A 60,846-nucleotide genomic window follows, 5' to 3' on the forward strand; every position below is an offset into this window, starting at 1 on the left:
GTGTATGCTAGAAGAGTAAATTAGAGGCCAAAGTTTGTTTGCTTATTTTAAGGTGCATTAACATTTTGTAACTGCACATGCACCAACACTGAGAGTGAATACACAGTAACCTCAATACCACCTAGCATTTGCGCTTCTGTAAAAAACAGAAATAGTTTTTCTGCAGCCGAGTCTATGGACTGAGCATAAAAAGGAGTGACCACTGAGGGGCGCCAAAAGCCCAAAGATTAAGATTAAGAATTGCTTTATTAATCCCCCGGGGATTCATAAAGTCTGTCATCACACTAAAATTACATAGAGATTGTTAAGATGTGTGTATGTACCTTTGCTTTGTATTTGCAATTTGTTTGTCTGTCTGTCTGTTTGTAGTATTTATCAGTACTGATTAATGCAGTACTGCTATGCTGTGAATTGTACACAATCCCTGTACTGATCTGTGTAGATTAATGGATTACTATCAGAGAGAACAAAACACCTCAAGACACAGAATCAGTTGCTGCATGACAAGTCACAAAGGAAATAGTAAACTATATTTATTGGCATGTTTAAAGTCAGCTATTTACAAGTTTTCATTGTGGGAAACAAAAGCATTTTACACCATCACAGTTCAAAGACCCAATACTATTTTTTGTACATACAGGAATCTGGCTTCAAGCGCCAGTCACACATGATGCTCACAGAACATGAGTTTGGCAGACAGGTCAGTAGCACATAAATGCATGTTGGGGTGCTGTGTAGTCTTTCATTTTTCCATCAGTAGCCCTGTCACAGGTGTTTTGGCACAGTGATAAATCAACACTTTTAAGCTGTGTTTTTGCACATTTTCATTTATTTACCACAAATCACATGAAGTATACTTTACATTACTGCTGACATTAATGTAACCCTAATGCCAAAATTAAAAAAAAGAAACACGCACAGCTATCATCCTTTAACAGAGACTGAGTTATGCAGTCTGCCACAAGATGGTGGTATAACAAAAGAGACAGGAGCTTACACATTTAGACCCTCCACCTCCCCACACCCACGCAAGAAGTCAGTGTGTAAGATTATTTTACAAAGGGGATGGCACAAAAATCAATGGATAAAATAATAATTATAAATACATAAATAAAGCTTACTGGAGGGGAGTTTTGGGCAATGAGTTTCCACAGCTGGACAGCAGTCTTGGAAGATGCCAGAGAATATATGGTTGAATGAGAATCTTAGATGACAGACTTCATTTTTGGTAACTTACTTTGATTCATAGTTAAACTTGGTGATAAAATACAAAATAATATCAGGAAATGGTTTCATGGCGGTGGCTTAAAGGTGCACTCTGCTAAACTTCATTCTGCTGAGTGAGGTCCTCTGACACACTGTTGAACTCAGTGGCCCGAGTGCTCATCCCCAGATATTGCTTCAGGAATTCACTGAAACGTTTCTGGTTGTTCCACTTGCGGGCTGACTTCCTGATCCCGATGAAACCGCCGTATCTCTTCTGGTACGATCTTCCTGGAGAAATGAGTTTCTTGTAGCCGTGCCTGCCTTTGACGAAACCACCGAACCTCTTGGACAAGCTTGGCCCTGCGTCTCCCTGTCCTCTCGCTGCCACCTCGGCATCCTCTCCATCCTGCCCAGCATCCTCATACTCATCCTCCAGAGACAGGGTATTGTGGGAACTGTAGGCAGTGTTTAGCTGACTGCCCTTACCATCCATGTCACCCTCATCTACACCAAGTGCCCGGGTCACGTGATCAAACCTTTGTAATGCCATGGGGAGCAACAGGCCTCCTTCCATTTGCTCCTCCTCGGGGAACAGGGCTTCAACCTCCTCCTGAGATCTTCTCTGCATAGTACCACCGAGGGAGGAGATGGATGACAACAGCGCTCTACGACAGACATCCCAGGAGAAAGATGGAGAGACTTTGCCTTCACACTCAATGAGACACACCTGATGGACACAAAGAGATCATCTAAATTTATTCATCATTCATAATTTAACACTGAATTTTACACTGATAAGTGTCCACTGCCTATGCTTTTAAAAAAAAAACCCTGGTAAGCTGAGCCTGTCTGCTTTCACATACATGCTGCTGCTTTCTATTTACTCTAAGCATCTGATTTGTCAGGGTTGTTAGAGTGAAAAGTCCTTAACCCATTCTTAACTCAGAATGGAAAATCAATATGACAAAAGGAGGATTGATTAGATTTCTGACTTGTTTATCACCAATATCTTCCACTACAATGGTTCAATGGGCTTGTGTGTGTTTGTTTGTATGTGTGCAGTCAAGTACTCTCCATCAATTCAGAGACCTTATCTTTGTATAAATAAAGCTGCAGATCCATAATACGGAACATAGTATGATTTTCAGTTTATTATACAAGCTAATAAAGGAGCTCTGGTGGCTCTTTATTAATTTACAAATGAACCACCTTTCATCCAGGAAGAAGATAAAAGAGGGAGAAGACATATGGATTCCAGAAAGAGGACCGTGCAGTCAGTAGAAGTGTCACAAAACACCATTTATATTATGCCTCCCTTTGGGGCTCATTTAAATGCCACTGTGACCTAAGAGGCTAACACAAAAGTTCATAAGCTTTAGGTTCTAAGACATTTGGTGATTTTGCTTCGTGCAAAAATGTCTGAGAAGCAGACGTGTCATCAGACAGAAATAACCAGCAGGCATAAGCACAGCGAGGAGAAACACACATCTATCCCCAGGAATCAATTAGCCAAAACAAATTAAAACTCAAATGCCAAAAGGGTAATTTGTTGAGTCAGAGACAGTCAGGGGGGTTGGATGAACACAACAAGGTGGGGTGAAAGGTTCACATTTATTTGATCACCAAAGAGAGTTCCAGTGCTGAGATTGTGTGTGTGTGACTGAAGACTATTTTGTTTATTAATTTGCTTACCAATGTGTGTGTGTGTGTGTGTGTGTGTGTGAGTTTAGGCTCCTTACCAGGGTGTTGAAATTGAGCTGTTTGGGCAGGATGTTGCTGCAGGACAGGCAGTCTGTGTGGCAGTCACTCCGTCCAGGATCGCACAGACAGAGCAGCAGCAGAGCCACCACAGTCTTCATGGTCCCACCGTCTGCTGCACAACCAGAGACCAAGCAAATACACATGTTCAGGCCATCTGCTCTGACCAGGCCTATAATCCCGTCATATTTTACTTTGTCTTTCAGTGTGTGACTGTGCTGTCTAACACAGAGAGTCTGTGGATGTTTGCACATCTTACGGTAACAAATTATTCATCTAAAATGAAAAACACATGTATGTTGCATTTTATAAACCATCAAGTTCGGCACCAAGTGGAAGGGTTTAGTGGGGAAAAATTAGGCCAAACTACTCTACTACTGACATTTTAGTCTCGTGATGATGCATGCTACCCCAACAAGGAGTTGCCATATTTGAAGTCTTTTTCCTGTGCTAAAGCCAATTGCTAAGCTAACCTAAATGTAAAAGAATGTAATTCTAATTCTGTTACTCTAACCAAGACAGCAAATGCATTTCTTAGAATATACTCAGAGAGTGTTTGGGTAGTAGTGGCAATAAATTACTCATGTTAGTAAATCATACTAGCGATCAATAGCCATACTTAGAACTGAAGGTCACATGCGTCATGTGATCTGCATGTATATATGTATGAAGGTCACACACACAGGCAGCAAATACGGAAGTGACGCAGACACGAGTTAGTGAAGTAAAAGGGATGGGACACAAGAGGAAAAAGAAAGTAAGTAAAATAAAATGGTTTGACCTTATTGTGTTTGGAAGAGCCCAGTCTGGTGAGTCTGACGTCAGAAACACAACCGGAGTTTTCATCTCATTAAACAAACTCGTTAACTCCTTTAATTGATGCCTCAATTAATGCCTCTGGCAACAAACTGAGTCATTGTTTCTTGCTGACAAACACACACACACACACACTCACTCAAACACACACACAACACCAGCTCACACACATCCACATGTTCATATTGTATGCAGAACGAGCCGCTGAAACACTGCCCTTTCTGCTGTATGTTGTCATTATCTATTAAAATGATATGCCTAAAACTAATTTGTCTTCAGTTATACACTTAAATAATTTCTCAAAAATATTTTGAATTTATTCAGTGTAATTAAAAAGTGTAATTGCAGTACAGCTCATTCCGAACTTTATCTAAAGTTTAAAAAAAAACATAATTAATCAAAATTAATGTGTCTTCTTGTGTGTAAATGATAAAGTGTGTCAAGTCTGAGAAGGGAAAAAAAGCCACAGGTTTGTCTGTGAAGGACAAAAAATGTGGGAATATAGACCCATATATGGGGAGGGTCCAATCAGCAGATGGTAGTGGATTCAGACAAAACAGCTTGCGTGCGTTCATTTGGCCACCATGCATCTCATTCACCATCCTCCTGTCACAGCCTCTGTGCTGACTTGTCTTCCAAAAACAGGAGGACAATGCATGAAGGAGAGTGGCGTCACATCACTTGTCTTTATGTCTCTGCCTACTGAGGTGCGGCCTGAGGATCCAAACACACGTGTGCCATGAATTCTGAGCTATCAGTGAAGTCTAACATCAGCAGCATGAAGGCCATGCTGAGGTGCAGGCATGGGAGTGAATGCTCCACCTTCCCATTGCAGACACTATCCAGATGTTATTCAGTCTTGGGGTTTTTGATCCACTGTGAAGCTAGCCATGATTGTAGCTGTAATACTGCAAAGTTATTGCAATAATTTAGGAAATGACGCTGCAATACGTTTGATTTTGGACCAGCTGACCCTCTGAACAAAGCTGCTACCACTACACTGTGTTTATCTACACTGCTCAGGCAAGCCAGATACCCAGGGCTTCCTCCGGATATTATGAATATGAGTGTACACACAGGATGTGCAGTGAACGTCTTTATCTCTTTTCCTCTGTAAATTACTATGTAGTTAAAAGCACAGTGAAATGAATTGGATTTCTCAACAACTGATCCTCTGTCTGGTTTTATACCTGTATCAGCAAGGTTCTCCTGAGAGCCCTTAAAACCAAATTATTCTGCTTTTAATTAACTGATTAACCACTAAATAAACCAGTTAATTAAGTCATTACTGTGCGAGGCTGCACTGAGGCGCCGCTGATGGAGCGCTAACAGTCCAGTAGATGATGATTAAGACCATCTCTCAAATGAAAGGAAAGCAATTTTGCAAGTATCTTTCAACCTGTTAGGTTACTATTGAAAAAAATGCAACAGAGGCATCACAGTCATCTTGTAGATTAAAATGTGAGGTGTTAAAAAAGTAGGCTTTGGTTAAAGTTAGAGAAATGCTTAACTGTGAAGTTGATTGGTCACTCTCAGCACAGGCCTCAGAAACTCTCACACCGTGTTATCAGCTGTTTCCAATGTTATTTTTCTCCATTATTGCCATTTTCTCATCAAGAATATGAATTAAAAAAATAAATGACTGGCAGCCCGAAGCACGACTTAAAGCCGGATTATTTACGCGTGGTTGACCAAGGAGCAGTGTGGATCTGTGTTGGAGTGGGGTTTTATTTTAAAAAGCTGAACAGCAGATTATTGCATAAATGACGTAATGACTGTACTGTATTGTCACATTCACGTCAGTGCACGGCTGCTACTTTTTCAATTCATTATTTTTATTCATACACTATAAAATCGAATAAACTTATGCAGATATCATAATGTCATTGTATGCAACTGGACCATCTTTAAACAGTAACACAGTTCATGGGGTCGTTGCACTACTTCCTAAATTCAAATAGAGGATTAAAGGAGCAGTGTTCACATGTTTAAACATCTTCATTAGGTGTAGACTTCAATGTATTTTTTTAAAAAAAGTGGCTTCCAGCCCTCACAGGAGAGTGGACAGGCATATCAAAGAAGGCAGTCAAACAATGAGTAATTAGAGTGTAACTGTGATGCTGGTATTGTCAGTTGACGAGTCAGTTTGACAGGTAATTAATTGTTACTTAGTCGTCTGCCCGCAGCTGGAGTACTTCATCTGTCAGACAAGTCACTTTGATTGACAACTTGTCCATGGCCCACTCAAAATACACTGCACTCTTTGTTTTAGTATTGATGTTTAACTGGCAGAGTGGTCATTGATTTGACACAATTTAGGAACAGCGGATCTATGTTACCAATCACGCTGATTAAATCTATATGAATAACCCACAGATGCTGTCGTCACCTCTGCTTTTATCAAAGTCTCTCCCCTTTAAGTAATTATTCTTAGCGAACATAACACCCACCCATCAAAGGGTTAACAATAACCTAACAAGCATGTCTATGGCTTGTGGGAGGAAGCTTGGGTACTAACACAGGCATGATGAGGAAATGCAAATTGCATGTGGATTAGAACCAGGAACCCTCCTGTTGGGAGTTAGCAGTGCTAACCACTGCACCCTATCACACCCTCTCTCCTCTTATTCTCTTAGTTTTTTGGTTAAAAAAGTTGCTATGATCTAAAGCTTTTCAATCCTATGTAAAATGATTTCTCTGCACATGTAAAGGATCTATGATTGTAACACTTAATACATGTTCTATTGTAAGAATATATCAAAACCAATGCCCACACAGTAGCTGCACTGTTTTTTTTTAGCAGAAGACATCATGTGTTATAATCCTGCTCGTTGTGTCCTGGTCAGAGGTGTATAACCAGCTGCACAGATGCTCACAGAAGTGTCTGCCGACTGGGACAAATTTCTTGTTATAAGGAGCATTCAGAGGAAAACCTTTAATGTTTTTAAAAGACTCTTACTGTCAATCAGACTGTGTGCGACATGGCAGCTGAATCCATTACAGGCAGGCACACTAAGCTAAATCAATTTCCTTTCTCAATGCATCTAATCACCTGACGTAGATTAATGGTTAAGAGGCGGCTCACATGTAGTTGAAGAGAGGTCACGCTGGGCCCATTTCATATAGATTTTTTTGTTTTTGCGTTAAGATGAGGTGGTGTGTTGTAATGTCTTAGTGTTGACCTTTATTTATCTGTCCTCTGCCAATAGAAAGTTACGCATTTTTACTAATAATATGAATTTGCTGCCAGGTGAACTCACACACACAGAGCCATCAGTGATCATAACAGGACACCCCTATTTCTCTCTCTATTTCATACATCAAATAAATAGTTTTGGTCCATTGAAATCTTGTTGAGTCTGTGATGCATCATAGAGCCTTGTTAGGTTATAGAAAAAAAAGTTGATTTAAATGCAAATGTTTGGACTCATAGTGATGAGGTCTACTCATTAATAATTAATAGTAAAAGTCATCCCGTCACATCCTTCTTTTATATATTTGCATAGAAGCATCTTTTCTATGATGCAGGGTCGCTGCATGGCTGACTCAACGCATCAAATCCAGCTGCATCTTGGGTCAAAGACACAAGATGCAAAGCTTCCAGTTTTGCCTGCAAATATGTATTCTTTAGTTCTTAGACTTGTCTTAGACTAAAATTAAGGAGCCTGAAGAAAGATCAGGGCTGCTAAAGCAGCTGCATCTGACAGGAGTCAGTCCTCCTTCAGTGCAGAATCAGAGGGGAGGAGCACTGGGGGGAGGCAAAGAGACATAAAGAAGGATCTGTGAAATCCTCTCAGCACAAAAGGAATAGACGGGGACCCCACTGCGGTTAGATCATTGTATCTTTGGATTAACACCACATGTTGCATAAATGTGCAGCTGTTTGCAGCCGAGCCGAGCCGAGCACGGGCACGATGCTGTGTGACCTGTGTTCCTGCACTCCTTGTTTTCCTCCTTCTAGCCATCGATTGAGAATGGTTTGCAGGGGTCAAGGGAGTTTATCCATAAGGCTAATGAGGTGTGCTGCGTTGTTGAACCAATGAATACATTGATAGTGAGGAGGGAAAGGAGATGGATTAAATGGATGGATGGATGGATGGATGGATGGATGGATGGGTGGATGGGTGGATGGATGGATTTAGCCATGAGGCTCATAGCCATGGACCTTGGAGTTGGGGATGCAACTCAATAAGTGCTCTTGATGCTTAGTGTATTTTTCTTTTTTCTTTTTTTTGTTAAAGATTAATGTTGAAAATAGGATAATATACAGCTGGTTTGCTCTTACTTTTTATACAGCTGAGTTTTTATTTTCTTCATATATAGATACCATTTACTGCACATGTGTCTAAGTAGGGGGTTAAATGGTTAAATCTGGGTTGGTGGGGTAGGTGGGGGGGGGGGGGGGGGGGGGGGGGGCAAAAGAAGACTTTTGTGTTGTTTGTTCCTTCAGACCTTGTGGTAGATTCTTCGCATGATGAAAATGAAGACGATTTTACCCTTTGCCTCTAAAGAGACTGGCCACACCAGTTTGAAAGATGAGTTTTTGGTTTGAGACTCTATCACAGTGGGTCTTGAAACCTCATCTCTTTCTCTCAGACCCCCATGTCATTGTCACCTCATCAGCCACAAGCAGGAAAACAATACAAATGCCCACAAAACATTCCTCACCAAAGGTAATGTGTCTCTGGTGTTTTGGGCATTTTGAAGTCAGATATCAGCTACAAAGCAGAGCTCCAGCTTCTTCTGAAATGATGAAACTTTCAAATTTAAACTTTCAGAACACAGAACGAGGTCCCATGAATTACCAGGCCAGTGACCATTACCAAAACATAAAGACCCCTGGTGAATTTCAATCAAACCAGGTCTCAAAGTCTCTTCTGATGAGAGAAGGCAGCCTCTTATTTTCCTCTTAAATCTGTTGAGTATTTCCTGCTTTTTTTTGGATTAACACACACACACACACACCAAATAATAAATAAACTGATGAATACACTTCCTTACTCAGTTCCTATCAATGAGTTTCAGCTTTTGGAGAAAAACATTTTTGTGAGAGCTCACTTCAAAGAGTCCATTTTTGAGCGGCGCCTTTTTGTTGATAAAGTTTTCTTCAAGGTCAAATGAAAGAAGGGCCTCAGGCTACACACAGGCATTTGGTTAATTATTCTATGTAATAGAAAAGAGAGAGAGAGTTTGTTATTGACTTCATAAAGGTTTTCTGAAGCAGACACCTCTTAGTAATGAGTTTACAGAGAAATGCCTAAAGCCATGAGGAGAATAATATTATTAGAAACACCTCAGAAGGTGGCTGCCCGTACAAATACTTTACAACTACTTTTATAAATACTACCTACTAACTATTACTCACTATACCATTATTACTTTTTATTATATTTTAATATATATAACAGTGCATTATGCATGTTGATCCAGCTGAATCAGTGTCATTCACCAGGTTCATTACTACAGCTCACACTTAAACAGCACAGGAGTCTGCGTCAAATCTAAAATCCAGATGTGGCCAGATGTTTTATATATAATCATTAAAATCCATTTATATTACTGGCTTTTAGATTTTAGCCCTCTCCATGCGCTGGACATTGTTTCCTTGTTCAGTCTGGGTTCCGGGGTCTTGATGGCCTCAACAAATCGCACATGAGATTCATCCACAGTGAACTCCAAACAGTGTTACATTTTAATATGAAAGCTCAACACGTAACATGTTTTTGGTCATAATTAACCTGAAGATGAGAAGATCAGTCTCAAATTGACATTAAAAACTATGTGACCTTAAGACTTTGAAGATCTAAATATAATCCTGATAAAATGTGCTAAATCTTACCTGATTAAACAGGCACTCATCCAAATTACCTTTCATTACTCTGGGTCTTAAGCTACAGTGTAAATGCTACCATCAACCGCGCGCGTATAAGCCACCAGGGCGCAGCAGTAAATCAGGCCCTAATGATGACTAATCAGGACCAGCAATTTATGACCTTTCCCTCCCTCTACAACACACTTACAAAACAAACTGCATGTGCCGTGCTTATACAACCTCCTCACTTCATGCTCTCACACATATCTCTGCTTGCCTTTTTTCACTCAGTCAGGTAGTACCTAACTGTGGCCATCACAGGACAACAGAACTGACTCCATAACACAGAAGTGGCAGCTTAACCTGACTCACTTTGTCATTACACCTCCTGTCTGTCACAGAGGTTAACAAACTTCCTTAAATTCCTTGATCAGTGTCACTCCACTTAGTGGACTCACTAAGGGGCTCAGGGGTCAGGAGGTCAGTGCACTGCAACATTAACAGGAAGAAGGATCCTAGGATGCTCCACCAAGTGTGGGTGATGGAGACAGAGACGGACCAAGACTGATGAAAACACACAAGAGTATCAGCAGTTTCCTTATTTTCTCCCTTCTCTCCACTTGTTTCTGTAAAACGTAACGCTGCATCAGCATCATCATAAAGGCAACATTACAGAGGAAAAAAAAGATGTACAATTATATCCTCCTCTCCAAAAAGTTTGGGCGGCTTCTACCTGACCAAAATAAATTTAACAATCATTCTCTATCAAAGGTCAGAGGTCAAACTGTTTCCTTTTCCTCCACTACTCCCTCCCTCCTCGTCTTCCTACCTGGGGTCCACTTACCTGTGTTGGGGGTAAGATTGTGGGTGCCTGTAGGGGGGATCCCTCGGGTGCAGGTTGCAGTTTCGTCAGTGTATGTTTCCCTTACTCTGTGTCAGCGTGGTTTTTCTGGCTACGTGGAGGCTGGAGGCAGCTGCTCTTATAGGGACCCACCCCTCCACTTCAACCTCCCCCTCTGATTCTCTCTCTCTCTCTCTCTCACTCACTTTCTCTCTCTCTATCTCTCTCTCTTTCTCTCCCTCTCTCACTTTCTCTGTCTCTCTCCCTCTCTCTCTCAAAAGTCCCTTTTTCATTTGAGACAAGGGTGGAAGACAGAGAAGCAGGGAGGAGGTAAGAAGATGGGCAGGGTATGATGGGAAGCGTTAGAGATCTGGGAGGGAGGGAGAAACGAACGTAAAAAAAGGAGTAGAGAAGGACAGAAGGTAGGATGAGAAAGGAATAAATGGAGAAATGGGAAGGAGTGAGATAGGAAGGTGAAAAAAAATGAAGGAAGGAGGGGAGCAGGCAGGAGAAAATGGTTGAATGAAGGAAGATCTGTGCGCAGAAAAATCATTGAAGTGTTCACTTTTTCACTGCTTGTGTTCCAACACTGATAGATTTAATGACAAAACACAAACATATATGAATTGTGTCCATTCTGTGAGCAGAAGGATTGAAATTTCACTTTAAAGTCCTAACAGCCTATAATACACCCATATAGCACAGCATGTGTCCTTATAAAGAAAACATCATCTTTAATGTGTAGAGAGATGTTCTGAGGAGAGTTTGGAGGACATTTGGCTGTCACGCCTCCACCATGTTGTGGGAGTGACAGTCAGATGTCCTCCAACCTCTCTTCAGGCAGTGGCAGGACTGTATTACTGTCACTCTGCTTGCAAACAAAAAACAGTGCTGGAAACAAAAGAATCATGACAGGCGTGCGTTTGAGAGTTTCTTATTATGTGTCTGTCCGGCCTTCATTATCCGGAGGATGAGTCCTGTTTGTCTCTGATTAGGGTTACTTTACTTTGGCCATGCGTCTGTTCTCTGTTGACGTAGGAAGAGAGAAAATGGAAACACAAGGAACTGTCACAATCACAATAAATAAGGATAAGCAGAGACACAGAAAGGATGTTCATGTGGCCCTAATACAATTAATACCCATTCATTGTTTTATCATGAAATATCTTGCCTGCCTTTGCTAAAATATGAGCAGTTCTAATACTGGATGGGCTACAAGTTCAGACCTGGTACACCTGAGTAAGTAAAAAAGACATGAAACAGTGAGACAAATCATGATATCAAGCAGCAGCTGAATGAAAAGCTGTGCGTCTGTATTTTGTAAATTCTTAATCTGTGACGTCTCTTTTCCATTTCCCTGTGAACAGGCATGATTTGACAATGATCTGATTACATTTGACTTCTCACACTCCTTTAGTTTCCATTTTGTTCATTTACAGCAAGTAGATTGAAGCTCTGTTGAAACCAAATGTGTAAAATCGATAGTTGAAACGAGGCATGCTTGACTGAAAACAAACGCCAGCTATCTCAGTGATTTACATAACATCGTAAAAGTCTTTCATATTTTTTATTTTAACAGTCGCCTGCATGCAAACAGGAAGGAACATAAAACAACTCTGATACCCACTCATTCACTGATCAGCACGATTACAGGAAGCAGGCGACTGAGACTTGAAATCAGGCAACCTTCATCTAGTCTAATTTATAATAACTATTGCACATCAGAGCCTGTGGTTGCACATTTTTTTACAGTTTTTTTAGAGGTGTGCTAAAGCTGCATGCAGAGGCACAGGGGGATCACACTGGACTCACACTTTTAGGTGTTATAGGTGGCATTCAACAGGAACGCTACAGTCAATAGCTTTTTTTGAATGGTCATTCCTCATGAGGAGCAGCATTGGGTTAGTTTACTATTTCTGTGGCGTTTCCTGCCTCAGCTTGTGTCCATGTTTCGTTTCCTTCAGTCAACAGAAGCTCTGCAAGATCATATCTAAAAAACTGGACCCCCCTCTTCTGTCTGTGTACACAAACACACTCAGCAACACAAGCCATGAGAGGAATTCTTATTGTCTTTAGAGGAAAAGACTTGATTGAAAATGCACTTTTATAGTCAAGCTGGAGGCAGATATTGTAGCTTAGCACAAAAAAATGTGAACTCAAGATGTAACAGCAGGAAGCGCTTTTTAACATCATGTTTTTATTGAACAATTCAGAAACAATGTGAAAACAAGGGTTAGCTGGCTGCTTCAACACAAGTGGTATTACTGTTTTCAATACTGTTCAATGGAAAAAGGTTCTAAGAAATGCCGATAAGTGACGTAGTACAGAGTCGCCACCATCAAAGAGGCAAATTGTTGTTAAGACAGAGGTTGCTGCTGCATTGAAAACAACCCTCTGGAGGTCAATAGGCCATTATTGTGTTTGTCTCTTCTCAGTGGTTCATTAGTAGATAACAATCTGAGCAGCTTAGTCAAATAATCCACATGACTGTGCCATAATTAAAACGTCACAGGTTCATTGCCCACCCGCCCAATATTTCCTGATGCACTTCAAAGAATCATCAGTAAATATTCACATGCTGAGAGTAAAGTTGGAAATGAAAACAAAATTGCCCATGCAGAGCAGCCATGTGAGTTCTGATCCCCTAAAGTGGCTTAGTGACATGACTTCAATGCAAAGACTATGCTTTTTTAGTAGCTTGTCAGTGCTCACATAACTACTTTTTGAAGAAATCAAAGTGAACTAAATGATAAATTTACCCTTTCCGGTTGTACGAAGATGATGAAGAGTGTTGTAATTAACACTGACGTTAGTGGTGGTAGCTTGGTTTTTAGAAAAAAAAAATGAAATAATGTGACATGAGTCAACTGAGCTGTGTCTGGCTCAGATCAAATCATATGGAATCAGCTCACACACAAATCAAATTAACAGAGGGCAGATAGTATGTAATAATGAGAGCAGAGACAGAGTCATCAGATGCGTATCTCCTTCAGTTCAAAGTTACAATCTCTTCCATCTTCTGAGACCAAACTAAACGGGGCAAATAAACCTCCGTTTTCTTCAGACGATCACCCACACAGTAATGATGGTCTCTACAGTTCTGACTTGTTTGCCTCGCCTCATCGAATGGCCGCCCCTGATTGCACACTGATGTTTTGGCAATCTGAAAAGAGATACAAAATCCTAAATGAGCAATTAGGTTGTATTGTGGAGCTGACTGCAGCCAGTTGATCGCTAATTATGCCAAACAACACCACGGAGACAGAGGTGCCTCCTACAAAGGTAACTCACTGATCCATATGAAGGTTGTTAAAAAAAACACAGGATTTAAAGAAATGTAAAGTGTCTAAAGTGACTCAGAAACAATGAGACAATTCTGTGTTTGATCCGAAGAGCAGATTTCCATCCACCAAATGAATCAATGTCATTAATTAAATACTCGTTAAGACTTTTCCTGTGGGAAATGGCTGATAGCTAAACAGTAAATTAGACAGAACCACAACAGATGCTAATTTTAGCCTGCTTCCAAACAACTAAAAAGAAAACCACATCATGTCTTTTGTGCAACAACCTTGTTGTGAGTTAAATTGCACCATTGAAAAAATTTCTTGAATGCATATTCAATGATTCTGGTTAAACCTGGCTACCATGACGACAAGTCCCGCACCAGCATCTATTCACCTCACTTTGCCAGCTGGAGTCAACCTAAAACAGTCCATCTTAAATTTATGGGACATAGTATCAATGAGCGAGCTCCTTTCAACTGAACATGAACAGAATTTCATCCAGCATTATCCTATATCAAGATTCTTGTTTATTCAGGTCAGGATGTTCTACAAGATGCTTAAATACTGAATAGTGCAGTTTAATATAATTAAGATATTTCAGAGACTATTTAATTGTGTGGACACTTTGGTGAAGAGAACTCCAAAGCAGAAAGTTTACTAAAGTAAAGAGGAAGCCCAGACTAAAAGCGATGGGTTTAGAGGAATTACCAGCATCACTCTTTATGAGTACACAAATTAATAGTGCAAGGTGCATGTTGACAATGAATCCTAAACCCTAATGAAGCGCTATTGTGGTAGAGTCTTATTTAGGTTCAGATTCGTATGTTTGGTACATTCCTCTCATAAAAAGAAAAGCTGAAATAGAGCCAGTGTACACCACCCTCACAGCAGAGCAACGTTAGCACCTGGTTGGTTAACAGCATATTAAAGTATTACTTTTAAGCCAAGAGGAAAAATCAGTCAATGCAGATTGCCCCCCCCCCCCCTCCCCCAATAAAAATACACAAGTTATGCATCTATACATAAGTGTTAATGTAAAATGTTTGACTTCAACAACTTTGGGTAATTTATCTCCCTTGTAAAAGGCTCATCAGTCAATCATGTCCATGAAGCATGAAGGCAGAGAGCCTGGTCATGTGACCAGCCAGACATGATGGTCACTGTCACCACACAGACAATCAATGACAAGATCCAACACACGTCAATGTCTGGACTCCTGGTTTTCTAGAGTAAAAGTAAGACTTTTAATTTTCCAAAGGTTAGCAGTCAATACTTTAGCATGCCTCTGCTCCATTTTCTGCTCCCTTCCTTTTGTTCTTCACCATACTCCTAATATTAGAGAAATTATTTTTTTATTTTGTTTGATTTTTAATGTATGAATTTGCATTTTCGATATTCATTTAACCATATGGTCATACTTCGGCATTATAACATCGTTACCACCATTATTTATCATATCTCTGGTGATGTATTTTTTCCAGTCTTTTCACTCTCTCTCTCCTTCTTCCGGTCCAGTCATGGGGAGGACAGAGGGAGGTTGCAGATTTGTCGGAAAGAGATAACAGGGCTTATCTTCGCCCTGCCAGGCGCTGAGAGACCTGATCCAATCGAGATTTGGTTAAAACAATTCATTGACTTTTACACCAAAGCTTCAATAAGAAGCAGGTTCAGAGGGGGGGTGGGGCGCTGAAGGAGGCGTATGGGCTCTTTTTGTTATATGTCTTGAAAGAGCAATGCACTGATTTGAAGTTTTGAGACTGATTTTAAAAAAAGATACAAGGCCAGCATGTATATGGCAGAAAACAAGTTCACATAAGTTGAACCCACATGGATACAATACTCATTTGAACCAAAAAGGATCAAACAGGCCGAGTATACAGCCTGAAGGTGCAGTGCGTCAGGAGGTGAGCAACTGTTCTGTGCTGAACAAACAATCTTGAACTTTTCTTTTTTCTTTGTCATGTCGTTGTCCTCTTGCCTGTACTAGCCACTAGACCACATGTGAGAACCTCTCTGTGGACCAAATGTCACAGATGTGATTCATGCAGTAAGGTGTCAGACCATGTCATTTTCCCTACCCTCTGAGATGCCAAAAAGGTTACTGTGACTGCCCCCTTCCTCTCAGCTGCAGACTGCTGCCATTTTTTCTATCTAATTGAGGTGCTTCCTATTAAGACTAATGGTTCCACCATCACTTCTGATCAACTGTTTGTTCACTTCACAGACACTAAAGCTTTGCTGTACATTATTTTTAGCACACTGACAAGACAAGATGCTCTTTGTTCTAGAAGCCCTTGTCTGGCAGATGCCGTCTTACTGGGATACAGCCAGCATCAGCGAGGGCTTTAATTTGAATAATTTCAATGTGTGTCTTCACAGACAGCTCCTTGGATCCAAATGCTCAGTTTCTTAGGTGTACCACTTAACTTTTTGGTTCCATAACCCTCAGGAAATTTAAAATGACTGTCTCACAACCTCAGCAGCGATGGCCCGTTGGGAGAGGCCTTGCTTGTGCAGATCAACAGTCCTGCCATGGAGAAAAACACAAAGCCTTTATTGCCCTCAGGAAGTCTTTACACTGTGAATGCCCGGCAGATAATGACATGAAAGCCAGATTTTTCTGCAGATTCTGACTTCTAAAGGCCTCTTTCTGTTTCAGTGAAATAAAAATAAATTGCCCTCCAGATTTTTTCTTGTCTCTTGCTCCTGAGGCTCTGCGTACGACCTGGTTTCGATCCATCAGGGCAGATTTTGAATACTTTTTTCTTGGTCCTAAGATTTTGATCAGTGTTGTATAAGCATAGACTTGCAGCAGTCGATTACTGCTCATAACTATAAGATTAAATGGGTTGTATCTCCCACACAATTATTTCTCTGTTGATATAAGCTCTATCAAACTAGCGCTGACAGTTGGAGCTTTAATGCACCAATTATGGTTTTATTTCAAATGAAATGTTCTTGAGCCCTGAAAAACAGATCTTTTAACTATCATCACATCCCAGTGCTTCTATCTAGTTTGAACTAAATACTAAATAGTCAAATTAAAACTGTATTTCTGTACATTGATCAGTCTGACTTCTGCTCCACCACCTTTCATGGAACTCTTCATGCTCCAGGTATCCCTCTTCTAAAGCAGCAGCATGTGAAAAATCTAAAGACCTGCACTGTGTTATTATTGCTGAGCTGCAATCACATTAATTTTTATTTTGTGGAAGAGTTTACGACAGTCAAGTCATATTATTTGATTTGTCATTGAATTAAATCACACAAATTACTTTGGAGACAATTTATATATCTAGAAGTGAATGATGGAGTTGATTTGAATGGTTTTTTAAAATCCATTGCTCAATACTGACATGCATGCCCTGATCCTGATCAATTCATCTGATCATATAGCCCCTTAAGGTCACTTCATCTCATGGCCTTGACTGATGTGCCAACAGTGATGACCTCAGATAGTTTTTGTTGCTCTCTTCATCATCACTGGCTTAATTTAACAGAATATATTGAGGCTAGAGCCAATTAGGCTTCAATCCCACCTCCACCACAAAGGCAGATTTGTCAGCCTCTAAAAGTCACACCGTGATGGCCACATCAGCATCATCTCATTGGCAAATGATTGAATAAACATATTTCTCCATCACTGTCTTGCGATGGCTCGTTGCACCTAAGGAGTTTAATGATGACAGATAGCCAAGAAGATGCTGGAAATTCAATACAATGCCTATAATTTATAGCAGGAAGTCATCGGGTGGTCGATGATCAGAGCGTCAGTAATCTAGCAAATCGGTGATGGAGAAAACAAGATGAATATGAAAAGGGGAGGAGGCTGAGGCAGAGAAATGGGGGGAATTTCAAATGGTCTGTTGCATTCCTGCTAGCTCCCTGTCTGGATGGAGGCATAACAATGATAGAGCTGAAGGTCTCTAATAAGCTGGGGTGGAGGTTTTGGGTGGCAGGTTTACCTTAACTCTTCTCAGGGGGAATCTGGCTTTACTTTGTGAAAGCCACAAAAAACAGCTGTGTGTGTGAGCTTAGAGCTCAGTTTAGGAGTGTTTTAAAGTTCCACTCAAATCATCATATTAACCTCCCCTTCCCCTCCCCCCTCCAGGGGTCAGCTACAGTCCCATGAATATTAGACTTCCTCACAGTGTCAGCAGCTATCATGCAGTCTGTACATGGACTATAGTCTTTACCATGACCAATCTTAGCAATTATATTCTTCACCTCTCTCCTGGCTCTTTGTTTTTTTTATTTCCCAGTATGATTCACACAATGATACCAGCCTTAAGTGTGGAGGCTTTTTTAGCCTGTATTATTCCCCCTCAGAATCAAAATGTCATTAGACCACCAGAAATCCCTGCGTTATTGAATTAGATGAGCATTTCCAGCTCACCCATGTGACACATGAACTGTAAACTTACCTTGAAAGGCAGCTGGATTCTGGGAGGATTTGTGAGGATGTGTTAGTTGATGATAGAATGGTGGATCATCTGCTCCCCTGCCACATGGGGTTTAACTAAATATGTCTGTTTCTACTAATCAGTTTCTAAGAACAACTTCCTAAATATGTATTTACTAATGTTAGGTTTTTGCACTGATTCATTCCAAAAAATGAAGTTGATATAGTCCTATTAATATGGCATCATTACATTTTTGCAGAGTTGAAAAGTCAGTCCCTGGATCCTCCTGTGCATACAGGTGAAATGCATCAGGGCAGGAAAGGGTGAATATTACAAAATAAAAGAGGAAATGCTGATACAATCATGAAGAATAAAATTTAAAACCTCACATTTGGTAAGTGTTGGTAAAGTAAGTGTCTTCCTTTTTTTGGATCTGGAGGAGCAGGTAGTTAAGTACAAAGTGTAAAAAAGCAAAAGAAGCAGAACAGGAGGTGAGCGATACCTGGAGGAGGATGGAAGAGGTGATCAAGTGAAGGAAAGGGGCACTAATAGAGGTCAGAACCATTAGCTATGAAATCTGGATGTGAACAGCAGGCCAAAGCATCAGGGACTAAGAGATTCTCAACCCAATGGTTTGTGAGAGGTTTTTTTTTAGCCAAACCAAGATGAGAAAAGTGACTCAAGGACAGCTGGATCAGCAAAACTGCAGAAATATTTAATGGCAGACTTTTAAAACAGTAAATGGTTCTTTGTCACACGCCCCTGCATACACATACACACACACACACTCACCAGACTATTTTCATTCCTGTGGGCTTTATCTGAAAAGAAAGTGATTGGTATTCAGTAGAGCGGAGAACAGAAACACTCTGTTATCTACCAGTGTTCCCTGGACACTTCACTACTGCTGCTGTGTCTCTGTCTCACATACTCAAACATGCACACTGACTTATAATCATGCACAGATGCAAGCACGCATAATGCCACACACATACACAGCTGCAGCAGCATGAATTTGAACAGTGCAGAGCACTAAATCTACTGTTAAATCCTCATTTTAAGTAAAAACGGTCAAGAGAACTTGAATTTGAGGGCTGAGACAATGTTTGGGGTCATTTCAGTAGGAATGCAATGCTGTCAAAAGCTGCATTCACTTTTATTTAAGTTTGTCATTAACAGAGCGAAAAAAAGCAATGATAGAAATATGCCTTGCATTAAAAATGCCTAACCTAATATGACAAATTAATCAAACAAGCTCAGGAGGCTTTTCATTCTTCTGCAGTGGTGGACAAAACACCAGACAGCGGAAGATAAATGGATCGTTACAAAGGAAACAGTGAGCTCTGCAGCTACTGTGACCCGCTAGCACTAACTCAGCATGGAAGAAGAGTTACAAGTCAGCAGCAGGGCTTCACCAACTTGCTCGGTGAGTGCTGCAAAGGGCCTGGGGTGTGAAAGTTCAGAATCCAGGAGAGGCTCAGAGTAAATGAACTGTTCCTCCACACTGAGTGATGCCAGCCGACATGGATCACTTAAAAAAGGATGCCCTTCACAGCTGTTTGTGCCTGGTAGACCTATGAAGGTTAAGCCACCTGCTACCATGAATCTAAACAGTTTAGAGAGTGGATGAATCAGTGGCAATGCTTTGTCAATCTAATACACAGAGGTGGATACTCCACAGTGAAGCATAATATCTGCACAATATGCACTCTGGAACACATACATTTTAAGGAAAATTGGCAACTCCAGTTGATTTCAAGGTACTAGAGAAGATAGTAAACAGAAATTACATTTTCCCCTCACCATCACTGTTCCTTCAGCAAACTTGTAGACCACTGTGCCCCATCAAAGCCAGAGTTTAAAATAACCCTGTCTGTGGTTGATGTGTGAGGTGAACCAAACAAACTCCTGCAGCTCCCTATTGAACACTTCAGACGCAGGAAGCATCACGCCAGTGAGTCAATGCAGGAGGAGTCGATGCTGCAGCTGCAGCTGCTGCTGTGGCAGTTTTCCATCACCGCCTGTCTGACCGTTGGAGGGGATCCACGGCTGATACATTTTAACAACCATACATTTATCTAACATGCAAACAAATCTATATTTATCACATGATCAAAGCTATTTATTGATAGGTTCCCTTTTATGCACCCCTAATGCACACAATTAGGGGACACTAATGCATGTAATAAAGCAAGTGTGAATGTGAGCAAATGTATATTGCTCCTGCTTCGGGTAGCTAAACACACTTCACAATATCTCAGGAGGTGCACAGGGAAAACCCTTGGGTCCATTTTTTCCCACAAACCAGTTTGCTTTGTCCACGGTCACTGGCGCGGCCGGTGATTAGATTGGCCTGTCTAAGTAATGAGCTCATGCCCATAAAGCTGCTAAAGTCATTAACCTAATAGAGCTCGCTGTAATGGACGGCCATATTCTGGCATGGACCTACGCCACCGAAGCCATAAAGAGCAATCTCCACTGTCTCCTGACCAGCGCTCGGCTTTTAGCCTCATACCTCCACCCACTCCCTCCTGTGCACACCCAGCACTAACTGCAGCTGTAACCCCCACCATGCCCTCTGCAGGCAATAGGCAATAAAGACAATTGTATTAAGCAACCATTTCAGATCCCATTAGGGTTTGGTTGGCTGAGGTTTTTTGGTTTGGGTTTGGGAGATGTACGAACTTTGATGCATTACTTTATCTCTTGCAACTGACAGGATGACATCACATCACACTAGTCATGACTATGTCCTCGGATCAACTAAATGGGAAATGTCAATGATTGATTTTTAGACAAATTTAGAGTTGGCTTTCTTACAGTACTATATGGGTGTATCTGACCTACACACATTCACTGTTCTCTTTAATGGACACTCAATAGTCCACTCAGTTCTGAACAGTTAAATGAGATTTCAGACCCTTTTGACAATCATCATCATCGGTTGTGGAGCAATGCATTGTGGGTTGTTAGCACAGTATGCTTACCAACATGCTCCATAAAGTCCATGCATATGATTTTAGTTAATCCTGCAGCCTCTAGGGGCTGGCTCTAAAAGCGTGACCTCAGTGAGTGACAGGCAGGTGCTGACTCAGAGCAACTTGTTCCTTCTGTGACTTCCTTCGCCTGCTTGCTCAGCTCCACTCATGCTCCACCTCTTTGCCTTTATTGGGTGTTGGAGTGGATTGTGACGCTGCCAACACAGTGATGGTCAGAGCCTCCCACAGACACTCAAACGGCTGACGTCATGGACAGTCTGTTCTATACTGTCTATGGGAACAAAACCCTGACCAATAAGCATGAAGTAGGAGACTGGAAGAATATAGTGGACATTAAAATGCCTAGGGGGGGATAATAGGGAGTGATTTTCGACACAAGCGGAATCTCACACAGCCTTGTTTTGCTGTTGATTGAGTGAGAGTAGAGTAGGTGAAGTTCAACAAGAGACAACATCTTTAAAAAAAGCACTGTGGACCATGTGTGTGTGGTTATGTGTATGTGTCAGTGTACTACACTGCTGGAGGGTAACACTCAATGATGTCTCCATCCCGCCTGGATTTTCCCAGGTCTTTTGGGAATTTGGCCGAGCAGCACTTCAATCACCAGCTGGCTCCTGTAACCTGTTGCGACTGCTGCTGCTGCTGCAGACAGAGCCGGAAACAAGAGAAGCTGGTTAATGTCCACAGAATGTGGACCATTTAATATATCGCATTATTGCTCCCTGCACAAACACAAAGAACATGTAGTCCCCTCTGGATTGTCATTGCTGTCGCCATGCTCATGAATGACTCCAAAAATATTTCAAATGTATTAATACAAATCTGTAATTTTACACGCTAATAAACAAGTAGCCCACACACATAACAACTGTATAACAACTGCACTTAATGGACTACTGTCATGTTGCCCAAATGAAATTACCTGTTACATATACTGAGCTAGAGGCAACAGCAAATCCCTATTTTTCAGCCAATCATCACACACAAAATAAACACACACACACACACACACACACCGTCTTCTGCATCGGTCTGATTAGTGACCGGAACAATTACTGTAATCGTGTCATCTTAACAAAGGAACAGATAAGGAGTCAGACCTTCCCCTCAACCCCTCCGCCCTTATCACTCACATCACCACACACACACACACACAAAGTAACACAGAGGGGACCAAAGCACACAACAAATCTTTTCCACTCTACATCTTAGAGTATAAATAAAACATGGTACAGAACTAAAACAAAACAGTAACAATGTAAAAAAGCGGCTGTTTCCAACAATGCTCTGATTTGCAGTTTACCATTCACTTAATAAATAAAGCAGACTTCTTGTGATGAATCCTACCAACTGACAGGCTTTTATATTTGCACAGAAATGCAACACACAAAACTATTGGCTGGTTGATGTGACGTGTGATTAAGACATTCATGAAACCAAAGTTTAATAATGTTAGATGCACTGACAGTAGTCAGAGGGTCCGATCTGTCTGAGGTAATGTGGCACAGTGGGACACAACAGATCCTGGTGTTGCTCATCACACCTCTAGAGAATGGTGTTGTTCAGTGTGAAAAACAGAGTTGGTGTAAGGGTGTGGTCTTCGCAGTGTTAAAGTACAATCGGTGTTAAAGTACATCGGTCTGGGCTCATGTCAAATCTCTGACATGACCAAATATACAGCCTTATAGTAATGTAAATAGTAATGTGGCTAGCCTTGCTGCTTTTAGCATGACTAGTTGACCCAAATACAGGACACAAAACTTGGGTGAGAAGCAACCAAAACAGAAATACTAAAATGATCAATAATACAGCGAGAAAAAACAGATTAGCATTGGTAAGGCGAGCATTGTACGATCGGGCAAAGAGTGACTAAAGAGCTGTTTGGACATGTGCATGTGAATATTGATTACATGTCACAGCCCATCTACACACACGAGGCTCAACAGTTGGAACAGTTGGCACTGGAACAGTGGAACAGCAAACACACACTCAGGGCTCTTTATGAAGCCCACCTTGCTGGTACTGGGTCGGACCTCCGAATGCCATCAGGAATGTTGTTTTTAATAAATAATTATTTAACACAATATACATCACAAACAGAGCAGCTTGCTTTTGTCAAAGGATGGTATTCCAACAAGACTAGACTTTGTGGGGTCCCATATGTGTTTCAATTTGTTTCAGCTTTATTCATGGAAAGGAAATATTCCTGTGCTTAAGAATTATTTTAAAGGGATTTCACTAGTATTATCTAGATCTTTGTTTTTTTTTTAATAGCTTCTATAGTTGGAGCCTTCTTAGAATCCCCATTAGGCTTTTTGTCTGCTGTTCCCAGGAAACTCAAACCATCCTAACTCAGCTCAAATGATCCAAGCTTTGTGTCAGAAGATGGCACATGGATGGACATGGTCAGCAACAACATATGGCCTTTGCTCAGTTGGTACTAATGGGCCCAAAGTGTTCCAGGAAACCAGCAGCAGTCTGAACCACGGGAACAAGGCAGGATGGATCCTCCTCCCTCTCGTGTTGTTTACACCAAATTCTGAGCCGACCATCTGAATACGACAGCAGAAATCAAAATATTTTTTCAGCCACTTATGGTCAAATGGTGAGCTTGTGTGACTTGGAGCCTCAGGCTCCTGTCCTCAGATGACAGGAAGCACCAAGTGTAGTTAGTAATGCTGTAGCCCTTTTGCTTCATTGGTGGAGTTGTGCATTCAGAGATGCTCGTCTGCAGCACTTAGTTTATTTGTGTCATATTCCGGCATCAACAGAGAACTGCTGCTTACTAGTCATTTCCTCTTTTTCAGACCATTCTGTGTAAACCCTGCAGATGATTGTATGTAAAGACCCCAGTAGTCATTCTGTTGCTCGTTTTGTACTTCAGCAGGTCGTCTTCTCCATGTCTCTATGCAGAAGTGCATGTTATGCAAGTGCAAGTTACTGCCATGTGATTGGCTGATTGGATTTTGTGCAAAGGAGCAGTTGAACAGGTGTACATGATGTACACCTGTTCAGTTAGTGTATACTTGTTACAGGAAGCTGATTACCGATGAGTCTGAGGTGTGTAGAGGATTTTCTCCAATACTTCTGTCTTTCAAAACAAAGATGAAAAATCAACAAGTTTGATAGAGCAGGAATTTGTAGGAGGAGATACATTTGGCAGATGACCCTGTTTGAAGGGCTCTCCCATAGACTCCCATGTTAAAAATGACGCCGAAATTGCTTAATATTTGAAAAACTATAATTTTTGGAAAAAACGTTTCGACAGTTGAATGGCTGAAATCGGTCAATGTATGCTGAAGATACGCTGCCTAGCAACGGCAATCAATCTAATTACCCAAATGTTTAATGTGAAGTACCACATTCAGTGTCACAATATTCCCATGGACATGTGCTATTGTCACTAATTTCTGCTTAGACCTGCTGTTTAAACAATGTGAGCTGTTTTTGTGGCGGCGGCTTTAGTCAAAGATCTTTGCATGAAATTTTAGCTGTTATTGTCTCGAGTAGCAACCAACTTCAGTCAGCGTCTAACTGTGCAGTGTGTATTCCCTGTTGACCTTTGACCTCTCATTTGACATACTGTATGAGGGAGATAACAAGAGGCTAATTCCTCATTGACCTGAGTGAAGATGCTGATAGAAAATTGAATAATAATACAGCAGGAGGGTTTTCTTCATATCCTTCAAAGCCCCTGCCATTTGCATATAAACCTCTTGAGACTCTTAATCACACACACAGCCCTCCAGGTTTATTTCGGTGGTGGACCGCAAACATTTACTTTAAATTAACCAGCTTAAACGAAAATAAACAGACCTGTTTTTTTTCTTCAACCACTCACATATGATAGCTGCTACGTCTTTACTCTGACCCCCATCTTTTTCTCTTTCAGTCTGCTGTTTCCAGTTTTACATATAGGGGGAGTGGTTTGTTTCACTAATCATTTGACATCCCCCTCATTCACTTTGGCTTGTACTTACGCAGCAATGTACGTCATGCGAGTGGCCACAGCAGAGGAGAGAGATGAGGTGAAGGAGCAGAGGAAGGATATAAAGCAAAATGCATGTGTCCTTAAGCAGACGTATTATTTGGAAATAATCTTAAAGGATTAATGATGCTGGAAACTAGCAGACACTCAAAAACACTCAATGATGAACACCTGCAATAAAAAGACAACAAAACTAAAAGAACTACAAACCAAAGAAAATGCAGAAATATAGTTGTCATCTGAATAATTAATATCTGTGTTTGGAGGTTCATGCCCATTGGAGTATACGGCATTGTTCACCTGACTTTATATATAATGGAAAATCATCCTCCAGCCTGCCAGTCACCTGATGCCATCACCTCCCCCCACTCACCTGTACCACAACAATCAATCAAGCTCAACAAGGACCAGAGATTTCATCATCATTACTGATACACATAGAAACTCCTATAAAATCTCCTTCAAATGAACGTTTAGGAGACACAGCTTTGTACAGAACTGTATTCCAAACGTTATTGTACACAAATACACTGCTTAGAAATGAAAGGGAACACTAAAACACCATCCTAGATCTCAATGAATGAAATACTGCAGTTGAAAATATTAAATAAACAAAACAAACAAACAACAAACAAACAAAATAATCAAAATTATTATCCCACGAATGTTCGGATTTGGAACCATATTCAAAATGAAAGTGGAAAATCACATTACAGTGGTTGAGTGGAAATTCCTCAAGACAAGTCAGAATGAGGCTCAGTAGTGTGTGTGGCCTCCATGTGCCTTTATGACCTCCCTACAACACCTGGCCGTGCTCCTGATGAGGCGGTGGATGTTGTCCTGAGAGATCTCCTCCCAGACCTGGATTAAAGCATCAGTCAGCTCCTGGACAGTCTGTGGTGCAATGTGATGTTGGTGGATGGAACGAGACATGATGTCCCAGATGTGCTTGACTGGATTCAGGTCTGGGGAACGGGCAGGTCAGTCCATAGCATCAATGCCTTCATCATGCAGGAACTGCTGACACACTTCACTTTATACACTCTGGCTAGCACATGGGGGCTGTGCGGCCCTCTAAAGAGATCTTGGTGTTCTCTTGAAAATGCCAATCACCCTGCACGGTGTTGGGCTGTAAGCACAAACCCTACTTATGGACGTCGGAGCACTTAAGAGCAGAACGCTGTGCATTTACAGAGTGTGTTGGTGGTATACAAGGGTGTAGATTTGCTTTTGACGTTGGTGGGGACCTAAGATTCCAACAGAATTTAAACCTTGCTGCACCCAATGAAAATCTGTTTTATTTTTTATGTTTTATTTTTTTGGGGGGGGGATCTAATTATTGGTGGGGACTCATCACCTCCATCCATGCTAAAACTACACCCTTGGTGCTTTATTATATTTCTTAAACAAGAAAAGAAATCAAGCATATTTTCTTTTACTAGCACTGTTTCACTTAACACCACAGTCCACACTGGGAGTCATCGAGTTAAAACACAGCTGAAAATCCTTCAGATGTAAGCAGTGACAGCAGATGCTGCTGTGTGTACATACGTAGTTCCTGGAAAAAGAGGGTGAGACTGATTCTGTCTACATATTTCTCCCCTCTGCCCACGCTCTCAGCTCTGTGACGACAAGACTCGTGCATGCTCTGACCTTCCCATGTAAATCCAAGATAGTTGGAGCACAGATGGAGAGAATAGGTTTAGTTTTAATGATGGGTATACTGAAAAATAGTTTGAGTTGACAAAATCTATGGTCAGGCAACCATTAATTTGTGTTCTTTAATGTGATGTTTATGGTGGAGTTTAAATCAATACCAAGCTCTACAGCTGGCAGCAGAGTGTCCTCTAGTGGTTAATCGCAGCAGTAGATTCCAGTGTTTATTTTCCTATCAACAACTCAAAAAAAAGAGAACCTAACAATCCCTATACTACTCTGACCCCCAATCTCTCTGAGTAAATAGGATTGTAAACAGGAGTAAAGGGAGTGAAGGACATTTATTTATATCTATACAGGCAAGGTTTGAGACATTTTGGTTATTACTCAAAATATCCAGAGATCATAATTTTCATTTTTAAAGAAAATACTGTACTGTATTTTACAACTCATTTAGGGTCCTCTCAAACAATTAATCACTCATTCCCAACATGCTGAGCACCATCTAACAACCCCACAGAGCCGTGCAAGAAATGGAAAATCACGTCTTTCCTTGCAGTTCCACCTCAGCCACCGCTAGGTGTCAGAAGCCTCCCAGTCATTCAGGGCCCTACATGCCGGAGGAAACAGACAACCATAGTCATTCGGAACTGACAGCGATCCTTTGTTTCACTGGAGGATGAGCGTCTACTTCCGGTGCAGGTTTAAATAAGATAAATAAGAGTTTTGCTATCTATAGACAAAACAAAATGTTTTAAACATTGTATTGCACAAGAGGAATTGGTACAGCTGTTCGTCTGACAGATATATGGATGTATGTGTTTGACTATTGCAATAGTTGGAATTCCAAAAAATATATATAGTGCTTTACAGCACAGAAATGTAGGGCTTTTAATTTTCCAACTAAATATTCTTTCAGGATTTAGTTATAAGACTATCACTTCAGACTATTTTGTGGCACTAGACTGTAAAATATAACGCATTGTTGTAAATGAGCTGAAGTGATTGTCTGGTGAGTAAACAGACAGTCTGGGTGTGTGATGTGTGATGTTGGGTTTATTTTGAAACCCGGAAGTGTGTGTGGTGTGGGAACCACTAGTGTCGCGTGACTGGCGGTGGTCTTGAACACATCTGGTAACTAAACTCTTCTCTTCTGTTTTATTTGCTGCCCTTGAGTAGAATATACTGTTTCAAATGGCTTTGTCCAAATACAGAAGTCTAATCTGTTATAACGTCTGTAGCCTGTTTGGTAGAAGTTGCCGTAGAGGTTACTGTTAGCTGACGTAACTCGGCCAGCGTGACACCACCACTGTACCTAACCTGCCTGTAAGGTTAGACAAAAGGTCCAAGCGTCGCCTGCCTTGTAGGGTGACGTAGTAAATTCTTATTTGTTGGCTTGTATCTCTTAGTTTTGACAGGTGAGTTAAACTTCTTTTGCTTTTACTTTGAAGGGGCAAACTGAGGCGGAAGGGCGGATGCTGCTAGCTGCTTGTAACTCGACGTAAAGGGAGGACAGTGGATTCTGCTGGGAAGCTGTAGATCATCGCCAGGCACTTATCTGTGGATCTTTCCTCGTTTTTCTTGTGGAATAACGGTGTCACGTCGAGCATGAATCCACATAGGTATGTAGCTTGCAGGTTAGGTGTTGTCCGGGGATTATATGCGGTCAAATAGTAGGAAATGACCAGAAATGTGCTCCTTTCCTGCCGCTGCTCCCCTCCTCTCTTTGCCTGGCAAATTAGCTGGCTAGCCCGTCTTTGCCTCGCAGATAGCATATGTTTGCTCAGTGACAAACCCTAGATGCTGTAATACCTTGTTTGATTTACATTCTCCTCTGCTTTCTAGCCTCATCACCTCGGCGGATCTAAATTAGCCTGGAATATGAACAGAAGAAGGAAATAAGCAGCTGTGGCTTTGCTTCCTGCGGGGATTTTACCCAGGCTTTTTGTTTTTCCGTGGACATGCCTGGTCTATGGAGCAACGCTGAGAGAAGCTAGCTGGCCGACTGTTCGGCTAGCGCAACATTTCCAGGCATTCGGATGATTGTTCAGCTGAAAGGCTGATTTATTTTGGATCAGCGCTGCTTTCCCTCCCTGGGTAAGGAGACAGCATGGGGGAGCCCAGCCTGGACGACTCCAACGTCAAGGTGGCTGTTCGTGTACGGCCCATGAACAGGAGAGGTGAGGGGGCATCACTTAGATTATGTTGGGTAGTATTTACACAGGTTAACATTCCAGATTTACAGACTCTGTACTATGCTGTTTATATACTGAATATCAAGTTGACTGGGCGTGATGTGGGACTACCTACAAACTAACCAACTGCATGTCACAACATTATTCACAGCAGACTCGCCAAACTTAAGTACTCCCAGTTTAATTTCCTGGGAATGGGATGATAGTCAGAAATCAGCACCCATTAGTGAAATGAGCTGATGCAGATTAAAAAAAGCTGTAGCCTGGCTGGTCTGGATGGCACATGTTTGTACAGTGCTGCCATAGGGCTTCCCTGATGGCTGCCTGCCATCCAGCCAGATTTAAAGCCGAGCTGCTGTATGAGATCGACTGTTAGAAAGTCTAGACCCTTTGTCTCTTTTACTGGGTGATAGAGATGCCAATAGCTACTTGACTTCATTACTCATTTTCTGAATGTGTCAGCAAAGTGGCAGCAGTGTTATTGGATGATATAATTTAGAGCAGAAATGCAGGAAAAGAAAACTACTGATGTTACTTTTATCATCCCTTTATCCACTTGTCTTCCCTTCGCTGCTGCATGTCTACATATTGATGCATCCTCACCTCTAGTTTTGGGATAGCCTGTGAAACAAAGGCGCAGTGTTACACAAATCTTTATGCATGCTCAAATGCTTCAGACAATTATATGGCAGATTTTCAGTGTTGCACACAGGAAGGCACAGATGACATTTCTTGGTTGATTGCCAAGTTGTGTTTGTGCCGTGGGATAGCATGTGTTCCATGAAAGGAAGAGGAGGAGAAGAGCCACTGAAGCAGAGTGCTTGACCGACAACCAGCAGAATTAATCATGTGTGCCGCTCTCCGTGAGCCGGAGATGTCGGTCACAAGATCAAGGCTGTGGATCACCACAATGTTGCCTTGGGCAGGTCCTTGCAATAAATAATTTATAATTTTAATGTAGAGAAACTGCAGGAAATACATTTTTAGATAATACTCTTTTAGGTTAGATATTTTTTGAGCATTGAACAGTTTCTTTGTCGTCAACATTTATCTTACCAAATTCTGATGTATCCCTGTTGCTCTTGTACCATTACTGTGTGTCCTCTACCTAACAGATGCAGGTGGTAACAAACTGTCAGCCAGATTTCGTTTACCCAAAACATCCCCTCTTTGCCTTTCACCTAATGCCATGTTAGAGACTACGGAAAGAATCCGAGACAGTCGGATGTGTAGGGGAAACCAGTTCAAATACACCTGACATTACTAGTAGTTAACTTGATATTTTACTCTGTACATTTTACATAAACAGTTGTCAGTTGTGATTGTGAAGATTATTTTTGTGAAAGCAAGCAGATATATTGAGGGCTTACTGAAGGCAGAAGGGATTGGGTTTGGAACCACCAGTGCCAAGTTTTCAGTCGAGACCTAATGACTATTTCCCTGTCTGAAAGGACCTTTTTTCCCCAAATCTGCCAGTGTTAATGTGATATCTTTTTGATCTCTCATAGCTATTCAACAACAAACCCCCTCTGAACATGCAAATAAGACTTTAGCACCTGTCAGGCGTTCTCTGTACAAGCTTTACATGAACATAGACCTTTGAGCTGTTCATCTCAGACACAGCTCTTCCTCTGTTTCCAACGGTCAGACGGTTGCTTTAGGACACTGCAGCTATAGCTGTGGAAGGCCATTTTCCCTGCTCACATTGCCCCAGCTGGTGTGGTGATTCAGACCTGCAACTCTGATATAATACGCTTCTTTAACCTAGAGGCTACTGTCCCCATGTATCCCAGGTTGAGGAGTGGTATAGCTGCCTAGCTGGACAAAGGCAGGAAGGGAGTGAGTCTGAATAAGTATTTGCTAAGGTTGCATAATGCTCCATGTTCCCATGGCTGTGTCCTTCGAAGAACCAAGCAACCTCAGGCATAGCAACAGCAACGTTGCAGCCAGTCTGCTTCCTTGATGATGTCAGGACTGCTGTGCCAAACCTCAGCACCGGTAGCCCAGGGAAGGACCCAAGAGAAGGCCAGTGGAAAGTGGGAACTGGTTATGGAGCAAATAGAAGCAGATAACAATGGGTACATTTATCCTCTCAACTATGCCGCATCACACTTTCCCCTCTGCTGAGCAGGAGGTACAGCCGCAGTTGTGCGGACACATGGGAAATGTAGGCCGCAGCAAAAGAAAGTTTTCTCACTACACTCTTCTCACTGTCTGAGTGAGTCCTCATGTTTATCTTCATCTTCTTTGGCTCTCACTGCCACAGAGTCTCTGTTGGCTGTCTGTAGTATCCATGACAGCTGAGGAATTGGAGGTTGATTCAGGTCTGAGGACCTTTGACACCACGTTTCCATGACTTTCCCACTGTGGTCCTGCCAGGAACAGTATAGTGTTGAGGCTCTTAAACAGTTAGTATACGTCCTCAAAGCAGCTACTTCAAGTAAAGTAACAACCATATAACAGTTATTGCATACTTAGCTACTTCTGGATTTTGCATTATTTTTTTAGACAGTTGTAGCATTTAGCACATGGGAAGCAGCTGTCTGCTTCAGTGTAACTGTTCACTTATACTGTACATGTACAGTAGCCATGCCTTCAGAAAAAGCAGTAGGTCTTCATGGTAGAACACTAAATAAAGCTTTAGACAGTTCTTGCAGATGAAAGGAATTGAAACCACAGTGTTTTGTTGCCTGTCTTAACACATTTGCTGATGTCTGACATGCTTCATGTTCTTGCAAGCCTACTGCACAATGGCTAAAATGATTATGCAGCCATCTGTTTTATGTTTTGTTTGTCTATCTAAATCTAGATGTAGATACTTAAGCTAAATGACTATGGTGTGAGATCATCAACAAACCCCAGTTCTGAGATGATTCCTATCATGTAACACTTACTTTGCAGGAAAAAAACTCTACTGCTCATTTTAAAGGCTGAGCAGGACAGATGCCTATTTACATGGGAGGCCCTGAACTAGGCCATGCAGTTGAAGGACAGCATTTATTATTATCAGTGAGGGTCCTTGAGCAAATACTGATTTGCAGCTGAAGAAGTGTTTAAGCACTGACCTTTGACCTCCCTGTGGAGGCTGGCAAAATAGGGTATCCATAGTAGGAGGAACACACAAGTGCAAAAAGTCTTGGCCCCTCTTTATCTTATCATCCAGGTTAAATATCAAGAATTTGTCGTTGAGTTTAGTTTTCTGCTCTCGTACACAAACATCCTGATGGTAATTATGTTAGTGTTTTTGATTGGCTAGGTTGGCGTCACTACTCATATTATTTCACTGACTGGCTCAGCACTGATGTTTTTTTTTTAAGAAAGCATATCCACATATCCACATCCAGATGTTGGATGGCCAGGACACATGGGCAGTCCATAGCCTGTGTGAAGCCAACCACAATTAGGTGTCATAGGCAAGACCGATGAATGGAGAGACTTACTGTACCAGCCTAACTGTGGTTCATGTTATTTTCCAGTGCCTCTGCTGGTTACTTTGACTCCAGAGCTCCTATGAAAACAAACAGCATTATAAACCTTTCATTTATGGGAACTATTCTTTAGGGCAAAACTGCAATCTTCTGCAGCATATGAGACGAATACCTGAGTGGATGGCATGAAGACCACACCTCGTTATGACCAGTTGTTGTTCTGAAAGCCAAGTGTTGCATCATGACACAAAGAGGCCAGGGTCGGAAAGGAAGGACTTCAGTCATGTGTTTGCATGAGACTAAACAAGTCCTGTTTTACTGATCAGCCCAGGGTTTACACCAAGGTTAATGGTCATTTTCAGAAGTCTTTTGCTGATTGTTCATGCAATGGTTTGAACTTGATGTTCTATATGAAATTATATCAATCATGTTATTTAATTCCTGCCTTATTCCAGTCCAGAGATGAAGTTATAAGATGGATTTGTTACGGTGCCCATAAAATGGCACATTTAGAGACATTTTCTCAGCGTTGCTAAAGTTGGTAACACAATTTGTTATCTCATCCACAGAAAAGGAACTGAACACAAAATGTGTTGTGGAAATGCTGAAAAACCAGACGATACTCCATCCTGCTGGAGGAAACCTTGGAAAAGGAGACTCTAGGTAAGTCTAGCAGCCTGACTATCACCTGAATACTACCGGTAGTTCAGTGTCCACAGCCTTGATGGTTGTGTTCTCTGTGATCATTGTATGAGCAGCTTGTTTCCCTCACACAGACACTCAGCTTCTCGGCAGATTTACAGCTGTGCTGTATTAACTATGCTTGCTGTGCTCTTAGAGATATGCCGATCCTGGGATTGTTTTGCTATCCATCCCCAAATTGCTATTTCTCATCTGAGATTTGTTTGGAATGTGCCTTTGTCCTCATGATGTAGTCTTTGGCAAGAAGTTCACTAACCACCTGTTGGGCCTCCTGGAGACAGGTGGATTTTAACTCACATCACTTGGCTTATTTCATTTTGCTAACCAGCTGCTTTTCTGTAATGGCAAAATGTGCATGCTGTCTTGAATCTTTCAAACCCTGCAGACATATTAGATTTGGTTGCACTCAGCAGAACTGGAATTTGTGTGTGTGTGTGATTGTACTGTCCGATTGTGGTAATGTTGCAGTAGTTTTTGTGACCTACTACACTGTATCTTAGTTATAATGCCTGGACAACTAATTTATAATTTTAGTTTTTTTAATTATGCATTTGGTAAAATCAGCTATTAGCCCATGCTTGACTACTGACCCACCATCTTGGAGGGATGCAGCTGTGTCAGAAGAAAGATCTCCTTGTGACTGGTGCAGCTGAGTGCAGCCTGCCAGGTCAGAAGCAGTGAATAATGCTGGCTTCAGGCTGACATTCAGGAGCAGACAACAGCAGCTAAGTGTGTTTGTGTGTGTGTCAGAGGTGCCTGGAAGAAAGGCTGCAGCATCGAGGCACAGGCAGACAGAAATAATTATACATGAAAAGACGGCTCCTCTCGTCCCTCACTCTGCTGGCTCGTAACTCCCCACCGCCTGGCTTCCTCCCTTTTTCTCAACTCTTCCGTTTCCGTGGCAACACAGAGGGAGGTTAACTCTGGGTCGCTGCCGGTGACCGTGAAGCCCCTTCCTTGAGTGTGGAGAAGATGGAATAGGGGAGAAAGCCTCATTTACTCGAGCATCTGTCGACCATAAACTTACCTCGGTGACTTTTATGGAGGCCCGAACAAGAGCAGAGCTGTAGTTTTTCTCTCTGTCTTTCAGTGACAAAGAGGCGATTAAGCAACAGGAGGATGGTCTGACAGACTACCACCCTTAGCTTGCAGATGCTGCCTTATTTCTTTGGGTCTTGGTTACATTGAAACAACTGTTTACATTGGCATATTTTACTCAGGAGTTCACATGGCTGTTAAATAGACAAGAAAGATTAGAGTGGGGGCATAGAGGAAGAGCATGCAATAAAGTTAGGATGTTGCAGGTGCATGTGGTTTGCTTAAGTCAAGTTAGTGAGTTAAGTGTTCCTATTGTTTAAATGTGGGAAGTAATGTCTGCGAAACATAATGCATAAAGAAGACAGAGCCTCTTGGCCTTATTCTAACCTTGTTTTTTAAATGATCGTAATCTTCTTGATAACAGCAGGGAAAGTGCAACCAGAGTCTCTGTCTGCCTAATCTATATTGATATGTTCTTCCCAATAAATCTGACCACTTTGTAATTTTATTTTTAGTCTTGTGTGGATTAACCCACTACATTATAGCTGAGGTTTTGTCAGTGTGAAACAAAGGCCAGCTGGAAATTTGGGCAGGACATTTGCCTGCTACACAAATGAGCCTGAGGAAGGACGTCCTGAGTCACAGGTCATGTTACATGTAGCCTTAAGAAATAGACAAAGCATATTTTGCTGGACAAAGAGAAGAGGATTTTTTTCAGGATAGTAGATGTAGTCTGGGCATTTAGCACAATGTGCACAGGAGCTGGAACATCATATATTTACCGTTTATCTAATAATAGTCACAAAATAGTAAATGCCAATGAGAAAAATATACAATAACAATATACCTGGTGCTGATTTTGGGCTTCTTGTAATCTTTCGGTTTCACTGATGTCATTTTTAAACTCTGCACTGGCTTGTACACTCTTGTACTTATGTGGTCATCATCTGCAATTGAACCTTTACCCCTAGTGTGTATATTCACCCTCTGCTGCGCTAGACTCCTAATCTCTGTACTCCAACACAGTTTTCAAAGTCTGCCCTGGTGTTTTTACTGGAGGTTTGTTGCCAAAGTGTAGGATTAGTTCTGTTGAAATACAAATGAATTTTTTTTCTTCCTTTGAGCTGTCAGAAACAGTTTTCTGTGCAGGTAAATGGTAAAATCCATAGCCATTGATCTAATAAGCAATATTTTTTTTCAGGGTACCACAACTCTATTTGAAAATGCTTATAGTCTCTGCTGTTAGGCCTATTCCTGGTTAGTAACATTCAGCATTCAGCCAGACAGAGTTAATACTAGATTAGAATTCTGGCTTCATGCCCAACAGCTAATACATTAGCAACGATTTTTTTTTGTTGTTTCAGTTTTGAAAATACAAAGAGTCCTCATTAATTTTGAATAGAAGCTGTGGCCATTTCCCCTTCTCTTTTTTGTTCCCACTAAAAACAAGTTGCAGGGAATTATTCTCTGAGGGCTAATGATAATTAGTTGTAGCTTAATTTGTAGCTGTGTTTTCTGTGTTTTTCCTAATTAGTTTCTGGATATAGGAGTCAGTAGAGAGTGATAAGGAAACTATTAGAAACACATTTTTGGTAGATGTATGTTGCATAGGCCTGTTGTGGCTTGCCTACTTGACCTCACATTCACATAGTATACTAAAATATCACATTGTCCACTCTTGTGTGGAAGGTTAAGTACAGGTTTGCTCTCCTTTCACAAGTCCCTTTTGGAACTGTGATTTTACTAATCAAAACATCCACTGACTATTTGTAGTTCCCCACTGTGAAATTTTAACAGACCTTTTTTTAGTGTCATTTCCTTATTTTTTTTTTTATTCACTTGTCAGTGAGTTCTGCTTTTAGAACTCAGGGACTCGTTTTTTCCACCATCAGCATATACAGGATTAAGTTTCTTATGCTGTCACCCCTCAGTGAATCACTATCTCATTCATATAAAGTATCATGTTTGGTGAGTGCTCATAAATGACCATCAAGGAAACATAAATAATGTGCCACAATGTACCACTTCTGTATGAAATTTGACAGCCAAGGTTATTACTTTATGTGTTTTTGATGTCTTACGTTACATCTTGTTTACATTTTGTGCCATTCTATTTGCTTTTGCACCTGTCTTCTTTGAAACTCCAGCCAGGATTGCAGATCCAGGGCACTTTGTACTAGTCCTGTCTGATAAACAGACAGCGAACCTCCCCACAGCCGTATGTTCAGACACTGAGGTTTGCATGATGACCCGAGGCTGTTTGCATTGGACAAGTGAAGCTGGATGTTGACACACGCTGACAAAGATCTGTCTCTTGTCAGATGTCAGCCAGGCAAACACAGGCGGCTGGGTTTCCAAGACGATACACAAAAGAGGCTGTGGTATAATGTTTTGTACTTTTTTGCGAGTGCAGTTACGACGTATGTGTGTTTTTATTGTGCTTCCTAAGTGTGGTTTTTGAATGACTTACTTACAGTGTGACTTAATATAGAAAGAAGGCTTTTGAAGTGAGGTGAATCATTGTGTTAACGTTTTTTTTTTCTCTGAACCAGCCACGTGGTGACTAACCATTAATATAATGATTAAGCTTAAAACAAAGGAAAGTGACTGATGTGTTCACAAGCCACACATGCAGAATTTTTTCTCTTATGTTCTTCTGAGCCAGTGTAAAGGGTCAGTATCTTAACTCAAGCATGAAGGTCAAAGGTTATAGCTGACTGGTTTAGAGCTGTGATGTTGTACCAACCAAAGAACCTGCTTTCCACCAGAAAAAAATGACTCCAAAGGACAATTTGCTGGACTACAACAAGAGTCCCTCATATCAGAATCTCAGGGTGGGATTATTGTGACTAACTACAATTTTCTGCCATTTAATAACAGCTGGGGTAAGATCTTTTTCAAGGAGCAAGAAAGATGTGAGTCATAAATAGCTCCAGGAATAAAACAGCATTTGAATGGAGATGGGTAAAGCAGAGACACATGGTCCTCAGCAGGGATATAGACTGGCTTTTTGTTATAAATGGTTCTACAGTTTAAATGACTGATAGCAAGACATTCCTCACATGGAGCAGCCATGTTTCATGCTTCATAAGACAAAATTGCTGTGTATCATATTCACTGCACCCTGTGTTGAAATGGCATCTGTGGCATTTGACTTTTACTCATTCCATCGTGAGTAGGCTGATTTACTCCAATTTTACTCCAACTTTGTAATACAGGCTTGTATATGTAATGTATATGTAATGTGATACACCATGTTAACATGTGCATCCCACTTTCAACAGCATGGAATGCACAGTTTATGTATAGAAGGGTATGCATAACATATCTACCATATAATTATTGTAACGGTATGTGAGGGCCTATAGCGTAGCAGTCAATGTGTGTTGTATTCAAGCATTAGCCTCCTACATGTCCTGTTGTCATGTGCCATCAGCATGTACTGTGTTATTCTGATGCCCTTTGTGCTTCAGCTTAACATTCCAGTCTCGGGCCCAGCCTCGCTCCTCCCCAAACCCCCTGGCTACCTTCAGCTTTCTTTCCATCCTCCACTCCTTGTTCCTCCCTACATAGCCGTGAATGGTACAGTCCGAGAGAGTAAAAAGAATGCACGAACAGTAGAGAAAGAGAGAGGAGGGGGAATCAACCATGCATTAAGTTATTTTTTAAATGACGGCGATCAGAGCAGAGGAGCAGGCTGAGGAGAGGAGGGACGAATTGTGTTTGCGGATCGAGGAAGGCGGGTTCGCAGGTCGTTCCCGGCTCTCCTGACCACCCCATCCTCCTCTGTCATTGGTCAGGGGGGCCCCTAGCTTCGTTAATGGGCATTTGAGTGGTGTACATGGGTGACTCTTCTCGCCTGCAGCATTTGAAGCAACCATGACAGCTGTCATCATTATGTATGTCAAAACTCGCCATGCTTGTTTTGTCCCTAAAAAGAAGATACAGCTAGGGGGACATGGCAGGCTTGCAGGATGCTGTAATGGCCCTGAGAGGAGCATTCAGAGAAACAAAAAATATCTAGAAATCAGGGTGTCACAAAAGATTTAATATAAAAGAGCCTTCAAAGATGTGGATTAGGGATTATTGTTTGACAAATCTGTACTCCAAATGACGCCAACTTTTAAAAACCATCAATACTCTGAGGGACTGATCTGACTGATTGTGACGGTCCAAATGGTGCAGCAAATACCAGATGCTATATGTATCCTAATTAGCCTAATCTAAATTGTACTACTTTATTTTACTATATGCACTCTGCGTATAACTGCTTTCTGCATGCAGCATGTCAGCTGTCGGTGAAATATGAAGTGTTACAGATTGCTGGCTGGTTTGTGCAAGAACTGCAGCTCTGGTGGTTTATGAAGAATGTGCATGAGTAAAAGGAAACAGGTGTCTGAGTGTCTCTCTGCATGAGTGTGATCGTCTACTGCTTTAAGTTTACTAACTTTAAGGGGTAGATATTTAGAATGAGGACATTTAGGCAGAATAATAAAAGTTAAGGGTTGAGGTTAGAGGAATACAGCATTAGGCATACAACCAACAATTAGGATTGGTGGTGATGGGTTTTAATGAATGTCACCAGTGGAGGGTCCTCATAAGGATAGAAGTATAAGGATAAGTGTGTAGTTGTGTAAACCACTAGTGGTCTCCTGCTTTTGGTCTCATTTGACTTGTACACTTGTACATAGCTCTTTGACTGAAAGCTGCCTCTGTGAGTGAGGCAAGTGCATCGAAGATGGAGGAAGACGAGGGCAAAGTGTGAAGCTCATAACATTATCATATTCAAGAGTGTTTGTCACACTCAATCTCTCCAAATCATGTCTGACCTAACGGGTAAAGAGTAGTTTGGACTAGACAGTTTTGGACATACATGCCTGTCCACTTTGGAGGACTATGAACAGAATGTAGATGGAATAGTCAGGCATCACAGTACACAGTCCTCATATCAGCCATATCTGTCTTGCTTGGTGAAATGTTTCCTTTAAGTTTTTCCTTATCTTATGCTAGTATTTTGTTTGGTCCTACAGCTCTGACATTTCCTCGTATCCAGAGAATAAGATGTAGTGGCTGTCTGTGGGTCTGGAGCTCACTTCTAAAGGACATGTCTGTTGGCTGTATTGTCATAATACGGCTTTGAATATGTGTAGTGTGTGGGTGCTGCCTTGCAGACATTTTTCTATTTTTTTTTCTGCAAAAGATCGCATGGATATTGGAGGCAACCCCCCCCCCTTTTCAAATGTCATTGTCCTTTTAGAGAGATCCCCCCCACCCCCATGTGTCTCTGTCACTATCTGTGTGTGACCTTGACCTAGTAACCTTTACACACCATCATCTCATTCCACCACATGCTATCTCAGCTCTCAGCTCTATGCCTACTTCAGTACCCCCCCCATATTCATTCATTTGTCTACTTCTCTGTAGTAATAGGGTTAGAAGATAAGAATAAAATAAAGTAAATGTAATAAATGCAACATGGTCAGCATACTGCATCCTAAATGTCATCTGTCTATCTTTTCATATGCTGCTGTGGACCTTGATCTTCCTAACATCATCAGGAATCAGTCCAAGGTAATCACACACACACACTTTTACTACAGTGCTATTTCAATGCTTATAAATCATCTGTGTTTTAATGATGACATGCTGTATTTCTTTCACTTGAAATGTGTGTAGCCGTACAGGCAGCAATACAAAATATTGATTTGTAAAACAATAATTGCCAGAAGAGTGTGTCACTTAAAGTTTACACTGGTATGATTCATGATTAACTCAATGGTTGCTTATGTGAACAAAACAACAAAACAAGCCAAATATCACAGACATGAGTGGTTAAAAATAAATTAAAATCACTGGACTTCCTGTCTCATGCTGTTGCTGTCTTCACTTTTTTTCAGGTCTTTGCTTATGATTATTGTTTCTGGTCCATGGATGAGTCAGACAAGGAAAAATTTGCAGGTCAGTATATGAAAAGAGTTTTCTATGACTAAATATCCACACTGCATAAAATGAAATATTCTGTTTATCAACTCATTCCAGGTCAAGAGGTGGTGTTCCAGTGCCTTGGGGAAAGTCTTCTCCACAATGCCTTCCAGGGCTATAATGCCTGTATTTTTGCCTATGGACAAACTGGTAATTTACAATAAAACTGTCAATGTGATTCTGTGTTATAACGATTTCTGTCCTAATGATAGAAGTTCAGACACAATATATAAAGATATATCATCTTCCTTTTATAGCAAAATGTCAAGCTTTTAGAGTAGTGTGATTGTAGATGACAGGAAGTGGGGACTGTTTTCTTTGGCACACAGTACTAAAAATACCAGCTTCTGTCCCATCACATAGAACTAAAAAACTGCATCATCCTTTTCTTGATCTGCTCATAAACCCTACAAAATTTAAAAGTGGATGAATCCAGTCCTCTGTGCTTGCAAAAAACAGAGTGAGTTATACAGTATGTGACATTCTTTTCACTGAGCTGTTTTGTGCCTTTGTGTTCCTAGGTTCAGGAAAGTCATACACCATGATGGGATCAGGGGACCAGCCGGGACTGATTCCCCGTCTGTGCAGTGCTTTGTTTGAACGAACACAGCATGAACAGCGGGAGGAGGAAAGCTTCACTGTTGAGGTGTCCTACATGGAGATATACAACGAGAAGGTCCGAGATCTCCTCGACCCCAAAGGGTATGGCTATTATGGCAAACCCTTACAAACAGAAGGAGGATTTTACCCCTTTGCAGGAGATAGTGGTCCTAGTAAATATTTAGAGTGAAAGTTTGCAGCCATGTCAGGTTCATTTCCACATGCAAATCCTTGTGGATATGGGTGGTTGAAGCCCTAGATAAAAACACTAGGGTAAGCGGTTTAGAGCCACAACAATGAGTCAGTTGATAGACAATGGGATAAATATACGTCTTTGCCCATAAGCTGGAATTTAAGCTATATATACATATGCTTCCAACTTTGCCACATATTTTGGAAACAGTGTTGTTGTATTAGTTGAACATCTTTGGATTAAGCACAGCTGATAAATAAGAGAAAGTTACTAGTTAGAGTCACCAGTAGATTCTGGTGCCACCAGCTGCTGGATAAAAAGATCAGACGGCTGCCATGCAGTCTCTGCTGGGCCAGTTCATGTCCAGCAGGTTGGCAGTTAATCACGACCAAAGGCCTCTGTTTGCTGCCCCAGACACCGTAACCTTTAACCTTTGCTCGCTGCATGACCTTTAACCTCGGTAAAACCAGCCAAAGAGGAGCAGACCATCTGACAGCCATATGTGCATTGCTGTGTATCAGGGAATGATGAAGTTTACAGGCCTGCAGCAAGTTAGAATCAGGGTCACAGAGCCAAATCCCAACAAAGCATATATGAACTGCAAAGTTCAGTGGCTCCTAGAACAAACTTAACCTATATTGCCACCCCTGAGTTTGCCTAGAGTGACCATATTGTCTGTGTTTTAAACCTGTTTTTAATCTCAATCCAGAGGTCGACAAACGCTGAGGGTGAGGGAGCATAAGGTTTTGGGTCCCTATGTGGATGGCCTGTCTCGATTAGCAGTGGCATGCTACAAGGTAAAAAAAAAAATACTCAAATACATAAAATATTTCATTATGTTTAATAAGCTCAATGATCAAAAAGTGGGATTTTTTTTATCTTTTATATCCTGTTTGTTGACACTTCCAGTGACATCCATTATACAGCACTGTGGCACATTCTGGCTGATCACTTTGAGGATATGTAACACCCACATAAAGGCACACTGCCACTAATGAGGCTGTTTATTAATTTATTCAAATCAGTAGCATTTTGTAGTTGTTATTATCCTATATATACGCATATATAAAAATAAGCATACCATGTACTGTATAATATAGCTTAGAATCTTTTTTTTTCTGAAACTGAGACTATAGTAGTAAGGAAGGGAGAAAATATCAAAATTATTCATTGATTGTCTCGTGTTCCATCAGGACATTGAGTCTCTCATGTCAGAGGGAAATAAATCACGCACAGTTGCAGCTACCAACATGAATGAGGAGAGCAGTCGATCGCACGCTGTCTTCAACATCATCCTCACGCACACACTCAAAGACTTGGGCTCTGGGGTAAGATATCACCACACACACACACACAGCTGAACAGATTCAGACAGCACACATGACTTCTATTAAATGCTAATGAAGGAAAATATTTTAAAACATATGATGGTTCAGGTAATGTTGGTGCGAATGGCTGTCGGCGTAACTAGTGTTCATATCAGATAAAGACAAAATCCTGTTCGAACTTGATGGATAATTGCTTTATTCACCTTCCTTTTGTCATTTGGCCTTTTAAAAAGTTAAGTAGAAAATTGGTGTTGTGCTGCCAGCACTAGAGGTGTGTCTGGAGCCTGCTGACAGCATCGGGGTCAGGTCACAGTGCCCGTTGCATGCACTAGGGACTGCATGGGCAGTGGGGGCTGGCCAGTGTGTGTTCGTCACAGCCCAGTATCTTCTCCAAGATCTGCTACACCTTAGATTAAATGTATGCTCAAACTCCTTAACTTCATCCCAACCCTCTAAGCACTGTCTGCATATGTTAGTCTTTTCACTTAGGTATACTGCTGCTATTGGCTTCCAGTGTCATCAGGATACAATCTGTGTACTTAAACTGTCAAACGTTTGATTAGTCTGTGCAGCTGGCGAGTAAAAACGTAGTCACCAAATGAGATGATGTCAACTCTGCTATCTGACCAGGCACTCTAAGAATCATCCCATCTGACCCACATAGCCTCTCCTGCTTCTTGCTCTTATTTCCAGCGGAATTTGCTACCAGCGAAGCCTGTTAATAATTCACAGGCATGACTGTGAGTCTGTCAGCTGATACAGCCTGCTCTGTTTTCAAGGCACACCCAGTCAGTCACTAAGTTGGCCAGACAGCCAGTCAGTTGGTTCATCAAGCTAAACCAACAGCTAATGCATAAACTGCTTTGTCTGTGAGTGAGCCATATAGCTGACCCATCTCTTTCCTGTCTGTTTTGTCTTTGTTATAAATGAAACACATGTGAGCAATTGCCTGAAAATTCAACAAGTTAGCATTGTCCCTAATGACTCTCTGTCTTTGTAAGTATAATTTGAGCAACTTTCTTTTGCCATGCAAGGCTGGTTGTTAAGTATTTAGTACAACTTTTTGTTGCTTTGTGTGCTTTGATAAGCAGAACGGCAGTGATGAGAGACTTGCTCTCATTGTTGACTGCTGTGCACAGTATGTAAATACCTTTAGTGCTTCAAAATATTAGACTACTTAACAGTGTTCTCAGGGTGGAAAAACTGTCTATACCATATACCATAACCTGTCTTATGTGTATCACCTAAATACATAGATACATCCAGTGTTGAGTAAATAACAAGCATCCTGTCACATTAAAGCTCATCTGTGCCCCCTAATGGTGCAAACAGTGTTGGTAGCGGAAGACCTGTGATGAATTGACATGTTACAAAAGAAAAGGCAAGCTGACGAGCAGCAAAGTCACCCACTGCTGGATGAATCATTCTGATACTCTGACACTCCTTATATGATTTCCTCTCTGTCCTCATCTGACTCTGCAACCAAACCCTCAACTTGCACCTCAGTCAATATGCACTAAGACCTTATTTGCCACTAATCCTCAGTTGTTTTCCGTTTCCTCTCTTGCTAAATACATTTGGTAAGACTATTGGAATTTCTGTCAGGTCAAACATCCCAGGAATATTTTTATACCCCGGGGACATGTACCAGATCACATACTACGTCTTGCTGCTGTGTCCATTGTTCTATGTTGGTACCTTGAAGCTGATAGAAGAAGGCTGTAAAAATGCATGTCCTGCCTGCTGATCTGGTTACAGATCCAGGTATCATCTCTCTAGTCTCAGAAGTCACTTACACCTAACAAGAAAAAAGCTATGGTGTCTGGTATTTCCTTCTTATCACTATATCACTAGTCAGCCATATGTTAAGATATGCATAGGAACTTGGAATGGAAGATATCTGCCTATTGTACTCTAAACGTAAAAAACAGGAACAGCTACATACAAATATAAAAGGAAAGTCAATTTTAGTTTAATAGTGTTCCTCCCCAAGTCTGTCACTACCAGGTAACGCTGTATGCTACAAACAGGGGTCATTACTTTAGGGAGCTTGCTGAAATAGGCTGCAAAAATTGTGACTTCACATGTGCTGGTGTTCATAGTTAGCACCAAGTCTCCCTTTAATCACAGTTAAGGGCTCTATTTAAAAGTGGTCTATTTTTGGATCTTTTCGCTCTGTCCCAGATACACATCTCCTGTTTGTTTAATAATTTGCCTTACTCGGGCAAAACGAAAGCTGCAGTGAGTGTGAGGCTGATCTATATCACTGCTTCTTGAGGTTGATCTTTATCTTGGGTCTCCTGATAAGGAGAATATTCAAGTTTTGAGTTTGCTCTACCTGAGATTTTACTTTTGGCATGATTATATTATATTATATTGATTATATTGGGCTTTAGAAGTATAATGACCAGACTATTCAGATCAGCTGTAAACACACAGGACTTTTTCTGCTGATGTTTAGTTGATGTTCTGACGATCAGGTGATACAATCAGCCTTGTCAGACTGACTTCTGACATTCAGGCCCAGGTTGGGATGTGATATCCACCTCTTCAACAGCTCGTGAGGAGACACAGAGGGAGGCTTTCAACAAGAGACTGAAAGATGATGACATCACTTGGTTGGTAGAAGAACTGGAGAAGGGCACAGAAAGGATCTTCTCAACAAGAGTGTACAGAAATATTTAACCCGAACACACCTAACAGCACAAGTGAGGGACATTGAGATAGCTTGTTGTTTATCTCAGGGTTGTTTGATTTAATGCTTGTGATACACAAGACACGCAGTTGAAGGCTGTTGAGAACCCATCGTTAGATGGCCTTGCTGAGGTTGCACCTCCTTAGTGAATAATGGATCATCATAGTGTTGTCAAGCATCATGTGGATGCATTACTTCTTTCAGTAAGTGTTCTAGATAAACATCTTCTAATGGATCATGCTGGGGCTCCATGTTAAACTCCTACAATGGGAGGTATTTTTCTAATGTATAGTAGGTTGCTGAGTATTAATGTGACATTCTTTTGTTCATTAGACGACTGGCGAGAAGGTGAGTCGCCTGAGTCTGGTAGATTTGGCTGGAAGTGAACGAGCAGCGAAAACAGGAGCAGCAGGAGAGCGTCTGAAGGAGGGAAGCAATATCAACAAGTAAGCAGACATATACACAAAGTCATTTGTGCACATATATTTTTAGAGCAAGAGTGGCACTTTTTCAGCTCTTGCTAATGTCTTGATGTTTAAGCATTGTGCGTGTGTGTGTTTGCTAGATCTCTCACTACACTGGGTCTGGTGATCTCTGCGCTGGCTGAGCAGGGAACTGCTAAGAACAAGAACAAGTTTGTTCCATACAGAGATTCAGTTCTGACATGGCTGCTGAAGGTACTTACACAATAAACATAAATGTGCCCCAGAAGTGGCAGATTTGTTTTCTTGTTGTGAAAAATATATGTTTCATAAGTGTTGTTTTATTTCTCCTTTTCTGTCTCCTTATTCGGTCTTACTGTTTCTCTCCAGGACTGCCTGGGGGGCAATAGTCGCACAGCTATGGTTGCAACAGTAAGTCCTGCAGCAGACAACTATGAGGAGACACTATCAACGCTGCGGTATGCCGACCGAGCAAAGAACATTGTTAACCATGCTGTTGTCAATGAAGATCCCAATGCTCGCATCATTAGGGAGCTGCGGGAGGAAGTAGAGAAACTACGAGTACAGCTGACCCAGGCAGAGGTGAGATACCTTTAAAAAAAATCAACAAAAATAAAATAAAACCTGCTTTCCCTTTTTCTGATTTGATTTTTTTTTTCTTCAGTCTTTAAAAGCTCCAGAGCTAAAAGAGCGTCTGGAAGAATCTGAAAAGTTGATTCAAGAAATGACCATCACATGGGAGGAGAAGCTTCGCAAAACTGAAGAGATTGCACAAGTAAACATATTAAGCTGCTGTTCATAAACAGTGCCTGTGTAACTATATGTTGTATTTTACACAGCTATATATTGAATCAATAAAATAAACGCATTTCTTTTTCCTGTGTGTGTTTTTAGGAGCGTCAGAAGCAGTTAGAGAGTCTGGGTATTTCTCTGCAGTCTTCAGGGATTAAAGTTGGAGATGACAAGAGTTTTCTTGTCAACCTTAACGCTGATCCTGCCCTCAATGAACTGCTTGTGTACTACCTGAAGGTGCACACATACACAATTTCCTCTTATCTACATGACTGCAATTTAATGATCAAATCTGAATGTTATATCACATGTTGTCACAGAAAATCCTTACATAAGTTTAATTTTAGTGGGTGCTTATAAAAAAGTGTCTGGGAAAAGGGGAATTTATACAATTGTACAAAATCTTAGCATAAAAAGGCCTTCATGGAACAATAATGACGTTACTGTTACTGAGTCAGATCAGAAAAGATAAAAATGAGACAGAAGACGCAGCTAAATTTAGGTCAGCAAAAAAAAATGATGATGAGATGTTAGACTTGTTTGAAATTGAGCTTTGCTGGTAACGGATTGTCACATCTTGAATGTTTTTTTTCAGGAACACACAAAGGTGGGCTCAGCAGACTCCCAGGACATCCAACTGTGTGGGATGGGTATCCAAGCAGAACACTGTGTCATTGACATTACAGCAGAGACCGCTGTTATCATCACTCCCTACCGCAACGCTCGGTAAGGAACACTAGTGCCACAGGAAGTCCAGGTTAATGGGTAAAAAGGAACATATGTTTCTATCTTAGGTTTTCCAGACACAAACATTACCAGGGTTTAAAGTTGACTTAACCACCTGGGTGTTGCATTTTATTTACTATTTACCCATCTTGGATTACAGAGATTAAAATGGTAAATGTCACCACTGACTAATGTTATTGCTTTGTTTACTGCTGTCAAAGGACATGTGTCAATGGTTCTCCAGTAACCAACGCTCTACAGCTTCACCATGGAGACAGAATCCTCTGGGGAAACAATCACTTCTTTAGGTAACGTTTTTAAATGGCTAATAGTGTAAATTATTTCATATTCTTACTTTTGTCCTGCTCCACATTTTGAAATCTTTAAAGCTGCATCACACATTAGCCACTGACAGTGCTTATCCCAATTTAAGGATCAACCTTCCTAAGAGGCGCTCTCGAGGAGCAGAGGATGAGGAGAGTGAGGGCGGTGTGATGAAGAACAGTGGCAGCAGTGAGCAGTTGGATGCAGATGGTGACACAGCCAGTGAAGTGTCCAGTGAAGTCAGCTTCTCTTATGAATTTGCACAGACAGAGGTCATGATGAAGGCCTTGGGCAACAATGGTAATAGTTGATTTTCTACATATGCAGAACATAAGTCTCTTGCTTTAGTTTACTGCCTGTGTTCACTGCCTCCTCTGTATTGTGCGTTGTCAGACCCCATGCAGGTCATCCTTCAGTCTCTTGAGAGGCAGCACGAAGAAGAGAAGCGTTCTGCTCTGGAGCGACAGAGGCAGATGTACGAGCAGGAGCTCCAGCAGCTCCGCAAGAAGCTCAACCCAGACCGTTTATCCACTGGTCAGTCTGGAGGCCCGCCATCTGGCCAGCAAGGTCCAGGACAGCAGTCTCACTACCGCAGCCTGGAGAGACTCAGTATGGGAGGGATGAGCCATTCAACCAGTGCTCAGAGCAGACTGCGACAGTGGAGTGAGGACAGGTGTGTGTGTGTGTGTGTGTGTGTGTGTTCTCGTTATGAAGGTATGCTGGTCATGAACAAACATTTCCTCACCTCTCCTCTGTTTCCCCTTCTTATCTGCCATCTTTTCAGGGAAGTGCTGTTGGTGAAGAGTCTGCGGAGGTTAAGGGAGCAAATAGTGAGAGCAAACCTACTGGTGCAAGAAGCGTGTTTTATCGCAGAGGAGCTAGAAAGACACACTGAGTACAGAGTTACTCTGCAGATTCCAGCAGACAACCTCAACGCAAACCGCAAGGTCTCACACACAAACACTTCATGTATAGGTTTCTTGTCTGTTTTTCCCATGGACCCTGACCTAAATACATCTATGTGGGTATTTATAGAGGGATGCAGTGCTCAGCGAACCAGCGATTCAGGTCCGACGGCGGTGTCGAGGGAAACAGATTTGGAGTTTGGAGAAAATGGAAAATCGCCTGGTTGATATGAGAGAGCTTTACCAAGAATGGCAGGAGTACCATGTCCATAATCAAGACAACCCGGTCAGTGCAACCTTTTAAAAATATGCCTTGCCTGTCAAGGATTACAGCTTTTGCAATTGTGAATGGTAAGTGCTAAAAAAAACTTGTTTTTTGTTCTCCAGGTAATGCGCTCATATTTCCGTCGGGCAGACCCATTCTTTGATGAGCAAGAAAACCACAGTCTGATCGGCGTTGCCAACGTCTTCCTTTCCTGTCTATTCTATGACGTCAAACTGCAGTATGCTGTTCCCATCATCAACCAGAAGGGAGAGGTAGACTTAACTACACAGCTGTATTAGACCCACAGATACATGTTCTAGGTAAGGAAGGGATAAAGGTGGTTTTCCTCTCCTACTTGTGGTCAGGTTGCAGGGCGCCTGCATGTAGAGGTGATTAGGGTTGGAGGGGGCTTAGAGGACAACATGGCTGGAGGAGATGAAACTGACAACAACCAAGACATTGAAATTCAGGACCGCAAATTGGTTTGCATGGTAAGGTGCACTTACATGATCAGAAAGAATATTTGTTTACTTTCTAAATCTGTATTAATTGGATTGAGGCTGTTTAGGTGTGTAAATGAGCTTTGGTTTGTCTGCTGTCTGCAGATTAAGATCCTGCAAGCCACTGGTCTTCCTCAGTACCTGTCCAACTTCGTCTTCTGTCAGTATTCATTCTGGGACCAGCCTGAGCCCATCATTGTGGCTCCTGAAGTAGACCCATCATCTTCATCACCCAGCACCAAAGACCCACACTGCATGGTGGTGTTCGACAGCTGCAAGGTAAACAACCATGCAGCTTCCAAAAATACATCTAACAGAATTATTAGAAGTTGTTGGTATGACACTGGCCTTTTTGGGTACTGCAGGAGCTGGCGGTGTCAGTAAGTGAGGATTTCATTGAGTACCTCACAGAAGGGGCAGTGGCTATCGAGGTGTATGGACACAGACAGGCCGATGCAGGAAGAAACCCTGCACTGTGGGACCTCAGCATCATCCAGGCCAAAACACGCACACTACGAGACAGGTACACACACTCTCCTTTAAATCTTATTCTGCATGGTCTAGTTGGTCTGATAATGTTTGTATTTGCAGGTGGAGCGAGGTAACACGTCGCCTAGAGCTATGGATTCAAATCCTGGAGATAAATGAAAACGGAGACTTTGTCCCAGTGGAAGTGGTTCCTGCTAGAGACGTGCGGACTGGGGGAATCTTCCAGCTTCGTCAGGTAGAGAGCCAGCTGAAAGGCCATCCTCTAAATATTTAACTAGCATCTTATCCTCTAAACTTCTATGCCATGCTCCATCTCCAGGGTCAGTCGAGGAGAATCCAGGTAGAGGTGCACTCGGTTCAGGATTCTGGCACCATGCCTCTGATAGCAGAGATCCTGCTTGCAGTATCAGTGGGATGCGTGGAAATCACAAACACCACAGCAAACCAGGAAGTAGATGAGATGGACAGTTACCAGGTAGACAATACCGCTTTGTTTAATTTGTTTCATCATGTCCAAACTTGTAGTAATCGACTGAGTGGTGTGTTTGATAGGAAAGAGATCTGGAGCGCTTGCGGCGACAGTGGTTAGCTGCACTGACCAAGAGACAGGAATACCTCGACCAACACCTACAGAATCTGGTTAGCAAAGCAGGTAATACAAACACACATATTTACAATGTATTTCTGTAGCTATAGTTTGCAGGCGTCTTCAGAAACAGTGTGGTATTTTAATCTGTAGCTTTTATCAATCAAAATAACCTTGTTCACCCTCTCCACCCTGTACTGGACAGACAACGGAGTGCCTTTCCAAAAGGCCCACACAGCTGTGTTGTTGTCTGAAGGACCGTTACAGGAAATCTTTCCTGCCTTAAGCATTTAGACTATATATAACTCATCATCTTTGTGTCATAGATAACACTCTGACTGATTGTTGTGACAAACTAGCACACGGTGTAGCTCTTCAATTGCACACTATTGTTTTCGTACATAAATTTTATATTGCTTTTTTGTTCTAATAAATACCTTTAGAGATCTGTGTTCACTTTGCTGAGTGCCTGTATATTGCTGTTGTAACAGTGAAATTTCCCAGCTTGGGATGAATAAATAACTTTTATTCTATTATTTACAGAAAAGACAGAGGATGACATGGAGAGAGAGGCCCAGCTGCTTGAGTGGCGCTTGACTCTTACAGAGGAGAGAAATGCTGTCATGGTGCCCTCTGCTGGAAGCGGCATTCCTGGAGCACCTGCTGAATGGTACGTGTGTGTGTGTGTTTCTGATTTGATTTATTAAATTTTTCCTTCACTTTTTTCAGTACAGTCAAACAATTACATTACCATTACAAGTGTGTTTTTGTGCACAGGGTACCACTGCCAGGCATGGAAACTCATATTCCTGTCCTCTTCCTGAACCTCAAACGTATGAAAGTTCTTTGATTTATATCCACATATTTGTTTTAGTACTTACAGGTAAAATTTTCATTTTTTTTATTATTTCCCTAGCTGATGACCTTAGCTCTCAAGACCAGTTTGAGGTTCCTGAGGCAGGAGGCTGGGATGCCACCTTGAGTGGAGAGGATGAGGATGACTTCTTTGACCTACAGATTGTCAAACACTACGATGGAGAGGTGAGGATGAGCCTCTGTGGGGCATCTTTGTGGCACCCTTCAGAGCCACTGAAGAAACATATTCATAAAATGTGCTCTATGACTTGCAGGTGAAAGCCGAGGCTTCATGGGACTCTACTGTTCATGAGTGTCCCCAGCTAAGTCGTGGCGGAGTGTGGCCAGACCAGCGTGTCTATCTGACGGTTCGAGTGGTCGTACAGCTCAGCCACCCTGCCGACATGCAGCTGGTGCTGAGAAAGAGAATCTGTGTCAATGTTAACCCGGGCCGCCAGGGGTTTGCCCACAACTTTCTCCGAAGGATGTCAACCCGCAGCACCATACCTGGCTGTGGTGTCACCTTTGAGGTGGTCTCCAACATCCCAGGGGTAAGATCAATAACGGGATCAAGGCATTGGTAGGCTTTACTAGTCGGATGATTCAACACAACTTTTATTCATTTGACCTTTTGTTTCATTTTGTCATTAGGATGCTCCAGGCTCAGAGGACAGAGAGATGCTGGCCAGACTCGCTGCTAACGCACACAACAGTTCATCTGGAGACGACGAGGCAGCCATTGAGAAATACCTGCGCAGTGTTCTGAGTCTAGAAAACATCCTGACCCTGGATAGACTCAGACAGGTAGATGGAGAACACTGAAGAACTGTAGACAGAAATTAAATCAGCTGCTTAATAGGCGGCCATATAGTCATAATACTTTTTTCTTTATTCTTCTATTCTGATGATTCTAAATGTCTCTGTGAATCAGGAGGTGGCAGTGAAGGAGCAGCTGGCTGGCAGAGGGAGGAATAACAGAAGGAGCCTAAGCTCTCCTTCTGTCCACAGGGTAAATGCGAAAAATAGAATGTTTGATATTTGATACTGAAATAGAATATGACTTTTCAAAATACTCAGTTTCTCTCTAATCCCTCAGCTGTCTGGAAGTAGACAAGACCTTTCTACAACCTGCCTGCTGGACGATAAGGTATAATAACCATATTGTACCTAAGCATAGGTCTGCTGGCACAGTGTCATGATAATTCAGTCAAACCAATATGCTGTCTACTTTGCCGCTTCTCAGGGTCGTTGGGAGAGTCAGCAGGACATCTTCATGCCCTCTCAATTTCAACGTACCCTACCCCGCCCAGCCTCTTCCCCCTCCACCTACTCCACCTCCCCCTCTTCATCCTCATCACCCTTCCCCATCACGCCCCAACAGAGCCAGGAACCAGAGCAAGGTAAAGCTCACTTCACACTGTCTTCTCCTCGCCATGCTCCACCATCTTCCCTTCAAGTCCTCCACTTATTCTTCTTCTCATCTCCTCAGTTCTTTTTGCAGCGCTCCTCTTCACTTCATTCTCTTTTTTTAGCCTGCTGTTCCCTAAACACCACATCCTATCACATAATGCTCTTAATTGTCTTCACTCTGTGTCCTTCTGTCCCAGTACAAGTGTAATATTCATCCTTCTACCCACTGTGCTTCTCCAGCCATTTGGCATTGATTGAACACAGTGTACCCTTCTCTCACACCTCTCCTCATAATCATCAAAACTTTTTAAAGTCTGGTGTGATCAATCTGAATGTTTCTGTCAGCTAATAATTCATACTGATTTCTATTCCATGTCAGAATACATGTGACTGTAAACTCATTTAGATTAATTCTGTTAAAAAATGAACAGAATTAATAATTGTTTTTTCCGATTTACAGTTTAGTGATATTGACCATTTTAAAATCAATCATCTATGTGTTAGTGTGTATTATGGCTAGTTTCTGTCAGTCTATCACTGTTTTGGGGGTTTTGTTTGCCATTTTCTAGGCTTGCTGTCAACTTCGGGTCTTAATCTTTCACACCTCCTCTGCCTCCTGGACCTTCTCCTGTTTCCTTGCTTCTTTCCTCTCTTCTTCCTCCATCCCCTCCCCACCCCTCCCCCAGGTCGTTTAGGACTTGCTGCCTCTTATCTTTCAGTTAAGGCGCTGGTTCCTCAGATGCCCAAACTGCTCAAGTCTCTGTTTCCAGCTCGAGATGACAAGAAGGAGCTGAGACCTTCACCGCACAACCAGCAGGTCAGCAGAGCTAGAATACAATCCATACAGTCCACAATCACAGGCCATGTGTCCTTCATTGATCAGCTGCACTAGAGAAAGTCACTATTGACCTACTTTTCTTTTTGTGGAGGCAAAATATATCAAGTGTATTTTCTAATATGTGACATTTGTTACATATGTGCATTCATGTGCTCTTATTTTCTTGGTATGACCTTGTTTGTCTGCAGCATGTGCCTCGCATCGTGACATCATCAGGAGGGGACGACAGAGGCAAGACTGAGACGGTGAGATGAGGCATCATCTTTTTCACCTTATGTTCTGATCTCGTCTCAGTTTATTTGGTGCGGTTGTATGAGCATTAGCTTTAGATCTGTCTTTATAAAGAACTGTCTGTTTGTACATTCATATTTGTATTGGTTATATCAGTTCTTCCTGATTGCACCAATATAAAGAATTAAAAGAGCCAAGGACTCTTGTAGGAAGGATTCTCTTTCCTGCTGGCCTAAACTGAGATTACAACATTTTTTTGGAAGCTGATAATTATTGTTAATCATTTTGTTATTTTGCCTTGTCTGCATGCTCTCGTCTGTCCCTGTGTTCCTGCGGCAACCGTTGGTTTCCTGTAGGCCGCTAATCTACGGCCCCTCTCCAAAGACAGACGGGCTGAGTTCCCAGATGTTCCTTCTCTTCCCGTGCATGACCCGCATGACACCACCCCCCTCAGCCCCCTCAGCCAATCGTCAAGCGGCTACTTCTCCACTAGTGTTTCTACAGTTACCCTGTCTGATGTCCTCCAACCCTCCTCCTCATCTTCCTCCCTCCTGGCTGCTGAGACAACATTACCCACAAATCCCCAGCAGCAGCAGGGTGCTGACAGGAACGATATTATGACCTCTCCTTCTCAGTGTGGTGCCAAGATGGCCGTCGTCGCTCTACCTGCATCCCACAGCTCAGCCAATCATAACAACATCTCAGCGGAAATTGTGTCTGAAAAGAAGCTGGTAAACTCAGAAGGAGAAGGCTTTGAGAGACTGGAGATATTTGTGGATGATGAAGAGCGTCGTAATGATGACATACTGCCTGATTGGCTGACAGAAGGGGCGTATGTTACAGTAGGAGCCAGTAAGGCGGGGACAGTACGCTACGTGGGAATGACGCAGTTTGCTGAAGGAGTGTGGGTGGGGGTGGAGCTTGACACTCCTGTCGGTGAGAAATCACTTTGTTTTTTATTACTGACTGGATCGATAGATCCCATGCTACACTGCCAAATGGCTTTTTTACAGGGTATGATGATATTTAATATATTCTCCTTACAGGTAAGAATGATGGCTCGGTCGGAGGTCATCGGTATTTCCAGTGTAAACCAGGTTATGGGGTGCTGGTCCGCCCAGACCGGCTGTCCTGCCGCGATCGAACCAGTCGACGGACGGGCGAGTTTGCCCCTCCTGCTCATGTCCCTGTCCTGCGAGGAGAAGCCGTTATTGGTCGCCGGGGGGAGAACCGCAAGTCCTGGAGCAGCTGAGACGGGAAACTAGGAGCTGGATGGGAGAGATGAACTCCCCACTATCCTCCTCCTCGTCCACTCTCCTTCTCCTCCCAGCTATGCAATTGGCTCATGCATCACAACTGACCTACTGCCTAACCTCATCTAGATGGAAACTACAGTCACTACATCCATTCATAGAAAAGGAATGGAAATAGACTATAGACAGTGAAGAAACCTTTCAGAGCAAGTGTAAGTAAGTTGAAGAAAGACTATGCAGAGTATATTGAAGTCTAAGGAAGTACTGGTTCATCATCATGTGGGAACATTGCAGTCAATGGGAAGACTGCTGAGAGCAAACGGTAGCAAACTGAGGAACATACTTGGACCAGTGGGGATGTGGATTAGACACTGCAGGCTGGATGATTTGTCTCAGATGCTTTCTGAGCTGCTTTACAGGGATGCAAACAAGTCACATTAGATCATTTGGTTGGGAGGGGGACATGATTTTCTTTGCCCCGTTTGCTTTTTGTCTAAATTTTTATCTTTATTTTATTACTTTTTAATTCTCATTAGTCATTTTGTTAGCCTGTCAATGCTACTTTAATGCCATACAGATTTCTAACCACACAAGCTGAAAAGTACAGTACACAGAAATTTGAATTATCTTGTGTTTCTACACCATATCCCTGTGCTTCCTGTCATTGTAAATGAACAGAACTTTTAATTTTAAACACTTTTTTAAAGTGACAAACTTTTTTTAAAAAGTGATATAAACCTAACACATACCAGTAACACTGTGATAGCAGGCCTTTAGCTGCATTTTCACATGTGATGTGTTTGCATCCCTGCATACGATGTCTCTACCTGAGACCTTATGTCCCAGAATTCCCTGCAACAGCTGCCACTCAAACTACGGTAACCTTGCAATCTCCAGGTCCAGTTTGCAGACTTAACTTTGACTCATTGTTTGACACTTGTCTCTCCTTCCTGGACTACTTTTGAAGATACTTCGATCCTCCCAGAATGTGCCTTCACCATGGCTTAGTTTGCATTTTTTTCTTCTGTATATTTAAATTGTATTGGTTGTGTTTGTGTTGAAGAGAATGCCTTGTGCTAAGTGTGAGGTGATCTCAGGGACTGCAGAGGGGAAAGGCAAAGGTTGGTGTGTGTGCGTGCGTGCACGTTCGTGTCTGTAAAGTGTGTTCGTATTTGTAAAAGTTGTACAGTGTTGCCCTATGTGCACAAGTGCATGTTAATGTAGTTGTGCCGGTGTTAAAGATTAGCTGTGTAGAACAGGAAGAGTCATGTCCTTGTTGGACAAAGCCACTATGGGAGCATGTTGGGAGGCTTTAAAAGTCGATTTTGCACTGGAGATGTTGGATAAGAAGCTTCTGTATGTGATCAGAACGTGACTGTGGTTATGATGCAGTGAGACGGAGGACTGTCCCTCAAAGCAGCCGAGGTCATTTGAAGGGATGGGTCTGAATGGGTTGGTTCAGGTGTTTGTTTCGAGTCCTGTTAATCCTCTGTAAGTGACAGGTGAGATCTGGACACCAGGAGGCGCTGTCCGAGCAGAATTTTGGTGGCGTGTTGACGGAACTGAGATGTATGGAGGAAAAGAAAGTGATTTTCTGCTGGATATTTCAAGCTTCAGAATGGGATTATTTTGCTTCTATGCATCATTTTTAAAAAGAACCTTCAGCTTTGTTTTTAAGTACTGACACATTTGGGAAAATGGTAAAGTATGAAACTATTCAAACATTCCTTACTCATCAGTTAAACACCAATAATATTGACACACACAGCTCTATTGATGAGGAACGTGTTCGATGTTACTTGTTTCTACACAAGAAATCAAGACGGCAGATTATCATTTTTATTTTTATTGTTGATTTTAGGGCAGACAGCAAGCAGTGGTTAACTGAAAATAAAAGTCAAACTTCTGTTTTAGATTAAGCAAATATTTACGAATTGCCTGATGAGTCCTGATGGCATTTGATACATTAAATAAAGTGGAGAACTTCTTTAATAAGCAAGAGTTTATCCAGGTTTGAGTGTCCAGGTGATGCCGTCTCACATAGTGAGCCATAGGCATAGACTGATGTAAGAGTGGGACATGAATATTTCATCATTGCTTCGGATACTTTAACACTGTGTTTCATTCACAGTTTGAGTTCATATCCTGATGAAGACCCTGAATTTTGTATCTTACATGTTTGTAATTTCAGCTGAGGCAAGTTTTGCTGTCAGTAGCTGTTTCCATGGTGACAGTTTATCCATATATACTGAGTATGTATATAAATACATTATCTGGAGTACTGCATGCATGTCAGTGCCCTCAGTATGTACAAACATTATCATGTTCATTTATCATGCGCCTTCTTAATTTAAAGGGGCATAAATTGACTATTTATATTTAATTGCTTGTACACATGCCTTTATCGCATGAAAATTGATAAAGCCTTTTTATTTGAATTAATATTGCACAAATGATTTGCTGCTATTAGCATTGTAAATTTAGCTGTAAATGGATGAGTTGATTTATCCAACACTCTCTTATCTTGTACTGTATGCTAGATTGGACTTCAGTAGTTTTGGGATCTCAAATGGACTAAAGTCAGCGCTTTTGGTTCAATATATTTTTTATGAAGCAGTAAAAATTCCTACCAATGAGGCACTTTGTCATATGAGCCTTGAAGAAGAGAGTCAGATTTATTTTCTGGGTGAAAATAACCTCCATATTGGTTTTCAAAGAGGACAGAGGAAACTATAGAGTTGCATTTAAATTGACAAGTGAGTCAAGGCAAAAGTATATCACCATTGACCTCTTTATTATCTGTGTATTTATTATCTGGCCTTAGAGCCTGTGACCCTGGAGTCCTCTGATTGGTTGGTGGATGTCTGGTATGCTGTTGGTTGGCGGGTTGTAAAAAGCTGTTTAGGTTGGACTCTTGTTGGGTTTGTTTTTATGATATTTTGGTTCATAAATGTTTGGTGGTGATGAAGGAAGGAGGCAGTTTTTTCTGTGTCTTTGTGTGTGTGTGTGTGTGTGTGAATGTTGGTTGAACCTGGCTCTGATTCAGTTGTGTCTGTGCATCTTTGCCAAGATGGGAAATGACCACCAGTTGCCACTTCACTTACAGTTCCTGGGAGTAGGAGCAGCAAACCTCCAGCCTCTCTGCTCTCCATTTAAAATTCCAGTCTCTGTGGCCACTGGACTTTCCCCATCCTGGTCTCTGCTCAGACACTGTTTTAGGGGTTTGAGATCACTTCAGGCTTTCTGGATATCCTTTTTGTTTTTTTGTTACTGTGCCTCAGAAACCATGTAACCATCTTCCACACACTGTTTTCATATCAGCGCTTCAACTAATTTGCACAAAAAGTCTCCAGAGAGAATTGAAGTTAACTCTTGAAACACTTGTATATTGAAGAAGTGATTTTTTTTTTATGATTCAGTGTTTTGGAGCAATATTCCTTCACTCAGTGCTTGACCGCATTTCAAACGATTTTACGCAGTGACAAAAACTCACAGCACACACTCTGTAATTCTCCATGTAGTTTGCAGCATCATAAATGTTTCGCTGTGTCAAGTGTGATGGTAACTATGGTAGATGCACACAATGTACAGAGCAACAAAAGCCATTTCAGTGAGAAACTGTACAAAGGAAAGTAGCAGTAGTCGTCGCTATTGTCATTTCAGCTGTCTCCATCTCTGCCACTGCAGAGATTAGAGCAAAGCCAACAGTATTACTTATGTGACTGTGTAATCCATCAGAACCACCGTTAAGTTTATTTTTATTAATGTGATTTGGATCTCAGCATAGTCAGCTCTGTGTGAGGCTTCAGCCCCTCAGAGTGTTTGTTTAGTGGTTTTTTGTTTAAGTGCATTTACTTTGCTCAGAATGGGTCCCATATCTCTGTTGGATTTCTTGTGGCTGTGTGCTGCGTATGGGACGTTCTCATCTGGAGCAACCCCCTGCCTTAATGTGGCCTTCAACCTGGAACCAGACTGGTTTTAGCAGGAACAATCTCAGCGCTCTAACTAAACACGCTGTACTCGACAGTAAACCCTCAGCATACTGTGTCATTAAAAGAGGGTCATTCCAAAACCACAAAAACACCCTTCTGGTTTCCTGTAAAATCAGAAAGACTTTCTTCTGGTCATTTTGGTCACGGGAGCTGTCAGGTTTATTGCTCTGTTCCACCAGAAATGAGGCTGATGTGTCGCCTCTCTCAGTGGGTGCTGGTAAACCTGAAATAGGAATTTTATATAGAAACCATATAACCCACCACTGCCCTGCAGCAGCGTGCCTCAGAGCCACCTGTGATCAGATCAGATCTTGTCATTTTTTTGGGTTTGTATTGGTTAAATAGCTCCTGCCTCTGTAGTCAGTTTTCACCTCATAACTACCTCTGTCCCTGCTCCTGGTTGCCACCTGCCACCCCCCACTATAAAGAGTTGATGCACCTGATGCTGATCTGGTTGCAACCAGTCCCCCTTTACTAGAATAACAAACAAGCAATACGTGGCCATGATGCAATACAGCCTTGTTGCAGGTGCTCCCCCCCCACCCCTCCCATTTAACGGCAGTGTCCGATTATTTCAACATGTGGCTCTGCTTTCCAGGAAAATTTGCGCCTTCTCTTCCTCATTCTTCTGCTCCTCTTCCTCCTCCTGGTGCATTTGAATAGCAGTTGGTATCTGTATTCCTCTGCGGTACCAGCAGCCATATTGTAGTGAGCTGTGTAAAGATGTAAAGCTAAATAATTGCTTATGGAGCTTCGGTGCTTGCTAAGTCAGGGAGATTACTCCTCCATCTTTCCAGTCCTGTAACTATTCACACTTCAGCTGAAGGAAATACTAATAATAATAAAAAAGGTTTAACGTGGCCTCGGCCTGATCAACAGTATTACTATATCTGTGATCCTAACTAATTATTATCAGTCACTGCTACAGTTGATTCTGTGGAGCGGGTTTGTCATCTGTATGTGTGAGAGTGGTTGTTCTATGTATGTATGTATGTGTATATATGCGCATATTAAGACTTATAAAAAGAAAAATCTGAGCACAAGTTTGGGTTTTGATTAATTTAATTGTTTTATGTAATTCTATGCTGCAATCCAAAGAATAAATGTGTATTATAATACATTTATAATTTTCATTTTTTATCATCTGAATAGTAATCTGGTAAGGAAAAATAAAAAGAGAGGAATATTAAGAGTATCTGTTGTTTATTTGTGTGGGGCAGTTGTTTGTAATTGAAATGCTAAATACACTAAATGTTCACAGGGATGTTAAAGGATTTGTTAAGATGACTGAAAAATATTGTAGCTTCAATGTTTGTATTTTATTACACAGCCCACTGCACACGCTCATTAGTTTCCCTCTCGCCGCTCGGATGTAAACAAAACACGCAGCGTGGAGTCTGATCAGTTTTTATTCCCTTGTAAATAGAATATCAATAAAAACACACCTTAAAAATAACAAATAAGGTTTATCCAACAGATGAAAAAGTAACAAAAGACATGTAGAATTTCTACATAGTGATTACACAACAGTCTACCGTCCAAAAAAGGCACTAAATCTTGAAATAGAAAATAACAGGAGGATAAACTGATACAACAAACATCCTGCTGAGGTTCCATTTTTTTGTTTTTGTTTTGTAGAGCTTTAATGAAGAGCTTATTGCCAGAATGAAATGGCAACCACCATTTTTCAGCTGCTGAAGTAATTCCAGTCACTGGATGGTTAAATGAGAACATTAAGACTGGAAGGTCTGCATCGTCTGTCAACTGCATGAACGATATTTGTCTTTTTGTTTCATCTATTAACAAAAAAAACGTATAGAAATGTTAGACTGCATTTCACAACACTGACTTACTACATGAGAACAACATCCAGTTCTGAGGCATGGACTGTCTGAATCCATCACACTGGATTCCCTGTGCTTTCTCTTTCTTCAGATCTCAGGTCAGGTCAAAGGTCAACGACCCCGATAACGACCTCATTAACGGTTTTGTCGTGATAACAGCCGAGGGCCAAAGGAAGCATCGCAAACAGCACTGAAGAGGCAGCTCCATTTGGCAAAGCCCAATGCTGTCAAGGTACATAGTCTGTGCTGAGGGTGCATGTAGAGAAGGAAGCTCAAAACAAAACACTATAACAAGGCAACAGAGGATTGAAGGCAGATGGTAAAACTGCATTCTGACCAATGAAAGGACACAGCAGCATACGGCGCCTGATGCAGTCCTGACACAAAACTCTCTTCTCTGTCACAACTCAGGCAACTGAAAACAGGTTTCTGGCACAAACAGTGTCAACATTGGATCAAAAAGCAG

General features: G+C 41.7%; 2 protein-coding genes across 5 annotated transcripts; one reads left to right on the plus strand and one right to left on the minus strand.

Annotated features, from left to right (window-relative positions):
* Window positions 1–546: 546 nt before the first annotated feature.
* Window positions 547–10,537, minus strand: pnoca (prepronociceptin a). 2 transcript variants are annotated; one of them, XM_028402159.1, is made up of 3 exons: window positions 10,437–10,537; window positions 2,946–3,079; window positions 547–1,933 (listed from the first exon to the last, which is right to left on the minus strand). In XM_028402159.1, the coding sequence occupies exons 2-3, from the start codon at window positions 3,063–3,065 to the stop codon at window positions 1,322–1,324; spliced, it is 732 nt and encodes a 243-aa protein (XP_028257960.1). In that variant the 5' UTR covers window positions 3,066–3,079; window positions 10,437–10,537; the 3' UTR covers window positions 547–1,321. The 2 variants fall into 2 exon arrangements, with proteins under 2 accessions (XP_028257960.1, XP_028257961.1); XM_028402160.1 differs by having other exon boundaries at window positions 2,946–3,076; window positions 10,437–10,535.
* A 17,304-nt stretch (window positions 10,538–27,841) lies between these two features.
* On the plus strand, window positions 27,842–59,726 carry kif13ba (kinesin family member 13Ba). Of its 3 annotated transcripts, none has more exons than XM_028401102.1 (41): window positions 27,842–27,900; window positions 28,008–28,097; window positions 28,218–28,388; window positions 28,612–28,946; window positions 32,959–33,052; window positions 39,688–39,700; window positions 40,027–40,087; window positions 40,169–40,261; window positions 40,633–40,813; window positions 41,614–41,701; window positions 42,098–42,232; window positions 45,261–45,373; window positions 45,493–45,604; window positions 45,740–45,952; window positions 46,035–46,145; window positions 46,265–46,399; window positions 46,758–46,888; window positions 47,110–47,196; window positions 47,322–47,512; window positions 47,606–47,885; window positions 47,997–48,159; window positions 48,248–48,403; window positions 48,505–48,654; window positions 48,748–48,873; window positions 48,988–49,161; window positions 49,248–49,405; window positions 49,474–49,606; window positions 49,691–49,846; window positions 49,924–50,023; window positions 50,501–50,627; window positions 50,735–50,790; window positions 50,874–50,998; window positions 51,088–51,363; window positions 51,464–51,616; window positions 51,744–51,821; window positions 51,909–51,959; window positions 52,056–52,212; window positions 52,909–53,039; window positions 53,249–53,305; window positions 53,648–54,227; window positions 54,338–59,726. In XM_028401102.1, exons 4-41 carry the CDS (start codon window positions 28,877–28,879, stop codon window positions 54,541–54,543), a joined length of 5,421 nt encoding a protein of 1,806 aa, XP_028256903.1. In that variant the 5' UTR covers window positions 27,842–27,900; window positions 28,008–28,097; window positions 28,218–28,388; window positions 28,612–28,876; the 3' UTR covers window positions 54,544–59,726. The 3 variants fall into 3 exon arrangements, with proteins under 3 accessions (XP_028256903.1, XP_028256905.1, XP_028256904.1); XM_028401104.1 differs by having other exon boundaries at window positions 52,942–53,039; XM_028401103.1 differs by lacking the exon at window positions 28,008–28,097 and having other exon boundaries at window positions 27,849–27,900.
* Window positions 59,727–60,846: the final 1,120 nt, after the last annotated feature.

This window comes from Parambassis ranga, chromosome 3 (assembly GCF_900634625.1).
Source record: "Parambassis ranga chromosome 3, fParRan2.1, whole genome shotgun sequence".
Taxonomy (NCBI): Eukaryota; Metazoa; Chordata; class Actinopteri; family Ambassidae; genus Parambassis; species Parambassis ranga.

Coding starts and splice junctions, on each gene's coding strand:
- pnoca (XM_028402159.1), bottom strand. CDS start 3,065: ATGAAGACTGTGGTGGCTCTGCTGCTGCTCTGTCTGTGCGATCCTGGA. Junction 1,934..2,945: donor AGCTCAATTTCAACACCCTG/GTAAGGAGCCTA, acceptor TGTGTCCATCAG/GTGTGTCTCATTGAGTGTGA.
- kif13ba (XM_028401102.1), top strand. CDS start 28,877: ATGGGGGAGCCCAGCCTGGACGACTCCAACGTCAAGGTGGCTGTTCGT. Junction 46,146..46,264: donor AAACTGAAGAGATTGCACAA/GTAAACATATTA, acceptor GTGTGTTTTTAG/GAGCGTCAGAAGCAGTTAGA. Junction 54,228..54,337: donor GGAGCTTGACACTCCTGTCG/GTGAGAAATCAC, acceptor TTCTCCTTACAG/GTAAGAATGATGGCTCGGTC.